The sequence below is a fragment of the Lytechinus pictus genome, chromosome 8, assembly GCF_037042905.1.
Source record: "Lytechinus pictus isolate F3 Inbred chromosome 8, Lp3.0, whole genome shotgun sequence".
Lineage (NCBI taxonomy): Eukaryota > Metazoa > Echinodermata > Echinoidea > Temnopleuroida > Toxopneustidae > Lytechinus > Lytechinus pictus.
In genome coordinates this window covers 41,307,871-41,379,959 of record NC_087252.1, presented here as the reverse complement: position 1 = coordinate 41,379,959, position 72,089 = coordinate 41,307,871, and the positions used below count along the sequence as shown (strand labels likewise).

The 72,089-nt window shown below is 36.5% G+C and overlaps 1 protein-coding gene and 1 long non-coding RNA gene across 2 annotated transcripts in view; both read left to right on the top strand.

Moving 5' to 3' along the window:
• Nucleotides 1–23,873: 23,873 nt before the first annotated feature.
• On the top strand, nucleotides 23,874–54,808 carry LOC135155316 (uncharacterized). The gene is made up of 8 exons (XM_064104271.1): nucleotides 23,874–24,050; nucleotides 30,233–30,298; nucleotides 37,726–37,782; nucleotides 38,543–38,608; nucleotides 46,035–46,091; nucleotides 46,848–46,913; nucleotides 53,914–53,970; nucleotides 54,728–54,808. Exons 2-8 carry the CDS (start codon nucleotides 30,245–30,247, stop codon nucleotides 54,806–54,808), a joined length of 438 nt encoding a protein of 145 aa, XP_063960341.1. The 5' UTR covers nucleotides 23,874–24,050; nucleotides 30,233–30,244.
• An 11,976-nt stretch (nucleotides 54,809–66,784) lies between these two features.
• The window catches only part of LOC135155204 (uncharacterized), a 5,790-nt gene continuing 485 nt past the window's right edge, over nucleotides 66,785–72,089 (top strand). The window contains exons 1-3 of the long non-coding RNA XR_010294525.1: nucleotides 66,785–66,844; nucleotides 67,952–68,075; nucleotides 68,800–72,089. The exon at nucleotides 68,800–72,089 is cut by the window's right edge and continues 485 nt beyond it. This is a non-coding gene — a long non-coding RNA (uncharacterized LOC135155204). The remainder of the gene's footprint in view (nucleotides 66,845–67,951; nucleotides 68,076–68,799) is intronic.

The window sequence follows — 72,089 nt, the reverse complement described above, 5'->3', positions numbered from 1 at the left end:
AATCAGAAATAATGCATTTCTTCATTGAATCATCGAAGTATTCATTTAATTTTATATCTTGTAAATTAAATTTTGAATATTTTGAAAACACATTTAAAAATTTAGCACATGAAAAACCAAATAACTACGATCCATTTGTTTGCTCAATTCAGTTAAACAGGAGCTCTTGTTCCTTATACATAAACCCGTCATAGTGTCATCTCTATCAGGAAATTCAATCGAAAAGTGCCTACCCATTTCCGCATTAGATAAAGACAGATATAATTTCGTTTTTCTCTTAATATATTCATGTTATCGAAATTCAAATTAATCCAACGGGGGGGGGGGGGGGGGGGACTCCCTCAATTACCCACCTCTGAAATATCGAACATATATTGATTTTCAATCTATTCGGACGAGAGCTACGCAAAAACTGCAATGTTGACCGGTGTACATAGAGGATTCAATGACATTTGCTACGGCGACAATTACTCCAGTGTAAATTCCATACTAATGGAATGACCAATTTCAACCCTGGATTTAACGCTATGTACCATATTTTCAACCTAAAACTAAATCTAACATAACACCCAATTGCAACCACATAACCATATCTCTATATCATCGAAGAAATAATCGCTGGAGCAATTTTCCTGTCACCACGTAAAGTAAAACACCAGTCATTTTAAACGGTGTTAGTCAAACACGTATTCATTGACGCTTAGTTGAACACATAGAGTGTGTCATTACAGCACCTTTGGTTGTTACTTTGACACTCGTTGGTATTATTGTTACGTTCTAAGTACAAGGTATTATTTTCCGCCCTTTCACACGGTACCAAAATCGTAATTTGAATGATGATTCCAGTGACGATTTTTAACAAGTGTGAAACCAAACTAGAATCACGACCGCTAATCACAATCACGTACGAATTCAAATTCTACTCCGGAGGTAAATTCCAGTAGAGTTTCACTGAAATTACGGTACGAATTTTACGTTTTAACGGATTGACCTTCAAAACGTCTTTTAAGGGGCGGAGCTTACATGACCTTTCAAGAACTTGGTTTCTTTTTTGCTAAAGATGAATTGCAATCATCAGTACAATAACGGTTCAACATTCTCGTGTGAAAAGGCCCTTAGACACATAGCTTATGGTATAGGGCCCTCTTTATGGACACCAACCTGGTGTCAGTCTTAACATATCAGTTTTTACAGTGTGTATATTTTGACTGGTGTCCAACACAACGCACTGCAGTACGGTCTCAGTTGTAAAATGTTTGCACTCATTCACTGTAACAAAAATATATTTACCGTGGAGCTGAGCTGATTGGATAAATACCTGGCCAAGGTCAATATGTCAGTGCGATATTGTATGATATTTTCATTTTTCCCCTTTTTCAATAAGTGCAGCAGTGCTTGTCATTTCTTTTCATATTTCCTTCTCACTGAGTGCAATACTAAATTATCATACCCATATTGGGGCGGTGGCTGCGGAGAACACTAATCATGTTCTTGCTATTACACAGTAATGCACCAAACATGCCAAAAGTTAGCGGCTGCTACTTTACCGGGCGCCATTTTTAAAAGGTTTCTGTCTGGTAAGACGCTTTTATAGTGCCATTTCTTGGCCTTGCCACTGTTCTGCTATGGTTACATTTCCGAGTGAAGACTGTAATAGTTTTGCAGCCAGTCAACTTGGGTAAGAGGACAACATTTACTATATATTGCGCTGACTTTTAACAGATTTATAAAACACGGAAATCAATAAAATGCACATGTCCCAAAGTTGCCTATTTATATATTAAACTGTCAGTTTTTCATACATTTCAGTTTTGCAGAGTGGGCAGGCCATTAAGCTGCAATTAAAACAATGTTTCCTTTAGAAAGCAACGATCATGGTGACATACATGTAAGTCTCCATAATTGAGGGATGGATGATATAATTCAAAAGACTATGTTTTATGAAAACTGTGTATGATTTAATGATTCAATCTTGAAGATAAGTATATTGCATGGGTTAGCTAATGCTACGGTCACATTTCATCTAAACAGCGGCCGGTCGGCGAGTCGAAAACAACCGTTTTATTCATTTTTATTTAAACCACCCATGGTACAACAAATGTTGAAATGGCTTTTTTCGCCTCGCCTTACGGCCGCCGTACAGCAAATTGGACTGAGGTATTAGCCTTAAATTGTTGTGCTCACTCTAAACGTAAGGACAGGGAACACCCCAACACCACATAAATCCAAAATATTTAGATAGAAGTACAGTTCATAGATCACTTTTAATTATGTTACAACTCTGCCTAGGGACATCGTATAATTTCTTTTCCTCTCTGAAGTTGAAGACGTTTTCTTGTAGATACAACATATTCTTGGTGAGAAATTAGAACCTCGTATCTCAATTTTTTCAAGGAAATCATTAAAGCTCACAAACTTCTGTTTTAGAGTTCTAAAAATATAGGCCTTAATGGTATACTTCTTTTTATATACATTTATATATTTTTCAAATAAATTGAACATCTATTAAACTATATTTAGTGATAATAGTTAATTAATATATTGCTGCTGTATTATTATAAATTGTTATAGACTCTAAAAACGCTGAGTAAAGCTTTACTCAATATTGGGTAGAAAGAGAAGAAGCATGTTTAATTGGTATTTCTTTTTATTTTACCCCATATTGTGCTATTTTAACGCAACATTAGGTAAAATTTACTAAATATATTTTTACGCAACATGCATGTTTTCATTTTACCCAGGGTGACCAGATGTCCCATATTTCCCGGGATCGTCCCGTATTTTGCTCCTTTGTCCCGGCGTCACGACAAACCCTTCCCGGGACGCCTATTTGTCCCGTATTTCAGAATATTGAACAAAATGTAGTTAATGAATTTAAAAGTGACGAATTTTCATCAAGTAACCAACAGATGACGAAGCAGAGACGACAATAAAATCGATAATTAAACCTTTGCAAGTTCTGCAGTGATTTTCTTGCTAACCCAATACATTGCAACCTGGCCTCCTGCCTGTGTGTGGCAGGTACTGGCTAGGCAATAAATAGGATTTCAGTTTTCAGTTCAGTTCATTTATTTGTCTTCCAACTTTGAGTTTGAATACATGACAACCAGTGGCGTAACTACGGGGGGGGGGGGGGGCATGGGGGCACGTGCCCCCCAATCGGCTGGCCAAAAAAAAAACGGGGATAAGGAGAAAAAGAGGGAAAATGAAGAGAAACGTAGTGGGGAAAGAAGAAATTTTTGAAAGAAATAATGTTATGTTATGTTATGTTATATTACATAAGAATCATTTTTTCATAAGTTTATGAAACATTATTTGCTTCATTGTGTCTTCATTGTTCCTGGTGCTCGTATAGACTGTTTAACGAGATATATAATCATGTTGTACTAAAACCTCCTGTTTTCAAATCAATATACAACAAATATATTTTCTCGCAATTCGAGTTATTATTGTTTTATGTAGTGACAACTGACGTATTCTTCTTTTTCATGACTACTTAAAGTGATTGCCCTATTTTAAGGTCTTAATATAAAACATTTCCTGTCCGTGCTAACGTCCGCATTAGTGGATTGGTGGGATTTCTGATCTTCATGAACTCCTAAAATCGGTCCCTAAGATGTCAATTTTTCTGATCTGAATATCAAAAATTTTCAGCTCGCGCTTCGCGCTCACATCATTTGGTTAGTGAAATACGTAGGGTCTTAGTGAATTCCTACAAACAAGCCTTCGAATGCCCCTCTTCAGCTCTGAATTTCCTAAATTTTCAGCTCGCGCTTCGCGCTCGCAGCATTTGATTAGTGAGATGCGTATGATAATCATGATTACAATGACTTCAAACTTGCTTCATGTGTTTAGATGTAATTCTAACAAAATCAGCAAGCGCTTGGCACTCGCATTAGATGACTATGGTGAGATATGTATACTCTTAATGGATTCCTAAAAAACATAGTCCTTAAATTTCCCTGTTTGGGGTCAATATATACAAAAATTTCAACTCGCGCTTTGCGCCCGCATCATTTGGTTAGTGAAATACGTACGGTCTTAGGGAATTCCTACAAACAAGCCTTAGAATGCCCATCTTTAGGTCTGAATTTCATAAATTTTCAGCTCGCGCTTCGCGCTCGCAGTATTTGCTTAGTGAGATGCGTATGACAATCATGATTACAATAACTACAAAAGTGCATGCTTCATGACTGGGCTTAGATGTAATTCTAACAAAATCAGCAAAGGATGGCACTAGCATTAGATGACTATGGTGATATATCTATACTCTTAATGGATTCTAAAATATAATCCTTAAATTTCCCTGTTTGGGGTCAATAGATACAAAAATTTTAGCTCGCGCTTCGCGCTCGCATTGTTTATTTAGCAAGGCAGTTACGTATCATGATCACAAAAAATTTGCTTATAATGTCACTTTTTAGCTCTGAATATCAAAAATTTTCAGCTCGCGCTTCGCGCTCGCTTAATTTAACCAGTGAGATACATATCCGTTCAATAGCACTGCATGTCCTTAAAATATCTATATAAGGTCAGTATACCCGACAACTGAGCGCACTTTGCGCGCTCCCTATGTGACTCAATTTATTTGCTGGTGCCCCCCCCCCCCCCAATGCCGTGACCCACGGTACGCCACTGATGACAACATACAAGTGTGTATGAAACAATAAGCAGAGTACATGATAAAACATACAGGTCTACGTAAAACAGAGTATGCAGAAAACATTTTTTTTAAATACATTATACAGCTTAAGACAGAAAAGAAATAAATTTAAGGAAGACGAGGAGACCTAAGTGATGCAATGCTTGTAAATTAAGGTTCCTCATTACGAATTCAAAGAACATTAGATAAACAACACAGAAATGGCAATATAATATAATATGATAACTTAAGAGAGATGCAGGTAGAGAAGAGGGACATGTAGAAAGGGACAAAAAGGGGTCATGAGGACAGGGACCAGCCAGGCCCGAGAAAGGGGGGGGGGGGTGAAACGTATTAATAAATTAGCATTAACTGATAAATAACACACATAAAAAAGGGTTTACGAATCACTTCCATAGTTACTTAGTAAATAAGATTTCAATGTTCGTTTAAACACTGTAGAACTGATAGCATGTGTAATGTCAGGGTCAAGTGCATTCCAAAACCTGGGTCCAGTGCAAACTAGAGTGCCCAAAGTGAATTTTGTTCTTGCACGAGATATATGGAGAGTGGAAGATTGTCTAGTATTGTAATTGTGTACTTGACTATTTTTCTTAAATATCAGTGCCAGGGCTGAAGGGAGACTTCCTGAATCAAAATCATACATAAGAGATCCTAGCTGCATTAAGTAAATATCGCCCACTTTCAATAAGTATGACTGATATTGCATTATTTATGTCAAATACTATTAACTGGCTGTGAGCTCTGGCATAGCTTCACTTTCCTTTGTTTCAGCTTAGTAACCATGGTAACAATTGACTATTATGTCACTTCAAGAAGGAGATTCTCGAGCTGATTTGGTTGAGGGTGGGGTTCAGCAAGTTAAAAACAATATTTTTAAAACTTTATCTCTATCACTCATTAGAATAGGTTAATGATTTGTACCCGGCAAAAATCTATTTGAAAGTAAGAATTCTGGGTTGCAGAGGCCCTTTCGCCCACCATGATGTGTAATTAGTAGGGGAGAGAGATAGGGTTCCCATGCACCCGAATGATATATTTTTTTAACCTACATTTTTGTATTCCCTAAGATGTGTAGTGAATGAATTTTGATGTTCCCAAAACGAAATATTGTCCCATGGGGTTCAAATTCAAGATGGCGTCCAAAATGGCCGCCATATTCATGGGATTTTGTTTTTCGTACATAGATTCCGACACAAACATTCATTTGCCACGAAATTAGTGTCATATGAAAGATAAATAAATTTTCTACAAGTTGATACTATTCTTTTGTGATGAAAAGCTAATTCGGCTGAGATTTTAATAAGAAAAGTTCAATTTTGAGAATTTTTTCCAAAAAAATTAAAATTTTCGAAATACATGATTTACCATAAATCTAAAGAAAATAAAGAAATCGCCTCAAAAATTTCTAGAAAATTTCCTAATATACCATTATTAAGTGGTATATTATTAAATTCCAAATCGATATCATTTTTAGTCACAAACTTATAATGTCTCAAACTTGAAAATTCAATTTTCAGAAATTTAGCTTTTTTACTGCATATCGGAGACTTGGATACACTAATGTATATTGTCACATTTTCAACCCATAAAAAGGAGAAAAGCCTTAATAAAATGCGAAATTACGTAGTATTTTGTTGGTAGAATTTACTACAATGCCTTTATTATTCGATTTAAAGTCGGTTTATATAGTTTTTGAAAGAATTAAGACTTTTTGGCCAAAATTTGTATGTTTTTGGTAAAAAAAAATGCACATGCACTGTTATTGATCAGATTTATCATGAATATCAGTAATTAATGCACAATCTCAACATTCGATATGAAAGAGGATGTATCAACGAGAATATTGGCAGGCTTCATGCCACCATGAGTATCTTCATTTGCTTTAGAAAGAAGGAAAATATGCTGAATGTATTAAGCGATTTTGCGCTAAAGTGATGCCAAAAAGCAACCTCGGTGTGGCAGTCACACCCATGAAAACGATTGCAAAGTGATGAATGGTATGCCATTCAACTAATACAATAGCTTGGATCAGCCTCTCGCATCGATTGTGTTGGTATGACTAACACACCTTAATGTACAGTATGTAATGTGCATCGTAATAGAAATGTATCTGATTCAGGAGGATGTAAAGGCAAAAAAGTGTTTCTGTTACATCATAAAGAATTTATTTAATTAAGTCTTTTGGAAACAGTTATAAGATACACTAGCACTGTAGGTAATAAAGATGAAGTTCTGACACATCAATACGCAACTGAAAGGAACATGTCAAAGCTACCTCCAGCTTATCTGTATTTTGAATTTATGGCCTCTATTCCAAAACCAGGTTTATTATCCAACACGTTCTAACTCTTTTCTAAATTTATGAAGAGCCAAAATTATGTTTATTGTATATCTCGTATGTTTACAACTCTGTTCCGTTTGCTTTCATAATGAAGGAAAAAAACAAAATTATCATTCTCAGACAACTATGAACCGTTTGGGGTCAATATTAATGGAATTGGCTCTCCACAGTAAAAGTCATTGGGGGTAATTCTGTCGCCAGTCAAAAAGTGATCATAGTTGAAAACCATAACGTAGTTCAGATGACCGAAGATCTGACATGATATCTGATGATCGTTTACCAAAACAAAGTGGAGGTGCCTTGGCCGAGTGGTCTAAGGCGCCTGGCTATACATGAAAAAGTTCGGGGTTTGATTCCCGGCCGCGGCAGCTATGCCCGTGAGCAAGGCTTTTAATCTACAATTCTCTTTTATCCTGCTTTGAAATAAATGGAAATGCTATATGCATTATTGGTAACTAGGTGTGAACTTGTTAAAAAAATCACGATCAAAATCAAAAGGTCGAAAGAACTAACCAATCAGCGAAATGATACTATCACAGATCATGATCATTATCAGTCTAAAGGCTGTCTATCCAACTTTGCATAATTTGACACAATACACATCAATGGGCCACACACAGTTGTAAATTCAGAAGGTACAGTAGCATTTGCTAACATTTGCATATGCCCACAGAGTCGGTCAACATAAGCTCTACCTAAGAGTTGACTCACGTGCAAGTACTAACACTATCATAGTACGTACGCCCAGGAAATATAAAGTTCTAAGTCGGAATCATTAGTGAAACAAACACCAGTAAAGCTTGAAGCTTATGGTGAGATTCCAATGAAATGTAAAGGTACACTTGACATAAAATGTTACAGTCCGAAATGGTCAACACAGACATTCTATGTACCAGATGTCAAAGGTTCAGCTATCCTTGGGTTGTTAGGTTGCACTGACCTTGGAATTATCACAATTCACTCAATGTACAATTATGATGACACACCTACACATAACCCTAAACCTAAACAAACACCTATCACAAGTGATAAGGATCTCGGAAAAGCATTTCCAGAACACTTCGATGCTATTGGTAGTTTCAAAGGAAAAGCGATGCTTCATGTCAAGGACATCGCTAAACCTACCATAGACGCACCACGCAAGTCTAGCACACTAATTGAAGGACAAGATCAAGATCAACGTGGAGGAACACAACAAGAATATCTACTTGTTTATGGAGACGGCAAAGCAAGAAGACTCAGTGTTCAACAGCTCCAACATCCAAGTGCACAATCAAGAAAGAAGTTATCAACTTCTTTGGCTCCACGTGCACTAGATCAGGTATCTACCCAGATCCTAGCAAGGTAGAAGCCAACACATTACCCAAGGACAAAGAGGATGTTCAGAAATGCCTAGTATTGTTGAAATACCTAGCAGCATATGTTCCTAATTTGTGGGAAAAGTCAGCACCACTTCGATAACTTCTCCACAAGGAATTACCGTTTATCTGGGACGATGATCATGAACATTCCTTGAACAGCCTGAAATGTGCAGTATCATCAGGTGCATGTCTACAGTTCTATGACCCAGAGAGAGAGAGGACTGTCGAGATAGATACATCAATGAAAGATCTAGGAGCATGCCTGCTTCATGAAGGTAACCTGTTGCGTTTGCATCCAAAGTCTTTCCACTGCACATTCCAACTACTCAAACATAGAGGGAAATCTTACGACATGATTCTATCCAATCCGTTGAGTCGACTTCTTAATCCTAAGGAAGCATGCGATGTACTGTTAGGTGTCAGAGTTAAATCCATCTGCTCTGAGGAAAAAGATTCGCATATGCGATCGACTTATTACTCTTCGGAAAACACAAGAGAACAGAACTTCAGAGAGAAACGGCTAATGATCCAATTCCCAGATCATTATGGCAGATTTGGCCTGAAACAATCCAAGAGTTATTGAAATCCCTTAGGCAGTATTGGTCGTATAGAGATAACATCGGATTATCACATGGAGTACTCTTCACGGGAAGTCAAGTCATCGTACCGAAGTCACTGAGGAATGATATCATTGGTTAGCTTCACCTAGGACACATGTGAATCGAACGTACCAGACGACTTGCTCGTGAGACAGAATTCTTGTCAAACATCAACGAGGACATCGACCAGTTGATAAAGCAGAGTTAAACTTGCCAGAAATATCAAGCAAGGCAGCAGAAGAAAAGAAGTGGAATATCACGCACATTACTTCTTCTCCACACTATCCAGGATCAAACGGATTAGCTCAGAAGATGGTTCGTACAGTCAAGAATCATTTGACAAAATGTTCTCAGACTGGCCAAGATAGTCAACTAGTAATGATGAACCCGAGAGCAACACCAGTCGAAAGTAACTTGAGATCACCAGCAGAAATGTTATTTGGTAGACCCATCAGAACCACATTATCAAGTCACTATTTCTCGAGAGATTCTACTACCACTGATTTTCTCTTGAATAGGCAAGACAAGGTGAAGGAAGTGCATCATCGACATGCAAGTTCTAATCTACCACCTATGCATGTAGGACAGCCAGTGAGAGTTATACATCCAAGATAACACACTTGGATATCAGCTAAAGCATCCAAAGTCTGTGAGGAACCTAGGTCTTACGAAGTATCAAAGCCGAGCTGAGGAATCTTGAGAAGGAACAGATCACACGTGAGGGAAATTCCATCCACCATCCCCACTCCAAATCAGGACTCGAAATTAGCGGTGCCCGGATGACGTTGGCAACCAAAACTGCCATCATGGTTGCCCGGATGGCAACCAAGAAAATTCCGTGGTTTTTTCTCATTAAAGAGAATAAAAATCTCTTGAATTTTGCAGCAAGCAAAATTGCTTTTCCAGTCCAAAGTTTACAACTTCTGGATCAGGAATATATCTTTCAAGATCACATTGGCACAAAGTTTTAGCTCAAAAAGATCGCCCAAATCTAGCACATGAGCCTGCCAATGACTTCTAGGATTGACTGCCTGTCTGTCAAAGTCCTCCCTAAGAACCATAAAACTTACATTTTGACATGATATAAGTTAATTGTTGCAAGTTGTAAAATGCAATTTACAGGAGGCCTTTTCCGTGGTACTGACTCGTCACCATATTTTCTACTTTTGAAAATATTAAATAGATTAATAACACAACCATACACATCTCAATGTTCCAAAAAGACCTCCCCCTTCTTTACATTGGTCAACAGAGGTTTTTGTCATTTTTGGCACTTTAATGTATCAGAATTGTTCGATTCAAATCGTAAAGAATAAAGATAACCCACTCAATTAATTTCTCATAATCAGAATACCCTCAAAACATTTGTAATTTATTTTCCTATGACGTCGAATTGAAAAGTTTTGTTAAGAGTTTTTTGTCAGAATCCGAGATGGCCGTCAAGGTGGTGGCCAAGGGACGATATTCAAGTTTTCAGAAGATCTAAATAAATTCATTCAGTATACGACTCCAGGATTGAAAAGGTGTAGATTAGAAAAACGTATCAATATTTTGAAAAGGGTGGTAAAGATAATGACAATATAGTACATTTAAGTCTGTAAAATGCAGTAAAAACAACTCAATTTCTTAATAACTGTATATTATTATATAGGAAGGTTTTCTATAAAATTTCAAGACAATTCCTTTATTTTCCTCTCTTTTATTAGATAAGCAGTTTTCAGCAGCTTCTTTTTGCCATACATGTATATGGTAAATAAAGTATTTTGCAAATTTTCATTTTGGGGGGAAACAATTTCAAAATGCACTTTTCTTATCAAGATCTCAGCCGAATTACTTTTTCATCGCCTATGAATAATATCAACTTTTATAAAATTTATTCATCTTTCATATGACACTAATTTTGTGTTCGAAGATAAACCTGATTTAGGAATACAGGCCATAGATTCAAAATACAGATAAAGTGGGGGTAGCTTTCGAAATATTCCTTTGAGTTGTGTATTGATGTGTAAGAACTTCATCTCAATTACCTGCAGTGCAAGTGTATCTTATAACTGTTTCCAAGAGGCTTCATTAAATAAATTTCTTTATAATGTAACAGAAACACCTTTTTTGCCTTTACATCCTTCTAATTCACATTTCTATTACCATGCACATTACATGGTGTACGTTACGGTGTGTTAGTCATACCAACACAATCGATGCGAGAGGCTGATCCAAGCTATTGTAATATTTGAATGGCATACCATTCATCACTTTGCAATCGTTTTCATGGGTGTGACTGCCACACTGAGGTTGCTTTTTGGCATCACTTTAGCGCAAAATCGCTTAATACATTCAGCATATTTTCCTTTTATCTGAAGCAAATGAAGATACTTATGGTGGCATGAAGGCTGCCAATATTCTCGTTGATACATCCTCTTTCATATCGAATGTTGAGATTGTGAATTTATTACTAACATTCATGATAAATCTGATCAATAACAGTGCATGTGCATTTTTTTTTACCAAAAACTTACAAATTTTGGCCAAAAGTCTTAATTCTTTCAAAAACTATATCAACCAAATTTAAATCGAAGAATAAAGGGATTGTAGTAAATTCTACCAACAAAATAATACATAATTTCGCATTTTATTAAGGCCTTTCTCCTTTTTCTGGGTTGAAAATGTGACAATATACATTAGTGTATCCAAGTCTCCGATATGCAGTAAAAAAGCTAAATTTCTGAAAATTGAATTTTCAAGTTTGAGACATTATAAGTTTGTGACTAAAAACGATATCGATTTGAAATTTCGTCCACTTAATAATGGAATATTAGGAGAGTATTCTAGAAATTTTTGAGGCGATTTCTTTATTTTCTTTAGATTTATGGTAAATCATGTATTTAGCAAATTTTAATTTTTTGGGAAAAAATTCTCAAAATTGAACTTTTCTTATTAAAATAATCAGCCGAATTAGCTTTTCATCACAAATGAAAAGTATCAACTTGTAGAAAATTTATCTTTCATATGACACTAATTTCGTGGCAAATGAATGTTTGTGTCGGAATCTATGTACGAAAAACCAAATCCCATGAATATGGCGGCCATTTTGGACGCCATCTTGAATTTGAACCCCATGGGACAATATTTCGTTTTGGGAACATCAAAATTCATTCACTACACATCTTAGGGAATACAAAAATGTAGGTTAAAAAATATATCATTCGGGTGCATGGGAACCCTACCTTCCTACCAGACTAAATAGGTAAAGCATGAAACGAAGATATTTGATATGCTTAAAAAGATAATTTAAGATGAGCAGTAGCGGTATAATAATGACAATTCATATCATCTTAATATAACAATATCGATTGAAATCGGTTTTGATATCTCTGGACATGTATGCATTAATTTTATCTTATATTTTTATTTGCATAATAGGATGTACATATCATATTTAGAAATTTATGACAATTATACCTTCCTAGTTTGACAAAAGGCAGCAAGTAAAAACACGGTAATTCCATTTAAAATAGGAAGATGTATTTGTCATGTATATAGACCCCAACAATCATGATAGTCAACCATAAATACCTCAGTATACTACGGTTTACATGTATAAAAGTAAATTTGGACTTAAAAGATTTAAATTTGTGAAATTATACACATCTAGAACTCAGTGTAGATCAACATTTAACTTGCTGACTTTTAGTCAAATTATGATATTATAGCGATATTCTTTTTTAATAATTTGTATTGGCTATTATGGTTATCACATGTGTAGTATAATAATAATAATTACAATTTTCTTTTTTTTAAATAAACATGACTGGTACTCATAAAAGTATTTCTTAATTTCTGGTTATACCCGCCGCAATTGGTGGTCACTTTTATGTATATTACTACAATGTATGAATGTGAACGTCCCAGTTGTTACAACCGATAATGTCGCATCAACGCATAATGTCGCACCAACGCACAATGTCGCAGATTGCGACATTATACCAAGAGCATCCGACGCATAATGTCGCAGTCAACGCATAATGTCGTAGTTTTTCTAACGCATAACGTCACATGTCGCAACGCATAATGTCGCAACAAGTTGTTAACGCATAACGTCACATGTCGCAACGCATAATGTCGCAGTGGTATTTTCATTAGGAATCGAGCTAAAGATAAGATATAAAATATGAGTTCACTAAGTATTTTTATACACGAGAAAGAGAATTAAGTGATCTGAAAATCAGGATTACTCTTTGTATGGATATTTATCGGTTTATTGCCATTTCGTCTACTGCCTTTTCCCCACTATCGCATGGTCTGATACATTTTGTCTACCATTGGTTAGTCAACTATCAACAAAGTCCAATAACCATTTCGTCTAATTACCATCTCGTCTAATAGCCAGTTGGTATAATAGCCGTTTTGTTAATTATCATTTAGTCTAATTGTATTTTTTTCAATTGGTCCAATTTCAACTTTGTCCAATATCATTATATACGTCTATTACCTTTTGGCCTAATAGCCAATTGGTCTAATAACCACTTGGTCTACTCTCATTTCATTCATGTTCCATTTGGTCTAACTTAAGTTGGTTGACTATCAGTTTGTCGAAACCCATTCCGGCAAACAATCATTTGGTATCGTTGCCATGGTCCAATCACCAATAGGTAAAATTTCCGGTATTTTTTTTGGTTTACTGACGGATGGTCTATTATCACTAAGTCTAATCATCGGATTGGCTAACAACATTCGTGATAAACCCACTTAGTCCTATTCTCTTTTGGTCTAATGACCACTTGGTCTTATTCCCAGTTGGACTAATTGCCACTTGGTCTAATTTTCATTTGGTCTAATTGCCATTTGGTCTAATAACAGTTCGTCTAATAGTTGGATGGTCTAATACTAGTTGGTCTAATACCAGTTGGTCTAATCCTCACTTGGTCCATTATTCATTTGGTCTATATTCAGTTGGTCTAATGTGCAGTTGGTCTTATTTCCATTTCGGCCAATTTCCACTTGATCTAATTTCCAGATAGTCTAACATTCATTTCGTCTACATGCAACTTGGTCTAAAAAAGCAATCATGCTTTCTTAGCAACCAGGTAAAAAACAACATGTACTATATAGGCTAAAATGTTCGGTCGCGCTTCGCGCTCTCATCCACATCCACTTCTGAAGTGCATAAAAGTGCTTAAATTTACCCCATTTTGGACTGGAATATGAAGCATTCATCTCCACAGGCTTTTGAAAATCCTCATATTTTTAAAAAATTGGGGATGGAAATATAGTCACTCTAAATGTACTCAAATATCAAGGGGCACACGGGTGAAGATTCGAAGCCGGCGCACGGATAGTAACTTTTAAAATTTCACCAGAAAAATTAAAACAAGTTACCATGCTAACTTTACATATTAGACCAAGTGGCATGTAAACGAAATGAATGTTAGACTATCTGGAAGTTAGATCAAGTGGAAATTGGCCAAAATGGAAATAAGACGAACTGCACATTAGATCAACTGAATATAGACCAAATGAATAATGGACCAAGTGAGGATTAGACCAACTGATATTAGACCAACTAGTATTAGACCATCCGACTATTAGACGAACTGGTATTAGACCAAATGCAATTAGACCAAGTGACATTAAAATACATTAGACGAAATGGCAATTAGACCAAGTTGGAATTAGTCCAACTGGGAATAAGACCAAGTGGCTATTAGATCAAGTGGTCATTAGACCAATTGGCTATTAGACCAAGTGGTCATTAGACCAAAAGAGAATAGGACTAAGTGGGTTTATCACGAATGTTGTTAGCCAATCTGATGATTAGACTTAGTGATAATAGACCATCCGTCAGTAAACCGAAAAAAAATACCAGAAATTGGACCTATTGGTGATTGGACCATGGCAACGATACCAAATGATTGTTTGCCGGAATGGATTTCGACAAAGTGATAGTCAACCAACTTAAGTTACATGTAGACCAAATAGAACATGAATGAAATGATATTGGACAAAGTGGAAATTGGACAATTGAAAAAATACAATTAGACTAAATGATAATTGACAAAACGGCTATTAGACCAACTGGCTATTAGACGAGATGGTAATTAGACGAAATGGTTATTGGACTTTGTTGATAGTTGACTAACCAATGGTAGACGAAATGATATCAGACCATGCGATAGTGGGAAAAAGGCAGTAGACGAAATGGCAATAAACCGATAAATATCCATACAAAGAGTAATCCTGATTTCCAGATCACTTAATTCTCTTTCTCGTGTATCAAAATACTTAGTGAACTCATATTTTATATCTTATCTTTAGCTCGATTCCTAATGAAAATACCACTGCGACATTATGCGTTGCGACATGTGACGTTATGCGTTAACAACTTGTTGCGACATTATGCGTTGCGACATGTGACGTTATGCGTTAGAAACACTACGACATTATGCGTTGACTGCGACATTATGCGTCGGATGCTCTTGGCATAATGTCGCAATCTGCGACATTATGCGTTGGTGCGACATTATGCGTTGATGCGACATTATCGGTTGTAACACCAGTTAAGGAAACGGCGATATGAAAGGAAAGGTTATCATGTAAATATTTTGGAATATCTTTTAACCTTTGAGTGAATATCCATTTTGAAGCAAAATAGACTGATAATTTCAAGGTGTAGTCTTTGCATATTCCTTTACATGATAATGAAATCACCAATTTGGTAAGTTTAGGTTCAAGAGCAGTTTTAAAAGAGAAACAAAGGCATTACCGAGTGGATGCGCAAGATGTACTACAAATGCTATATTCAATTCCTTTCATGAATAAATTAATGAAAACGAGTTAATGTTGATATGTTTCTCTACTACACCTTTGGAAGATGGGACTATCAGATGATAGTCCTACATAAGAAATGGTATTTAATCTTTATGTTAGAGCTTCAGAGAGGCTTAAATCCTTATTCATGTTATTAGAATATATATATATATATATATATATACATGTAAATGATCTACACGTAGACCTATACTCATAATTGGAGCGTTGTGGCCCAGTGGATTAGTCTCCGGACTTTGAAACAGAGGGTCGTGTGTTCGAATCCCAGCCATTGCGTAATTTCCTTCGGCAAGAAATTTATCCTCATTGTGCTGCATTCGACCCAGGTGAGGTGAATGGGTACCCGGTAGGAAGAAATTCCTCGAATGCTCGAGCGCCCGATTAAGGTAGCCGTGCTAAAACCGAGGTAACGATAATAGCAGGGCCCGCTGGGAGAACAGTTTTCGGAACTTAAGTGGCTACCCTGGGTAAATATGCGGTTATTATTATTATTATTAAATTCATTTTGTTACAATTACGTTTTGTATATTACACTTCGTGTAAATTTTCATACTTCCTATAAATTTATGCGGAGTTCAGACAATGATTATCTATGTATATTCTATCACATTGACTTTTGAAATGATTTTCTCTTTTTTGTTTTCAATTTATTCATCAGTATTGATTAAGATTGTAGCTGTTCGCGCCAATTAATGTCTAACATAATGTAAATGAATTAACAAATATATTTAAATTTGATGAGTGCATAGGTTACGTGTCTGATCGCAATCGAGGTGGAGGGTATTTTGTATTTTTTGTATTTTATTTATTTAATCACGGTTAAAAAGCCTGCTTTCAGCTAGAAGCTGCTTTTCAGCAAGGCCGTGGACAAATGATAATAACAAATAATATCAACATAAAACAAGCATACAAAAATAAAAACGAAAAACAAAATATATCAAAACATGGGTAAAATACAATTGGCAAAAGTAAAATTGGAGTAAACAAAAATGAAAAATGAATAGACGAAAATAATATACAAAGTTATGTCAAAATTAAACATTTTATTTCATCAGGTTTCTAAGCCTTTTTTATTCACTGAACAGAAATAGGAACAAATAATAAATTAATGAAATAGACCCTTTATCAAGGTATGATTGCTAGAGAGCGCACGCGTGATGAGATTTATGTTGCCCTACGCGCAGTATAACCTGTGAAACTTCTAAAGGAATATCATGAAGACATTACTACCGGTGTCTTTGAAAAAAAAGGAAATCAAGGAAATACACTTGATTATTATTATTTTGCGCGTGAGGGTGTGTTTATGAGTGGTGAACAAGGATTGGGAATGGGTAATGATAGATATACGGCAGCCTAAATATTTTTCTTATAAGTGATATTGTACACAGTTTATTTGTAGGTGTATTATGTAAGTATCATACATTTGTCTACATGTTTATTAATTACATATACATATATTTTGATTGCATATTTGATGTGGTATTAATGCCAAATGCCTGGTTGTGGGGTTGATTGAGTTCTTCACAAGAAAATCATATTAATATGAGCATAAATTGCCATTTATACTATCATACTATCAGAATGTATAACGTATTTCTACAACTGTTATACTGAGTAATGTTCAAGTTTTTTGTACTACTGTATTTTGAACCTTCTTTCAGATATGGAAATAAACATGGTGAATGAATGCTGCTTGAAATATGTTGTACTTCAAGCTTTGTGAATGAAAAAAAAGAAAAAGAAATGATGATGACGAATATGAAAAATGTCAAACTGAAGAGAATAGGAGAAGACAAGTTAAAGAGAGCTTCCAAGGGTAGTAGGCCTATTGAAACAAAACAACTGGAGATATATGCAAGGTGGAGACAGGTAGGGAGGAAGAAAGAAGTGAGGGATTTCAAAGTAAACAGAGATATACAAAATAAAAGAGAGAGAGAGGGTCAAACATTTTTTCTTCGACGTCGCTTCCTCACAACATCATTTGTCTAAATAAATATTTTCTGTTCTTTTTCCAGACAAAAGCGAAAAAATTGCGGAGGGAGAGAGGGAAGGAGAAGGATGACAGAGAGAGAGAGAGAGAGAGAGAGAGAGAGGGGGGGGTGGAGAGAGAGAGGGGGAGAGATAGGTCAATGAGGGAGAGTATGACGAGGGGATAATAATCTGATAATGGATCCACACATATCCTTTTACATGTTGTGAACATTATGATAGATATATTCAAGAAAATTTCCTTCAGATTTATCTGCAAAATTTGTGGTGTGATAGTGGATAGTAATCAATAAAGTTAGTATTTCAAATGTTAATTAGCATTTGTTTAGATTTTTAATGTTGCTTGAACTTTAAATGTGATTTGAAAGAATGATCAAAATCATTCCTCTCTGCAATATTTTCATTCTCATTTGGGGGTGTGGTGGTCTAGATTCCCGTCTTTCAATCTGAATGACGCGGGTTCGATTCCAAGCTATGGCGTACTTTTTTCCTGCAGCAATACATTTATCCACATTGTGCAGCGCTCAACCCAAGTGAGGTAATGTAGGTACCGGTAGGAAGTAATTCCTAAAAATGATGTGCGCACCGGAATCAGTAGACTATAAAGCTTAGCCGGGGTAATGTAGGAGCGCACATATTCGTTATTCCGAAGCTTCGTATTTCCGAAGGTTCGTAATTCAGAAGTTTCGTTAGTCCGAAAAAGAAATGAGGTTCGTAATTGCGAAGGTTCGTTAGTCCGAAAACGAACCTTCGGAACAACGAAACTTATTTCGTTTTCGGATTAACGAACCTTCGGAACAACGAACCTTATTTCGTTTTCAGATTAACGAACCTCGGAACATCTAATCTTATTTCGTTTTAGGATTATTGAACCTTCGGAATAACGAAGCTTCGGAATAACGCCACAAATGTTCGGATTAACGAACCCTTTCACGTTTTCGGATTAACGAACATCGAGGTATATATAGGCAATTTACGTGTTTCGGAATTACGAACCTTCGGAATTACGAAGTGTAACCATGAAGGAGTGCCTTGAGCACCTAGCAAGGTGGATACGTACGCTACACAAATCCTTTATCATTTTGTTACTTATTTATTAATGTGCTGTTTTCCAAGTTATCACACATTTTATAACGTTGTCTGTAATGGCATATAATATTTTTTTAATGACACCCTTATTCCTGATTTCCCGATTATAATGACACCTTTTTCCATTTTCTTCTCGACAGTAAGAAATGTTTTCATTGAATTAATTTCAACTGTTTAAAATTAATTTTCTAATTTGGTTTAAAATGGAAGAACGATTTTGGAAATCATTTACTCCCCCAACTACTGAACAATTTCAATTCAATTCAAGAGTTCTTTATTCGCTTTAAAATGCACATATAAAAATAAAATAAAATACAAAAAATATATATACAATATATTCTACAAATAGGCACATTCACAATATATGTAGAGACAAAAAAAAAAAAAAAAAAAAACATCAACAACAAAATACATGTATAACAGGGTAAGATCAGAGTGTGCATAAATACGAGATAATTTCCTCGCACTCCTCTCGGTTAAGGAAACCCTTACATAAATAATCATCCCTCTAGTTGATCAATTCCTTTACTTGTTCAACTATGCGTATTGTCTCATCATTCACTTGGCATTGCACAGCCCACTGCTTTTGAATTTCATTGTTATCCATGAAGTACTTATCATTCAAGAATCTTATGTTACCTCCCAACACAGAATGAGCTCCATACCTGGCCATTCCTGCTATATGTGCCACTGTATAATTTTTGGAATTCATAGCTTCACAACAAAAGATAAACATCTTTTTGCAAACCATAACTCTGGATCCATAACACCTGCTAAATAAGGCAGAAGATGACAGTGTGTCTGCAATGGAATTTTCCAAACCCTTCTTATTGCAACCCGCCATTGTCTACAAATATTATCAAAACATTTATCAAACAGAGGATATAACTGTGAGCCAGAGAAACTCGAACAATATTTATGAAACAATATATTTCTTATGTGAGAGTTAGCATATTTGAAATTAAACAAAAACATATTACATTGTCGATTGAAATCTCCAACACACTTTGAGATATCAAAATCATTTATATTCTTAGAAATATCATTCCCTAGATGAGTTACTTTTGATGCAATATCAATATATCTTCCATTTATCGTGATTCCTGGATCCATAACTGGTTTACCATTACAGCTGAAAACTATTAACTGACTCTTTTCAGGGTTAAACAGAATATCAAATTTAATGGCATAATCTAAACAAGTTTTAATCATTTCTTGAAGAGCAGTCACACTAGGTGACAGCAGTGTCAAGTCATCTGCATAACCAAATGCTCCTGCAAAGTCATCCAACTTGATAACTTTTTGGGGTCAAAACTAATCCATTAAAACAGCTATTAAAAAAACCGTGATAGGATTTCGATGTCACCATCATAAATGATGATCTTTGTATTACCTTGTGTACAAAGCCCTTGATGCGGATGTGCTCCCAAATTTAAAATTTCCCAGCTTTATATATTGGTATCACCCCCTGCCCAACTGTCTGGACTAGATTATGCCACTGTAGCATTCCGATGTTAAATAAATAAGAAGTTAAGACAATTAACATTTTTTAATCAGTGATTAGTAAATGGATATCTGCAGTGGTCATTGTGGTAAGCAAGTGAGATACTACAAGACGTTACAAAGTCTGTATTCTATTTTATTAATAATGATAATAATAATATACAGTTCTTGTATAGCGCATATCACATTATGAATAATGTCTCTATGCGATTCAAAAGCAATTGGATATTATTACCCGAGCTGTAGCTTGGCAAATTTTATTAGGCCTATTTGCAGGATTTGAAATATAGATCTCATGTGGAATTAGAAATAAAGGATCTCTTCATTGAATCATAGAAGTATTAATTTAATTTGATAGTTTTCATTTTGTAAATTTATTTATGATTATTTTTTAAACCCGTTTGATAATTGAGCATATGAATAACAGAATAACAACGATCCAAGTCCATCTGTTTGTCAAATTGAGTGAAACAGGAGTTTTCCCCTTTTAAATGAACCCATCAAAGTGTCATTTATATCGGGAAATTCCATCCAAAAGTGCCTTGAATGAATGAAAAAATACAAATTTCTGCATTATACATAATATCATTCCGTTTTTCGTAATTATATACCTCGAAATGAAAAGGCTCTTTATATTTCGGAACTGCATGGTCGTTTTAATATGCTCAATATCATGTTATAGAAGTTAACATTAATATCCTAAAAAAATTAAACTCCATAAATACCCATCCCTAAAACATCGATCATATTTTGATTTTAATGTATTCTGACTAGTGCTACGAAAACACTGTCATGTTGACCGGTGTACATACTGTAGAGGGTTCCATGACGTTTAACCCGGCAACAAGTGCTCCGCTGTACATTCAACACTAATGAAATTAACAACTTCAAGCCTGGATTTTACGATATACCTTATTCTAAATCTAAACCTATAACATAAAACCATATTGCAACCACATATACCCTAACCCTATATACACTACTCAAAAAAAGTTAAGGACCACTTTTTAAAACGTACATAAAGATTTTATACAAGGTGTTTTATTTCTGGAAATACCTCAGTACAACTGTCCTAAATGTCCTTAAACACGCTGTAATCAATTTCACGCATGGGTGGTTTCAGTTGTTGCACAATGTCTCTCGCATCACTGCACATCCTGAAAAGTGGGCCCCGAGGGCTATCAGCTACCGACATGAAGTGGTAAAACGAATGTCTGAGTGTCTTTCAGGCAGTTCAGTAACGAGTGTGACCACCTCCTGCAGCAATAACGGCTTCACAGCGCTGTCTCATGGAGCTGATGAGGCGATTGATGTCTCTGACGTCCAGTGCATCCCATGCAGCCTCCAGAGCCACACCCAGCTGCTGCAGTCCAAGTGGATGGGCTTCGAGCTGCTCGAGACTCCTCCCCATCATGTCCCAGACGTGCTCTATCGGGTTTAAGTCCGGGGACCTCGCTGGCCACTCCATACGCTCAATCCCCTGGCCCTCAAGGAACTCGGTCACCACCCTAGCTCGGTGGGCACGGGCATTGTCATCCATGAAAATGATGTTTTGTCCCACATTTTCTGCAAATGGCACCACTATAGGTTCAAGGACCTCATCCCTGTACCTCACTCCTGTCATTGCTCCCCCTGGGACCACGTAGAGACGAGTACGGTTGGCGTAGGTGATGCCTCCCCACACCATGACGCTGCCTCCCCCATAACGGTCATGTTCTGCAATACAGGGGTCTGCAAATCTCTCTCCTGGTCGCCTCCAGACTCTCGAAAGTCCATCATTGTGGTCAAGGGAAAATCTGCTCTCATCTGTGAACAGAACTCTACGCCATTGCTGTCTGGTCCATCTGACATGCTCCCGGGCCCAGTTGAGACGAATTCTTCTGTGAGCAGGGGTGAGTGGGACACACTGAGCTGGCCGTCTGGCATGCATATTGGCTCTGTGAAGTCGGTTACGGATTGTTTGAGTGGAAACAATCACTCCAGTTGCTGCAGCGAAGTCATTGTTGAGGCGGCGTGCACTGTGAAAGCGGTTGCGGAGGCTGAGATTCGTCAAGTAGCGATCATCTCTAGGGGTTGTCGAAACTGGTCGGCCACTGCGGGGTCTCTCGGAGTATAGCCCTGTCTCTCGGTGTCTTTGATTTGCTCTGCTAATGACACTGTGTGACACGCCCATCATTCTGGCTACTCTTCGCTGACTGAGGCCAGCTTCCAGCATCCCTAGGGCTCTGGCTACATCTGTTTCACTTAGGTGGTGTCTTGGCATTGCTGTTGTAGGCAAGTTGTTGATTGTACAGACTAAAGACGGAAAATGCTTTGGAAGACACTTGTCTTATGGCCCACTGCAATGATGCCAGAGACAACATGAAAGAACTGCATGTGTGAAATTGATGTCATTGTGTTTGATGGCATTCTGGACAGCTGTATCTTGGCATTGCTGTTGTCAGCAATTTGTTGATTGTAGAGACTAAAGACAGGAAATGCATTTGAATCCACATTTGTACCACTTCACAATGGGCCCACTTTCCAGGATATGCAATAATGCGAGAGACATCATGCAACAACTGAAACCACCCATGTGTGAAATTGTTACAGGGTGTTTGAGGAGATTCAAGACAGCCATATTCGGGTATTTCTAGAAATACAACACCCGGTTTGAAAATTGTATACACACATTAAAAAGTGGTCCTTAACTTTTTTTGAGTAGTGTATATATCTTCGAAGAAATAAAGCCGGAACAATTGTCGCCAGAGCAACTGTCGTGTCACCGCATAAAGAAAAAATACCAGTCATTTTTATCTGTTTTAATTTAAGGTGTTAGTTAAACACGTATCCATGTGCGTCTAGTTCAATACAATTCATTGCGGCACCTTTGATTGCTACTTTAACCCTCCTTGGTGTTTTCTTTAAAGTATAGGGTATGATTTTGACGCATTAGGGTATGGTCTGTAAGGTACACCAAATTGGTGTGTGTTTTAACACCCCATCAGTTTTTACAGTGCGTATATTTCAAGTGGTGTCCAGCAAAACGTACTGCAGGATGGTCTCTGTTGCAGAATGTTTCCCATCTATTCTTTTGTAACGAAATTGTTTGTTGTATCAAAACCATGGTAGGGATCCGTTGTCAACGCGATGTTTATGACAATGTTATTATAAATTTCAATAAGTGCAGCAGTGCTTGCCATTTTATTCAAGTTTCTTTCTCCCTGTGTGGTATACTCATTTATTCTAGCCTCGTACATGAGATGGTAGCTGCGGAGTGCAGTAATCATGTACTTTATTCGGTAATGTACCAAATGCAAGTTACCGGTCTCTGAGCGTCATGTTGATCACGAAGTGAAACGCTAGTTGGACTTGATGAGGTTTCTGGTTTTAAGACAGTTAATTAGTACTATTTGTCTGCGATGCCACCATTCTATGATTAACATAGGAGGAAACACTGTAATACCTTTGTTGGTAATTAAATGAGGTAAGCTAACGTTATTCATAATATTGCCGTGACAGATTTACAACAAGGAGGTAGAGCAGGGGTTTCTGATCTAGAGGACCCGGGTTCGATCCCAACTTGGTGCGCTACTGCCCGTTGGTGAGACATTCATCCTCATTACAAGGTTCTTCGGAAAGGACCTTAAGCCGTCCGTCCTCTTGTTGCTTACAACTTATACTTTCTCAGCATTCAGGTAAGAGATCACAAACACAAAAATCAACAACACGGAATTTATTAAAATGCAAATGTCCCAAAGTTGCCTATTGAAATCAAAGTTTGTATTTGATTTCAATTTGTGTTCTGCAAAGTATGGCAGGACATTAAGCTGCAATCAAAACATCATTTTCCATAAACGAGGGGTGTTTTATGAGGATTCCCTAGTAGAACTGATGAATGTTGCTATTTAATACTTGGCCTTGCCACTGAACTTCTATGGTTTACATTTTTTTAGTAAAGACTGTAATAGTTTTGCTGCCAATTAACTTGGGTAAACTTACGGCATTCACAATATTGCGCTGACGTTATAACACGGAAATTAACAAAATGCAAATCTCTGAAAAGTTGTCTGTTCAGATTTCATACATTATAATTTTAGTTTTGTAAAATGGGGCAGGCCATTAAGCTGAGATTAAATTTCCTTTAAAAAGGACAGAAGATGATGATGGTATAGGGGATGTGTGATATATTTTTTAAACTGTTTATGAAAACTGTATATGATTCAGTGATCCAATCCTTAGTATATAAGTGTAGTATAGGGGTTTGGGTTGTCTAGATAGTGTATGCTCTTCATAAACGTATGGACCGGGAATACCTTAACAATGAAGTAATGGGGGCGGGGGGGGGGGGGCACGTCCTCCCTAATTGGGTGGTCAAAAAATAAACTGAGGGAGAAAGAAAGAGAAATGAAGTATGGAAAGAAGACGAAATTGTTGTACATTACATTTTATTATTAGAAGTAGGCTATAAATGGGTGATTTTTGGTTTTACTGTGGCAACAGTTTTTTTTGTATTCCTTTTACCTTATCTTTGAAAGGAAATGACAATATTTTTTTGTCTCGGGTCCGAGAAAAAGTGTGCCGGGTCAAACCTAGTAGACCGGCCAAACGTCAAAAAGTGCTCTAGACAAGTAATCGATGGCAAAATTTGTTAATGCTTGGCATCCCAGCTAAAAGTCTTGCAAAAATACCCAGGAATAGCGTACGGCCGGATGCCAAGCGCACTTTTGCGTGATATTTGACGAATTATTATCATATATTTGATTATCTTTGATATGCAGTTATTTTTGTTTAGAGTTTCAAATTATAAATGTCATGAATATGCATTTCAAATTTTAATATTACACGCACACATATGGCCCAGTGAAACATAAAACCGCGATTTCCTCAAAATAAAAGTTTGTGAAAACTATCGATAGTTTGAAGTTTTTTACGCAACTTAATTTATCCGATTTAAATTCGTTTATCCATTGAATGTATAGTAAATGTCCTATTGCCACAAATACGAAAAGAATTTTCAAGTAAGATGGAAGATATCTCATTTCATGTTATCTGGAAGGAGACAATGTGCATTATACCAAGTGCGCATTTTGAAAGAAAAATTGAAAACACCGTACATTATGTGCATAATTACATGTATAAGTACATAATAAAGCGAGTTTTTATACTTTTGATACCACAATTTGTCAATTCTTTGCATCAAAAACTAAAAGCTTGCGGAAATACTGTGGAATACCATACGGGCGGATGCCAAGTGCACGGTTGCGTGAAAGTATCATTTTTAGTGTAAAATCTGAAAGAATGTCGAAAATAAAGCATTTTGATATTTTGACGGGATTTGTAAGAAATGTTGATTTCCTTTGATTTGGAGTTTCAAATTATAAGTCTACTAAATATGCATTTCATTTTGGAATATTACACACACATATTTGGCACTATGAAATAGTGTCACGCATTTTGGTTGATGTTCGATATTCTCATATCATGTTTATGTATACATTTTCATTCTTATGCTTTAATTGGTGTTTAATATATTAACTTGCATTCTAATCATTTGTGTACTGAATGTCTTGCTAAGATCAATTGTGAATGTCACTTTCAACATGCCCAGTAACCTGCACACAGCCAAGCCCTCTCTTGTACTGTAATCTAACTCGCTCAGGGTCAAATCTGTATTCTCCTCATTTGGCTTTCCTTCGTCTTTCAGAAATTGCTAACAGTGTATCTTCCTTCTTTGCGACCTTGCATCTACTTTCAGAAGTTTACTCTCCTCACATTCTCTTTCCAGTGACTTTCAACCCTCCTCATTTCATCTTTCTGGTGACTTTCAACCCTCCTCACTTCTCCTTCTAGTAACTTTCATCCCTCATCTTTTTCCGTTTCCAGTGACTTTCAAACCTGTGTAGTTCTCTTTAACCTTGCGACTACTACAATCAGCCCCGTGGTTTGGTCTTTGAAAACACAAAAACAAAATCACAACGAGAAAAAACGTGCTGTGATTTCGTTTTTGTATATCAAAAACAGAATATTGAAATCAAAAATACTTTTGGGCTCTTTCTGATTTCTCATTCTTTATTTGTGTTTTCATGTATCAAAAACAAACTCAGAACACGCTTTTTCTCTCCGTGATTCTGTATTCGGACGATCGCTGATTCGGACAATTTTTGATTTGCTCTTCGTTCATCAATATTAAAGAGCGCCATCTACGTCAACAAAATGTTTAAAGCGCCATGTTTCATAATTATCTTGATAGAAATCAAAAAATAAACCACCGTTCTAGCATACATACTGGCAAGCTATGGGTGTCAATCTGTATTCATGGTTGGGGGCTGTTTTGTTCTCTTGTGAGGGATCTTTTTTTTTTTTTTTTTGACGTATTTTATTTCATTATTTTTTTAGGTTGGGCGGAGGTCAGTGGCGTAATGAGACTAAAGTTTTCAGCGCAAGACACGAAAAAAGGGCAAAATAAATTTTAAATTAAGTGCGTGAGGGAAGCGATCGAGCCAAAAATATTTTTTTAAATATATAAATCAATTTGTTATGACAGATTTTGTCATGATATTTAAACCATATGTCAAAATCATTTGCAAAAAATTGATTTATCTATCTAAAAGGCTATATTTTGGCTCGGTCGCTTCCCTCGCAAACAGCATTTGAAAAGCAATTTAGCCCTTTATGTCATGTCTTTCCCCGAAAATTTTAGTCTCATTACGCCTCTGACCCCTATTGTTATATGAATATTCATGAGCTATCGATCGGGTCTTTTGCAGGCCGGTATGGTAGTATTCTTGTGTCAAGGCTCTTTACTGCCTGCAAATGTGTTATAAGGAGATATATACACTACTCAAAAAAAGTTAAGGACCACTTTTTAAAACGTACATAAAGATTTTATACAAGGTGTTTTATTTCTGGAAATACCTCAGTACAACTGTCCTAAATGTCCTTAAACACGCTGTAATCAATTTCACGCATGGGTGGTTTCAGTTGTTGCACAATGTCTCTCGCATCACTGCACATCCTGAAAAGTGGGCCCCGAGGGGTATCAGCTACCGACATGAAGTGGTAAAACGAATGTCTGAGTGTCTTTCAGGCAGTTCAGTAACGAGTGTGACCACCTCCTGCAGCAATAACGGCTTCACAGCGCTGTCTCATGGAGCTGATGAGGCGATTGATGTCTCTGACGTCCAGTGCATCCCATGCAGCCTCCAGAGCCACACCCAGCTGCTGCAGTCCAAGTGGATGGGCTTCGAGCTGCTCGAGACTCCTCCCCATCATGTCCCAGACGTGCTCTATCGGGTTTAAGTCCGGGGACCTCGCTGGCCACTCCATACGCTCAATCCCCTGGCCCTCAAGGAACTCGGTCACCACCCTAGCTCGGTGGGCACGGGCATTGTCATCCATGAAAATGATGTTTTGTCCCACATTTTCTGCAAATGGCACCACTATAGGTTCAAGGACCTCATCCCTGTACCTCACTCCTGCCATTGCTCCCCCTGGGACCACGTAGAGACGAGTACGGTTGGCGTAGGTGATGCCTCCCCACACCATGACGCTGCCTCCCCCATAACGGTCATGTTCTGCAATACAGGGGTCTGCAAATCTCTCTCCTGGTCGCCTCCAGACTCTCGAGCGTCCATCATTGTGGTCAAGGGAAAATCTGCTCTCATCTGTGAACAGAACAGAAATAGTAAAACTCTTTTCATGATCAAAAGATTATCCAAAACTTACTTTCTTGACAGATTATGATTATTTTCCTTCAATATGTATTTTAAGTTGATGTATTTGCATTTAAGTTGATGACCTACTCAGAATTTATGTTTAGTATGTGCATATGTGGGTGAATGTGATTATGTGTGGGTGTGTGTCTGTAACAGTTTTCCATTCTATTTTTAGCATCTTAACCTTATATATATATATATATATTGTCTCTCCTTTTGTATCTTGTAGATTAGTATATATCCTTTGTTGTATGTTAATAATCATAAGTATTTCAGGGCCCTACTCACAAGCTTTGCTTTTAAAGTGATTGAAGATTATATTGAAGGTGGTCTTAAATTCCCGAAATTAAAATGAATGATAGAGACACAGCTGGTTAAGTGGATTCAGAGATACTATACAGAATCGGATCATAATTGGAAATTGTTCTTTGACCATTATTTGGTGGAAAATTGATTTTTATGAGTAATTATTTTGTAAGCCAGTTGAATTCTCTTGGAATTCCCTTATTTTATCATAACTTGCTGTTAGCATGGTCCAAGACAAAGGAGCCTAATCAATTTGTTGATGATCAAGGAACCCAAGCAAGTGTACTTAGTCAAATTGTTTGGAATAATCAATATATTCTTATTGATAATAAATCAGTATACTGTAAGGCCTTTCATGAGGCAGGTCTATGTTATGTATATCAACTTTTTGATCTACATGGAAACACAGTACAATTTAATTTTTGGAAAGCAAGATGAGTACCACATAAATATTACATGATATATTTGGCAATAGTATCACTAGTCAGGAAGAAATGGGGAAGTTTATTTAATCAATTATTGATACAAATGTTCTTGGAGAAAATAGATTATAAACATGATCAGTCCGTCCTTTTGACAGTAGAAATTCAAAAACTAAAAACTAGAAAAAATTGTGTTGATTTAGTGAGGAAATTAAAACATGGACCTGTCTGTGAGCCCCTATTTTCCACTAAATATGGGATATAGGAGGACGAATGGCCACAAATGTATCTACTCCCATTTAAATGCACAATAGAAGTTAAAATGAGAGTCTTCCAGTTTAAAATTTTGCATAATATTCTCTACACCAATGAGAGACTATTTAAAATGAAGCAAGTTCAGACAGAACTTTGCACATTGTGCAAGACCTCTGTTGAAACTCCTTTACATCTTTTTTATGAATGTAAGGTTGCTGAAGATTTAAGACGTGCTTTTGTTGATAAAATTGGTCTGAAGCTATCTGTTAGATACGAGGATCTATCTAGGAAAATAATGATGTTTGGATTCATAAAGGATTGGAAGGGACCACATAAAACGTTACTGAATCACTTAATTATCTTATTGAAGAGATACATTTATATTCAGAAATGCAGGGATTTAGTAGTAAGATTCATAGGTTTTGAAGCATTCATTTGCAAAATCAGACAAATAGAATTGGTAATTGCTATTAAAGCACAAAGAAAACATGCACTTTAGAAAATGGTCCCCTATTGAGAATTTATTTTAATTATCCATAATTCTATTGTGATAATGAGACCATCCAAACCACCAGGGACTCATTTTTTAGCTTTTACATCAGGTCTGTTTCTTATTGTTTTGTGTTAGTTTTTTTGGTAATTGTTGTTGTGATTCCTATTTGATTATTGTTCTTTTAATGTTATACAATTTTTGTAGTGTTACAAAAAAATCTTGAAAATCAATAAAATTTGGAAAATATATAAAAAAAGTTTCAGTCAAAAGGCTTGACTTCCAAGACATCATTTTTTTTTGGGGGGGGCCATTCAATTCAACAAAATTTTTTGAAATATTTAATTATATTTGTAAAAGAATAAACAGTTCAAGATGTTCTGCATATACATTTGACAATTATTTGAGAGATAGGAGACAGTCATGCATAATATGTTCAGACTGATTAATGACAGTAATATATAAGCCACGCATAGACACCAAAATAAATTACATAGGAACTAGTGTAGGGTTCCAATCAACGGTAACTACCATGGCAACTAAAAGTATACATTATCCAATCAAAATCCAGCATCACATCCAAGTTATTAGATGTAACATATCGTAATTAGTAACTTTTTTATGCAGGGGCCCAAGGTATTGTTAGTACTTCATTCACATCAATGATATGTAAAATATTTTATTTTCAGGTTAAAGAGACGATGGGACAAAGGACATCAGCTCATCAACAGGAAGAAATGTCTGGTTCATCCCAGGTTTGTGTTTGTAAATTTGTTTATATCATTTCAATCACAGATATATTATGTCGTCGGCGGTCATCCGAACCGTCGTATCAGTCAATTTTGTTTTAAAAAAAAAAATCGATTTTGAGATTTTTGCAGAAAACTAAAATACAAGTCCTCTTCTATTCATAACTAAATTTCTAAGCAATAGCAAATGCAATCAACACTCATTTTGTGAATATTTCTGAAGCTTCTCGCCTACTTGACCCAGTCCATCTGCCTGCATTTAGACCCTACATGCCGAGTACTATTCCTTCTGTTCAGCCATGGACAGTTTACAGGGAATTGCTTAAGACTAAAGTCGGAAACAGCGGAGGGCCGGATGGCATTTCTTCTCGACTGATCCGTGAGTATGCCCTAGAGCTGAGTACGCCCTTGTGCCACATCATGAATGCTTCATTCCAGCAAGGGGTAGTGCCAAGCACCTGGAAGAAGTCAATTATCGTGCCTATACCAAAGGAATCACCACCATCAATAGACAAGTTACGTCCCATCGCTCTTACCGATCATTTTGCCAAGCTTCTTGAATTGTTTGTATACAGGTGGCTTATAGCAGATATTGGTAAAAATATTGATCCTCAGCAATTTGGCAATAGACATGGTATGTCTACGAGTCATTACCTTATTAGTCTCGTAGATTACCTGCAAGCATGTGCTGATAAGCCTAATACTGTCACCACCATAATACTAACAGACTTCTCGAAGGCGTTTGACCTGGTAGATCACAATGTTGCACTAAATAAATTGTATGCTATGGGAGCAAGACCGTCTCTCATCCAGTGGTTGGCATCATTCCTTGCGAATCGAACTCAACAAGTGCGCTATCGGGGTAAACTTTCTTCGACGCTTACTACCAGGGCAGGGGTACCTCAGGGCACACGCCTCGGCCCCTTGATACTCCTAGGTGTTGTTAATGAAGCCCTCAGTTCTTCTCAGATTCAGAGATGGAAGTACGTAGACGATTTGACTCTTGCTCAATGTCGTCGATTGGATACTGCTGACACGCTGGAAACTGTCTTATCAGAATTTGAGCAGTGGTGTGTTGACTCTTGCATGCGACTAAATCCTCTCAAATGTAAGACACTAAGGGTCGCGTTCACTCGCCAGCAATTACCACCACCGCAGATTCATCTCTCAAACCAATTGATTTCTTATTGTGACCAGGTGAAGCTTCTTGGGGTCATTATAAAAAATGATCTAAAGTGGGTTGAGCATGTGAATTATATAACTTCCAAGGCTTCTCGGAAGTTGTATCTGATACGGATGCTCAAACGTTTTGGGATGCCATTAATTGACCTCACGACTGTGTTCACCTCATACATCCGCCCAATTTTTGAATACTGCTGCGTGGTATGGCATTCGTCATTGACCCAGCAACAAATTGCAGCAATTGAATCTATCCAAAAGAGAGCACTGAGATTGATGCTAGGTAAGGAGTATGAATGATATGAACTATCTATGAAGCGTTGCACCTTGGACACTCTAAGGGACCGTAGAGATGAATTGTGTCAAAAGTTTGCCTTACAACTGTTCAAGAACTTTCGTGATTGGCTCCCACCTGCAAGGCTATCACACTGAGAGCTCCGAAACAGTCACAGACTCTCAGAAATTAGATGTCGGACGGAAAGATATCGCAAAAGTGCGTTACCATACCTTGTCCGCTTGTTGAACTCTAAACTGTAGATCTGTCTCAACACAAAGTACCAGTCGGCTGCTTCTGGCTCGCTATTGCATTGTGGGGCGAGCAGTAGATTCGGTGGACCCCGGGTTGACTGAGTCTGTTGTTTTCTGTTTTGTGGTGTAGTGGTGAGTTAGAAGTGGCTGACTGGTGGTTTGTGTTTTGTTCTTAAATTATTTTTTACACTTTTAATTACCATGGCAATCATTGTATCCATTTTCTACTGTACATGCATAGAATTGAAAATGTTTCTTATTGGTTTACAGTCTCATTAATTTAGCATAATTGTTTTGGTAATTTGTTCTTGATTTCTCTTGATTTATTTCCCTTACTTTCCTTAAGTTACTCTCACATTAGACAGTAATTTTTGTTGCTCTTTTCTCATTTTTCAATTGTCAATACTGAATCTACTTAAAGCCTTTACAACAAATTTCCTGTTAATTCTCTAAACCCATATCACATCACAATAATTTCATATTTAGCGTATTTGCGTATTAATTTTCCATCATACGTTCTCTTTCAAAGCTTTCCAAAATTAAGATCACTACTTCATAATAATCATGATTATACCGTAATTGCTTTTGAAATTTCTTGATTCTTTTGTAACATTGCTTTTTTGTTGATTTTATGTGTATTTTTATGCTTTTTTGTAAAACATTTGTCATTTCAGCTTAACAAGCTGCGATCTTATGTTTTAATAAATCTTGAATCTTGAATCTAAGCAGAAATTTATGTTATTTTCTGAGACATGAGAACATTTTCACGGCTTTGCCATACAATTTTTAATCCCAATGGAAACATACAGAGACAGAGTGATACAACGTTTTGACTGACCGCGATTTCAATGCGCGCGGTCAGCTAAACCGTCGTATCGGCCACCTGCACTGTCTTGACTTTGCACGTGAAAAGCGATACGACGTTTTGACTTACCGCGCTCATTACAATCGCGGTCAGGACTGTTGTATTCCCTATGGAGTGTTTTGTACGGGGAAAATCTGAACCGCTCAAACCAAAATGATAAACATGTAGCTCTTTTGCGATATTTTCTCTGATCCTTGCTTTTGTGTAAAAATAATGCTACCATTGTCAATCAATTGTCTTGGTCTTTCAAAGCATGTATTTTTCTAGCGATGAATATGCTGTAAGGCTTGGGAACTAAGTTGTAAAATTATAGTAAACTTTGAAGTCGATTTTTTTCTGAAATGGGTTTGCACAGTGGGCCGGGGTGAAACAAAAGTGCGCCAAAAGTCATTTTGGGCAATTTCAGATTTTTTATTTTTGTCGTGCCCATCTGAAAGACAACACTTTGATGAATGCTTCAGCAAAATATTTCATTCCGGAATTTGCATAAAGGTTGTTAATTTCCTACCTCAAATCGTAAAATGTGACATTTTGCGAAATGTCGCGTATATGACAACCTAGTTGAAAAACAGGCCATTTCACAAGAGGTTTTTCATGTAGGAATCTGAAATGGCTCCCACATAATCCTGATATATTCTTTTTGTCGTGTGAAAGGGTTCAGAGTAGATAAAAGACAATTTCAGGAGGTTTATAGGATGACTATTCCTCGAAATAGGCTGAAAATCCATGTTTTTTGCATTTACTTTATAAACATTTAGATTTCCGTAGATTAAGCATCATTTTTTCCGATGTCTAAGCTTTAAGTCGATACCAATTTTAGCTGCCCGTATTTGCCCGTTTTCATGTTAGAGCTGATTTTACTCCCCCGAAACCTGTTCAAAAACGGTCGTTTTTATACCGCGCAGTCATCGTAGCACACCGCATGGACGGACGTATGGATGTACATTGCCGTTTGCTTTTGCACGGCGAGGACGATTCCCCTTCCATTCCATGAAAATGACATGAATTCCGGGCATAATGTAAACAAAATAAAGGTTGCTAACGCAAATAAGGGCTATACCAACAACTCTTCCAGAGATAAAACTTACTTGTAGAATAATTTCATCCAAAAATACTCCTAATAGTGATACATTCGTGGTATTATATGCTCTGCGTTTTACACAAGTCAACACAGCTTTATAAAGTATGGTTGATAATTCAGATTTTAAAGGTTTTTTTTTATTTTATAAAACTAATTAATGACCATTTTGATGCCATAAAATTATTTTCGGCATCTCATTCACAATTTTTAGGCATGTGAGAAGCATAAACTAACATTCACTCTGGTCAAATTTAAGTAGCACATAACACAAAGTTTATATACTACACATTGTTTAGCGTAATTTAGTCTTTTCAGAGCTAGCTTTTAAGTAGCCAATCAAAATTTGGTATCAAGAAGACGTCATATCGGCTTTAAATTATGTTCAGTAAATTCTACGCCCAAAATGACCCTTTATCAACATGTGAAAGTAAAAATCTAACACAGAAAAATAATTTTGGCGCGCTTTCAACTCATTCAGGCCCACTGCGCACCATGTGTGGGATACGACGGTTCGGAAGACCGCCGACGATGTGTGTATTATTTGATATCAATATAGACCTGTGATGACATGACATACACAGGTTGGGTTAGAACTTGCATATGGTTGGATCACCAGCACCATTCATGCAGGAGCTGTAAACTAGACTATACATTTAAATAAGGAGAATATATGATTTATGATTTTATGACTTTATTCATCTTCCGTTCACAAAGAACAACAAAATCAAACTAACAATACATAGTCATATTTAAAGTACACTATCAATCGGAATAAAGCATTAGAATTAGAAGGTATAAACAATGAGAACTAATGCGAACGAAAGTAACTATGACTATTAACTATACAAAACAGAACGGAGGGGCTTGCCAAGAAAAGCAAAGCTTGTATGGGAGGCAAGCCCCTGAAAGTTAGTTTCAATACGTAAAAGCAACATTACAAAACTATAATATAAAATAGTGACGGAAGATAGTTTAAAAGGAGGCTATACAAAATATCGAAGGTAACAACGAAATTATGACACAAATTAGAATAAATGATCATAGTAATGATTAAAAAAAATATGGTTACAATAATTGTGATAATGAGGGAGGAACAGAGAGGCAAATGAAGGGAGAGAGGAGGGGTGCAGGTACAATTGGAGGTGCAAAGAGGAGCATCACAGGATGCGGTAATAGGTCGGTAGGCAAGTTGTATCCTGGGAGTCTTAGTTATATGGTAGATTGACTTGTTTATGTAAAGTATTGGCAAATTAGCATCTTTTTAAGGTTATGTTTAAAAATAGTGATGTTTGGGGATTCCTTTAAGTCGAAACACACTATTTGATTAATTGATATTAAAGTATTTAAAATAAAGAAACCATACACGTTCTACCAGAAATAGAATGAAATCTTCATAATAGGTATACAGTACTTTCAGATACCGTGCTATGTCAATATGGGATCCTCTGGCCATAAATGAAATGTAATAATATTTTGAATCGGTTTTAACAAAGTTTTACTCGTGTAATCAGCGAAGTGTTATGGTTTTATGTCTACGATTCTAACAACGTTCACGTTGTTTGGTTTGTTTTTTATCAATAATTATAATGAATAAGATTCCTACTTAACCAGTCTTATTTTCTTATGACTTTTCTAGGCCCTATATGCAATCATGTTTGCTGACCGAATTACTTATGCTTCCACACAGCAATAATCGCCATCCCATTTCCCGTACTTTTGTCATTATTGTAATAAGTGATTTTTTTTAATAAATCATACGCATTCATGTTGATTTTACTACTATGGAAAAAAATGTATTTGAAACTTGGAAATGAATAAATGGACGTATATGAAAAGATTCCCGGTACTTCATGCGCTCGTAATCAGTATATTCTATGGGACACACCGTATATCTCCCCGATCTCTTAGGCATAATGCTTATTTCTTGTTTGGTTTATTTTTACGCAATTAATCATTATCCCTGGCCCATAACATCATCACCTCTTCAACCACAATTGATCTATATAAATAACACCCCATTACCATGTGTAACTACAGTGAAAATCAATTCAAATGATGAAAAAAAGCAACAGAAAATTATATATATTAAAAAGATTGAAAGCTTACAATGAATCATGTCTACCAGAATGTGATTTGTTAACAGTGTATACAAGGTATGTAACACCAGCCCGAGAGTATCGTGTACTAGTATATCTTTTCGCTGCTTCTCTAACTGTGAAACAGATAAACGTTATTGAAACTGTCCAGAAAAGGGCATGCAAGATAGTATTAGGAACCAAGCATGTATCATATGACACGGCTCTAAATACCTTAAATTTGACATCACTTTAAAGTCAAAGAGAAGAAATTTCGCTTTAGAATTAGAAAAAAATGGTTACCTCCACTGAAAACAAACGCTTCCAATTTATGACATATCAGTAAATATAAGGTGATTTCATGTACCCCCCCCAAAAAAAAAATCAGACCTGCCTTCTTCCAAGTCTGACAAGATTATTAAACAAATAACATGGTAAATTAGTCTGCAATTTGTTTGATAATTGTGCAATATTGTGTTATTTATATTTTTTTTAATCCATATGTGATTTCAATTGTATATATTTATTTACATCTTGACTAAATCTATATATTAGCATTGTGTAAACATGTACAATTCAGTCTGTGACTGCCAGTTACACACTAAGAAATTCAGGTTCAATTTTACACCCATAGCATGCACAGGCTTGTCCCTATACGAGTGCCCCTAGGGGTGCACACATACACCCCAAAAAGGGGTGTACAGTGTGCACCCCTATTTGGGGTGTCCAACTGCACATTAGATGGCGTATACATTGTACATCTACCCCTTAGGGTGCATAATGTACCCTCACCTAAAATAACCAACAAGATTGTAGAGATTTCCCGTCCTATCACTTTCTGTATCAATTTCTTTTTAGTTACCTTAGTTGGGACTCGAACTCACCTCGTTTTATCTGCAGTCAAGTTTCTTCCTGCTATGCCAGCGAGAATGCTACATCTGTGCAATTCCATCAATTCTCAATGTATAATCTGGAAATGCGAAATTACTAGCCGTAGAAATAGTTGAAAACGTGATAGATATCCGACGAACGGGGCTATTAGATCACGTGTGATCATAGAGATAATTCATCTATCGTGATGCACATACTATTGACAATCAAATTCACATTTATACAGCTTTGTACATGAAATAGGAGACCGTCTTCAAATTAATATAATGATTCATTAACAACAATTTGAACTTTCTCAACAAATATCAAACGGATGTCCAGGATATATATAGAATTAAGGCGATTGAAATGAAAAAAAATCATACACTGCAGTTCTATTTCCATCTTTCATGCAGATCACTAATTGCATAGCACAGATGATCGATAATGTAACTGTGGATCCTATGTTACCAAAATTTATGAAAAAAATATAAGATATAATAATAATAATAATACAATGACGTGTATAAATTCACGTGCTTTAGTTCAAAGAAAGTAAATTTTCAGTTAAGGATACATAGCGTCAAATAATATTAATTATGAACCATATGGAGTCATCGAATTTGGGGGTTATAGATGTGGCTTCAGTAAAGACGTATATCTATTTTGGTGTTCCCGCAATGCTTGTGGGAGGTGACTGTTAACAAAACTTTGTGAGCAGATGTTTAGCGTTTCTAGAAGTCACTGAAGAGAAGATTTTATTTAATCCTCCTGGCTGTAATGTTGGCGTGTGATGTGGACAAGATATGTCTTAATTTCTTATATCTATTTTCAGTTGGAAGAGGTAATGAAATCCCTCGAGCAATTGACGGAAACGGCCGGTCCATCAAAGGTATGTGTGAATATCATGTCAACTATACATTGGGTAAAATTTCCACCAGCATGAGAGTAATAATGTGTGCAACTAGTTTTGGGCAGTAATGCCGGAAGCATATTGTGAAGCAAGGTTAAAAACAAAAGTGGCAATTATTTTAGAATGGTCAAAATTGTCATCACACTTGGTAAATAGAAATGCCCAATGTCGGTTTGACCGGGGGGGGGGGGGGGGCACTCAGTATATAATGCATATACATTTGACAATTCTAAGAGAGATATATAGACAATCATGTTTATGTTCAGACTGATTAATGGTAGTGATACATAGGCCACACATAGACACCAAAATCAATTACACAGCAAAAAATGTGTTGTTAACCGGTGTACATAGATGACCACACCAGTTATTTTACACCGGTGTTAAATTGGTGGTGTCAGTTTTACACCTATAGGTGTTATTACAACACCTATGGTTGTTACATTTACACTATTTGGTGTTATGTTCAATCTCTAGGGTGTTATTTTAACACCTCAGGGTGTGGTCCTCTATTAACACCAATTGGTGTCAGTTTTAACACCACAGTTTTTACAGTGTAGGGTTCCATCCAACGGTAACTGCCATGGCAACTAACAGTATACATTATCCAATCAAAATCCAGCATCACATTCAAGTTATTGGATGTAACATATCGTAGTAGTAACTTTTTATGCAGGGGCCCAAGGTATTGTTAGTACTTCATTCACATCAATGATATGTAAAATATTTTTATTTTCAGGTTAAAGAGACGATGAGACAAAGGACATCACTGCATCAACAGAAAGAAATGTCTGGTTCATCCCAGGTTTGTGTTTGTAAATTTGTTTATATCATTTCAATCACAGATATATTATGTCGTCGGCGGTCATCCGAACCGTCGTATCAGTCAATTTTGTTTTTTAAAAAAAAAATCGATTTTGAGATTTTTGCAGAAAACTAAAATACAAGTCCTCTTCTATTCATAACTAAATTTCTAAGCAATAGCAAATGCAATCAACACTCATTTTGTGAATATTTCTGAAGCTTCTCGCCTACTTGACCCAGTCCATCTGCCTGCATTTAGACCCTACATGCCGAGTACTATTCCTTCTGTTCAGCCATGGACAGTTTACAGGGAATTGCTTAAGACTAAAGTCGGAAACAGCGGAGGGCCGGATGGCATTTCTTCTCGACTGATCCGTGAGTATGCCCTAGAGCTGAGTACGCCCTTGTGCCACATCATGAATGCTTCATTCCAGCAAGGGGTAGTGCCAAGCACCTGGAAGAAGTCAATTATCGTGCCTATACCAAAGGAATCACCACCATCAATAGACAAGTTACGTCCCATCGCTCTTACCGATCATTTTGCCAAGCTTCTTGAATTGTTTGTATCCAGGTGGCTTATAGCAGATATTGGTAAAAATATTGATCCTCAGCAATTTGGCAATAGACATGGTATGTCTTCGAGTCATTACCTTATTAGTCTCGTAGATTACCTGCAAGCATGTGCTGATAAGCCTAATACTGTCACCACCATAATACTAACAGACTTCTCGAAGGCGTTTGACCTGGTAGATCACAATGTTGCACTAAATAAATTGTATGCTATGGGAGCAAGACCGTCTCTCATCCAGTGGTTGGCATCATTCCTTGCGAATCGAACTCAACAAGTGCGCTATCGGGGTAAACTTTCTTCGACGCTTACTACCAGGGCAGGGGTACCTCAGGGCACACGCCTCGGCCCCTTGATACTCCTAGGTGTTGTTAATGAAGCCCTCAGTTCTTCTCAGATTCAGAGATGGAAGTACGTAGACGATTTGACTCTTGCTCAATGTCGTCGATTGGATACTGCTGACACGCTGGAAACTGTCTTATCAGAATTTGAGCAGTGGTGTGTTGACTCTTGCATGCGACTAAATCCTCTCAAATGTAAGACACTAAGGGTCGCGTTCACTCGCCAGCAATTACCACCACCGCAGATTCATCTCTCAAACCAATTGATTCCTTATTGTGACCAGGTGAAGCTTCTTGGGGTCATTATAAAAAATGATCTAAAGTGGGTTGAGCATGTGAATTATATAACTTCCAAGGCTTCTCGGAAGTTGTATCTGATACGGATGCTCAAACGTTTTGGGATGCCATTAATTGACCTCACGACTGTGTTCACCTCATACATCCGCCCAATTTTTGAATACTGCTGCGTGGTATGGCATTCGTCATTGACCCAGCAACAAATTGCAGCAATTGAATCTATCCAAAAGAGAGCACTGAGATTGATGCTAGGTAAGGAGTATGAATCATATGAACTATCTATGAAGCGTTGCACCTTGGACACTCTAAGGGACCGTAGAGATGAATTGTGTCAAAAGTTTGCCTTACAACTGTTCAAGAACTTTCGTGATTGGCTCCCACCTGCAAGGCTATCACACTGAGAGCTCCGAAACAGTCACAGACTCTCAGAAATTAGATGTCGGACGGAAAGATATCGCAAAAGTGCGTTACCATACCTTGTCCGCTTGTTGAACTCTAAACTGTAGATCTGTCTCAACACAAAGTACCAGTCGGCTGCTTCTGGCTCGCTATTGCATTGTGGGGCGAGCAGTAGATTCGGTGGACCCCGGGTTGACTGAGTCTGTTGTTTTCTGTTTTGTGGTGTAGTGGTGAGTTAGAAGTGGCTGACTGGTGGTTTGTGTTTTGTTCTTAAATTATTTTTTACACTTTTAATTACCATGGCAATCATTGTATCCATTTTCTACTGTACATGCATAGAATTGAAAATGTTTCTTATTGGTTTACAGTCTCATTAATTTAGCATAATTGTTTTGGTAATTTGTTCTTGATTTCTCTTGATTTATTTCCCTTACTTTCCTTAAGTTACTCTCACATTAGACAGTAATTTTTGTTGCTCTTTTCTCATTTTTCAATTGTCAATACTGAATCTACTTAAAGCCTTTACAACAAATTTCCTGTTAATTCTCTAAACCCATATCACATCACAATAATTTCATATTTAGCGTATTTGCGTATTAATTTTCCATCATACGTTCTCTTTCAAAGCTTTCCAAAATTAAGATCACTACTTCATAATAATCATGATTATACCGTAATTGCTTTTGAAATTTCTTGATTCTTTTGTAACATTGCTTTTTTGTTGATTTTATGTGTATTTTTATGCTTTTTTGTAAAACATTTGTCATTTCAGCTTAACAAGCTGCGATCTTATGTTTTAATAAATCTTGAATCTTGAATCTAAGCAGAAATTTATGTTATTTTCTGAGACATGAGAACATTTTCACGGCTTTGCCATACAATTTTTAATCCCAATGGAAACATACAGAGACAGAGTGATACAACGTTTTGACTGACCGCGATTTCAATGCGCGCGGTCAGCTAAACCGTCGTATCGGCCACCTGCACTGTCTTGACTTTGCACGTGAAAAGCGATACGACGTTTTGACTTACCGCGCTCATTACAATCGCGGTCAGGACTGTTGTATTCCCTATGGAGTGTTTTGTACGGGGAAAATCTGAACCGCTCAAACCAAAATGATAAACATGTAGCTCTTTTGCGATATTTTCTCTGATCCTTGCTTTTGTGTAAAAATAATGCTACCATTGTCAATCAATTGTCTTGGTCTTTCAAAGCATGTATTTTTCTAGCGATGAATATGCTGTAAGGCTTGGGAACTAAGTTGTAAAATTATAGTAAACTTTGAAGTCGATTTTTTTCTGAAATGGGTTTGCACAGTGGGCCGGGGTGAAACAAAAGTGCGCCAAAAGTCATTTTGGGCAATTTCAGATTTTTTATTTTTGTCGTGCCCATCTGAAAGACAACACTTTGATGAATGCTTCAGCAAAATATTTCATTCCGGAATTTGCATAAAGGTTGTTAATTTCCTACCTCAAATCGTAAAATGTGACATTTTGCGAAATGTCGCGTATATGACAACCTAGTTGAAAAACAGGCCATTTCACAAGAGGTTTTTCATGTAGGAATCTGAAATGGCTCCCACATAATCCTGATATATTCTTTTTGTCGTGTGAAAGGGTTCAGAGTAGATAAAAGACAATTTCAGGAGGTTTATAGGATGACTATTCCTCGAAATAGGCTGAAAATCCATGTTTTTTGCATTTACTTTATAAACATTTAGATTTCCGTAGATTAAGCATCATTTTTTCCGATGTCTAAGCTTTAAGTCGATACCAATTTTAGCTGCCCGTATTTGCCCGTTTTCATGTTAGAGCTGATTTTACTCCCCCAAAACCTGTTCAAAAACGGTCGTTTTTATACCGCGCAGTCATCGTAGCACACCGCATGGACGGACGTATGGATGTACATTGCCGTTTGCTTTTGCACGGCGAGGACGATTCCCCTTCCATTCCATGAAAATGACATGAATTCCGGGCATAATGTAAACAAAATAAAGGTTGCTAACGCAAATAAGGGCTATACCAACAACTCTTCCAGAGATAAAACTTACTTGTAGAATAATTTCATCCAAAAATACTCCTAATAGTGATACATTCGTGGTATTATATGCTCTGCGTTTTACACAAGTCAACACAGCTTTATAAAGTATGGTTGATAATTCAGATTTTAAAGGTTTTTTTTTATTTTATAAAACTAATTAATGACCATTTTGATGCCATAAAATTATTTTCGGCATCTCATTCACAATTTTTAGGCATGTGAGAAGCATAAACTAACATTCACTCTGGTCAAATTTAAGTAGCACATAACACAAAGTTTATATACTACACATTGTTTAGCGTAATTTAGTCTTTTCAGAGCTAGCTTTTAAGTAGCCAATCAAAATTTGGTATCAAGAAGACGTCATATCGGCTTTAAATTATGTTCAGTCAATTCTACGCCCAAAATTACCCTTTATCAACATGTGAAAGTAAAAATCTAACACAGAAAAATAATTTTGGCGCGCTTTCAACTCATTCAGGCCCACTGCGCACCGTGTGTGGGATACGACGGTTCGGAAGACCGCCGACGATGTGTGTATTATTTGATATCAATATAGACCTGTGATGACATGACATACACAGGTTGGGTTAGAACTTGCATATGGTTGGATCACCAGCACCATTCATGCAGGAGCTGTAAACTAGACTATACATTTAAATAAGGAGAATATATGATTTATGATTTTATGACTTTATTCATCTTCCGTTCACAAAGAACAACAAAATCAAACTAACAATACATAGTCATATTTAAAGTACACTATCAATCGGAATAAAGCATTAGAATTAGAAGGTATAAACAATGAGAACTAATGCGAACGAAAGTAACTATGACTATTAACTATACAAAACAGAACGGAGGGGCTTGCCAAGAAAAGCAAAGCTTGTATGGGAGGCAAGCCCCTGAAAGTTAGTTTCAATACGTAAAAGCAACATTACAAAACTATAATATAAAATAGTGACGGAAGATAGTTTAAAAGGAGGCTATACAAAATATCGAAGGTAACAACGAAATTATGACACAAATTAGAATAAATGATCATAGTAATGATTAAAAAAAATATGGTTACAATAATTGTGATAATGAGGGAGGAACAGAGAGGCAAATGAAGGGAGAGAGGAGGGGTGCAGGTACAATTGGAGGTGCAAAGAGGAGCATCACAGGATGCGGTAATAGGTCGGTAGGCAAGTTGTATCCTGGGAGTCTTAGTTATATGGTAGATTGACTTGTTTATGTAAAGTATTGGCAAATTAGCATCTTTTTAAGGTTATGTTTAAAAATAGTGATGTTTGGGGATTCCTTTAAGTCGAAACACACTATTTGATTAATTGATATTAAAGTATTTAAAATAAAGAAACCATACACGTTCTACCAGAAATATAATGAAATCTTCATAATAGGTATACAGTACTTTCAGATACCGTGCTATGTCAATATGGGATCCTCTGGCCATAAATGAAATGTAATAATATTTTGAATCGGTTTTAACAAAGTTTTACTCGTGTAATCAGCGAAGTGTTATGGTTTTATGTCTACGATTCTAACAACGTTCACGTTGTTTGGTTTGTTTTATCAATAATTATAATGAATAAGATTCCTACTTAACCAGTCTTATTTTCTTATGACTTTTCTAGGCCCTATATGCAATCATGTTTGCTGACCGAATTACTTATGCTTCCACACAGCAATAATCGCCATCTCATTTCCCGTACTTTTGTCATTATTGTAATAAGTGATTTTTTTTAATAAATCATACGCATTCATGTTGATTTTACTACTATGGAAAAAAATGTATTTGAAACTTGGAAATGAATAAATGAACGTATATGAAAAGATTCCCGGTACTTCATGCGCTCGTAATCAGTATATTCTATGGGACACACCGTATATCTCCCCGATCTCTTAGGCATAATGCTTATTTCTTGTTTGGTTTATTTTTACGCAATTAATCATTATCCCTGGCCCATAACATCATCACCTCTTCAACCACAATTGATCTATATAAATAACACCCCATTACCATGTGTAACTACAGTGAAAATCAATTCAAATGATGAAAAAAAGCAACAGAAAATTATATATATTAAAAAGATTGAAAGCTTACAATGAATCATGTCTACCAGAATGTGATTTGTTAACAGTGTATACAATGTATGTAACACCAGCCCGAGAGTATCGTGTACTAGTATATCTTTTCGCTGCTTCTCTAACTTTGAAACAGATAAACGTTATTGAAACTGTCCAGAAAAGGGCATACAAGATAGTATTAGGAACCAAGCATGTATCATATGACACGGCTCTAAATACCTTAAATTTGACATCACTTTAAAGTCAAAGAGAAGAAATTTCGCTTTAGAATTAGAAAAAAATGGTTACCTCCACTGAAAACAAACGCTTCCAATTTATGACATATCAGTAAATATAAGGTGATTTCATGTACCCCCCCAAAAAAAAAAATCAGACCTGCCTTCTTCCAAGTCTGACAAGATTATTAAACAAATAACATGGTAAATTAGTCTGCAATTTGTTTGATAATTGTGCAATATTGTGTTATTTATATTTTTTTTAATCCATATGTGATTTCAATTGTATATATTTATTTACATCTTGACTAAATCTATATATTAGCATTGTGTAAACATGTACAATTCAGTCTGTGACTGCCAGTTACACACTAAGAAATTCAGGTTCAATTTTACACCCATAGCATGCACAGGCTTGTCCCTATACGAGTGCCCCTAGGGGTGCACACATACACCCCAAAAAGGGGTGTACAGTGTGCACCCCTATTTGGGGTGTCCAACTGCACATTAGATGGCGTATACATTGTACATCTACCCCTTAGGGTGCATAATGTACCCTCACCTAAAATAACCAACAAGATTGTAGAGATTTCCCGTCCTATCACTTTCTGTATCAATTTCTTTTTAGTTACCTTAGTTGGGACTCGAACTCACCTCGTTTTATCTGCAGTCAAGTTTCTTCCTGCTATGCCAGCGAGAATGCTACATCTGTGCAATTCCATCAATTCTCAATGTATAATCTGGAAATGCGAAATTACTAGCCGTAGAAATAGTTGAAAACGTGATAGATATCCGACGAACGGGGCTATTAGATCACGTGTGATCATAGAGATAATTCATCTATCGTGATGCACATACTATTGACAATCAAATTCACATTTATACAGCTTTGTACATGAAATAGGAGACCGTCTTCAAATTAATATAATGATTCATTAACAACAATTTGAACTTTTTCAACAAATATCAAACGGATGTCCAGGATATATATAGAATTAAGGCGATTGAAATGAAAAAAAATCATACACTGCAGTTCTATTTCCATCTTTCATGCAGATCACTAATTGCATAGCACAGATGATCGATAATGTAACTGTGGATCCTATGTTACCAAAATTTATGAAAAAAATATAAGATATAATAATAATAATAATACAATGACGTGTATAAATTCACGTGCTTTAGTTCAAAGAAAGTAAATTTTCAGTTAAGGATACATAGCGTCAAATAATATTAATTATGAACCATATGGAGTCATCGAATTTGGGGGTTATAGATGTGGCTTCAGTAAAGACGTATATCTATTTTGGTGTTCCCGCAATGCTTGTGGGAGGTGACTGTTAACAAAACTTTGTGAGCAGATGTTTAGCGTTTCTAGAAGTCACTGAAGAGAAGATTTTATTTAATCCTCCTGGCTGTAATGTTGGCGTGTGATGTGGACAAGATATGTCTTAATTTCTTATATCTATTTTCAGTTGGAAGAGGTAATGAAATCCCTCGAGCAATTGACGGAAATGACCGGTCCATCAAAGGTATGTGTGAATATCATGTCAACTATACATTGGGTAAAATTTCCACCAGCATGAGAGTAATAATGTGTGCAACTAGTTTTGGGCAGTAATGCCGGAAGCATATTGTCAAGCAAGGTTAAAAACAAAAGTGGCAATTATTTTAGAATGGTCAAAATTGTCATCACACTTGGTAAATAGAAATGCCCAATGTCGGTTTGACCGGGGGGGGGGGGCACTCAGTATATAATGCATATACATTTGACAATTCTAAGAGAGATATATAGACAATCATGTTTATGTTCAGACTGATTAATGGTAGTGATACATAGGCCACACATAGACACCAAAATCAATTACACAGCAAAAAATGTGTTGTTAACCGGTGTACATAGATGACCACACCAGTTATTTTACACCGGTGTTAAATTGGTGGTGTTAGTTTTACACCTATAGGTGTTATTACAACACCTATGGTTGTTACATTTACACTATTTGGTGTTATGTTCAATCTCTAGGGTGTTATTTTAACACCTCAGGGTGTGGTCCTCTATTAACACCAATTGGTGTCAGTTTTAACACCACAGTTTTTACAGTGTAGGGTTCCATCCAACGGTAACTGCCATGGCAACTAACAGTATACATTATCCAATCAAAATCCAGCATCACATTCAAGTTATTGGATGTAACATATCGTAGTAGTAACTTTTTATGCAGGGGCCCAAGGTATTGTTAGTACTTCATTCACATCAATGATATGTAAAATATTTTTATTTTCAGGTTAAAGAGACGATGAGACAAAGGACATCACTGCATCAACAGAAAGAAATGTCTGGTTCATCCCAGGTTTGTGTTTGTAAATTTGTTTATATCATTTCAATCACAGATATATTATGTCGTCGGCGGTCATCCGAACCGTCGTATCAGTCAATTTTGTTTTAAAAAAAAAATCGATTTTGAGATTTTTGCAGAAAACTAAAATACAAGTCCTCTTCTATTCATAACTAAATTTCTAAGCAATAGCAAATGCAATCAACACTCATTTTGTGAATATTTCTGAAGCTTCTCGCCTACTTGACCCAGTCCATCTGCCTGCATTTAGACCCTACATGCCGAGTACTATTCCTTCTGTTCAGCCATGGACAGTTTACAGGGAATTGCTTAAGACTAAAGTCGGAAACAGCGGAGGGCCGGATGGCATTTCTTCTCGACTGATCCGTGAGTATGCCCTAGAGCTGAGTACGCCCTTGTGCCACATCATGAATGCTTCATTCCAGCAAGGGGTAGTGCCAAGCACCTGGAAGAAGTCAATTATCGTGCCTATACCAAAGGAATCACCACCATCAATAGACAAGTTACGTCCCATCGCTCTTACCGATCATTTTGCCAAGCTTCTTGAATTGTTTGTATACAGGTGGCTTATAGCAGATATTGGTAAAAATATTGATCCTCAGCAATTTGGCAATAGACATGGTATGTCTACGAGTCATTACCTTATTAGTCTCGTAGATTACCTGCAAGCATGTGCTGATAAGCCTAATACTGTCACCACCATAATACTAACAGACTTCTCGAAGGCGTTTGACCTGGTAGATCACAATGTTGCACTAAATAAATTGTATGCTATGGGAGCAAGACCGTCTCTCATCCAGTGGTTGGCATCATTCCTTGCGAATCGAACTCAACAAGTGCGCTATCGGGGTAAACTTTCTTCGACGCTTACTACCAGGGCAGGGGTACCTCAGGGCACACGCCTCGGCCCCTTGATACTCCTAGGTGTTGTTAATGAAGCCCTCAGTTCTTCTCAGATTCAGAGATGGAAGTACGTAGACGATTTGACTCTTGCTCAATGTCGTCGATTGGATACTGCTGACACGCTGGAAACTGTCTTATCAGAATTTGAGCAGTGGTGTGTTGACTCTTGCATGCGACTAAATCCTCTCAAATGTAAGACACTAAGGGTCGCGTTCACTCGCCAGCAATTACCACCACCGCAGATTCATCTCTCAAACCAATTGATTCCTTATTGTGACCAGGTGAAGCTTCTTGGGGTCATTATAAAAAATGATCTAAAGTGGGTTGAGCATGTGAATTATATAACTTCCAAGGCTTCTCGGAAGTTGTATCTGATACGGATGCTCAAACGTTTTGGGATGCCATTAATTGACCTCACGACTGTGTTCACCTCATACATCCGCCCAATTTTTGAATACTGCTGCGTGGTATGGCATTCGTCATTGACCCAGCAACAAATTGCAGCAATTGAATCTATCCAAAAGAGAGCACTGAGATTGATGCTAGGTAAGGAGTATGAATCATATGAACTATCTATGAAGCGTTGCACCTTGGACACTCTAAGGGACCGTAGAGATGAATTGTGTCAAAAGTTTGCCTTACAACTGTTCAAGAACTTTCGTGATTGGCTCCCACCTGCAAGGCTATCACACTGAGAGCTCCGAAACAGTCACAGACTCTCAGAAATTAGATGTCGGACGGAAAGATATCGCAAAAGTGCGTTACCATACCTTGTCCGCTTGTTGAACTCTAAACTGTAGATCTGTCTCAACACAAAGTACCAGTCGGCTGCTTCTGGCTCGCTATTGCATTGTGGGGCGAGCAGTAGATTCGGTGGACCCCGGGTTGACTGAGTCTGTTGTTTTCTGTTTTGTGGTGTAGTGGTGAGTTAGAAGTGGCTGACTGGTGGTTTGTGTTTTGTTCTTAAATTATTTTTTACACTTTTAATTACCATGGCAATCATTGTATCCATTTTCTACTGTACATGCATAGAATTGAAAATGTTTCTTATTGGTTTACAGTCTCATTAATTTAGCATAATTGTTTTGGTAATTTGTTTTTGATTTCTCTTGATTTATTTCCCTTACTTTCCTTTAGTTACTCTCACATTAGACAGTAATTTTTGTTGCTCTTTTCTCATTTTTCAATTGTCAATACTGAATCTACTTAAAGCCTTTACAACAAATTTCCTGTTAATTCTCTAAACCCATATCACATCACAATAATTTCATATTTAGCGTATTTGCGTATTAATTTTCCATCATACGTTCTCTTTCAAAGCTTTCCAAAATTAAGATCACTACTTCATAATAATCATGATTATACCGTAATTGCTTTTGAAATTTCTTGATTCTTTTGTAACATTGCTTTTTTGTTGATTTTATGTGTATTTTTATGCTTTTTTTGTAAAACATTTGTCATTTCAGCTTAACAAGCTGCGAACTTATGTTTTAATAAATCTTGAATTTTGAATCTAAGCAGAAATTTATGTTATTTTCTGAGACATGAGAACATTTTCACGGCTTTGCCATACAATTTTTAATCCCAATGGAAACATACAGAGACAGAGTGAACGTTTTGACTGACCGCGATTTCAATGCGCGCGGTCAGCTAAACCGTCGTATCGGCCACCTGCACTGTCTTGACTTTGCACGTGAAAAGCGATACGACGTTTTGACTTACCGCGCTCATTACAATCGCGGTCAGGACTGTTGTATTCCCTATGGAGTGTTTTGTACGGGGAAAATCTGAACCGCTCAAACCAAAATGATAAACATGTAGCTCTTTTGCGATATTTTCTCTGATCCTTGCTTTTGTGTAAAAATAATGCTACCATTGTCAATCAATTGTCTTGGTCTTTCAAAGCATGTATTTTTCTAGCGATGAATATGCTGTAAGGCTTGGGAACTAAGTTGTAAAATTATAGTAAACTTTGAAGTCGATTTTTTTCTGAAATGGGTTTGCACAGTGGGCCGGGGTGAAACAAAAGTGCGCCAAAAGTCATTTTGGGCAATTTCAGATTTTTTATTTTTGTCGTGCCCATCTGAAAGACAACACTTTGATGAATGCTTCAGCAAAATATTTCATTCCGGAATTTGCATAAAGGTTGTTAATTTCCTACCTCAAATCGTAAAATGTGACATTTTGCGAAATGTCGCGTATATGACAACCTAGTTGAAAAACAGGCCATTTCACAAGAGGTTTTTCATGTAGGAATCTGAAATGGCTCCCACATAATCCTGATATATTCTTTTTGTCGTGTGAAAGGGTTCAGAGTAGATAAAAGACAATTTCAGGAGGTTTATAGGATGACTATTCCTCGAAATAGGCTGAAAATCCATGTTTTTTGCATTTACTTTATAAACATTTAGATTTCCGTAGATTAAGCATCATTTTTTCCGATGTCTAAGCTTTAAGTCGATACCAATTTTAGCTGCCCGTATTTGCCCGTTTTCATGTTAGAGCTGATTTTACTCCCCCAAAACCTGTTCAAAAACGGTCGTTTTTATACCGCGCAGTCATCGTAGCACACCGCATGGACGGACGTATGGATGTACATTGCCGTTTGCTTTTGCACGGCGAGGACGATTCCCCTTCCATTCCATGAAAATGACATGAATTCCGGGCATAATGTAAACAAAATAAAGGTTGCTAACGCAAATAAGGGCTATACCAACAACTCTTCCAGAGATAAAACTTACTTGTAGAATAATTTCATCCAAAAATACTCCTAATAGTGATACATTCGTGGTATTATATGCTCTGCGTTTTACACAAGTCAACACAGCTTTATAAAGTATGGTTGATAATTCAGATTTTAAAGGTTTTTTTTTATTTTATAAAACTAATTAATGACCATTTTGATGCCATAAAATTATTTTCGGCATCTCATTCACAATTTTTAGGCATGTGAGAAGCATAAACTAACATTCACTCTGGTCAAATTTAAGTAGCACATAACACAAAGTTTATATACTACACATTGTTTAGCGTAATTTAGTCTTTTCAGAGCTAGCTTTTAAGTAGCCAATCAAAATTTGGTATCAAGAAGACGTCATATCGGCTTTAAATTATGTTCAGTAAATTCTACGCCCAAAATTACCCTTTATCAACATGTGAAAGTAAAAATCTAACACAGAAAAATAATTTTGGCGCGCTTTCAACTCATTCAGGCCCACTGCGCACCGTGTGTGGGATACGACGGTTCGGAAGACCGCCGACGATGTGTGTATTATTTGATATCAATATAGACCTGTGATGACATGACATACACAGGTTGGGTTAGAACTTGCATATGGTTGGATCACCAGCACCATTCATGCAGGTTACAATATGGTTACAATAATTGTGATAATGAGGGAGGAACAGAGAGGCAAATGAAGGGAGAGAGGAGGGGTGCAGGTACAATTGGAGGTGCAAAGAGGAGCATCACAGGATGCGGTAATAGGTCGGTAGGCAAGTTGTATCCTGGGAGTCTTAGTTATATGGTAGATTGACTTGTTTATGTAAAGTATTGGCAAATTAGCATCTTTTTAAGGTTATGTTTAAAAATAGTGATGTTTGGGGATTCCTTTAAGTCGAAACACACTATTTGATTAATTGATATTAAAGTATTTAAAATAAAGAAACCATACACGTTCTACCAGAAATAGAATGAAATCTTCATAATAGGTATACAGTACTTTCAGATACCGTGCTATGTCAATATGGGATCCTCTGGCCATAAATGAAATGTAATAATATTTTGAATCGGTTTTAACAAAGTTTTACTCGTGTAATCGGCGAAGTGTTATGGTTTTATGTCTACGATTCTAACAACGTTCACGTTGTTTGGTTTGTTTTATCAATAATTATAATGAATAAGATTCCTACTTAACCAGTCTTATTTTCTTATGACTTTTCTAGGCCCTATATGCAATCATGTTTGCTGACCGAATTACTTATGCTTCCACACAGCAATAATCGCCATCCCATTTCCCGTACTTTTGTCATTATTGTAATAAGTGATTTTTTTTAATAAATCATACGCATTCATGTTGATTTTACTACTATGGAAAAAAATGTATTTGAAACTTGGAAATGAATAAATGAACGTATATGAAAAGATTCCCGGTACTTCATGCGCTCGTAATCAGTATATTCTATGGGACACACCGTATATCTCCCCGATCTCTTAGGCATAATGCTTATTTCTTGTTTGGTTTATTTTTACGCAATTAATCATTATCCCTGGCCCATAACATCATCACCTCTTCAACCACAATTGATCTATATAAATAACACCCCATTACCATGTGTAACTACAGTGAAAATCAATTCAAATGATGAAAAAAAGCAACAGAAAATTATATATATTAAAAAGATTGAAAGCTTACAATGAATCATGTCTACCAGAATGTGATTTGTTAACAGTGTATACAAGGTATGTAACACCAGCCCGAGAGTATCGTGTACTAGTATATCTTTTCGCTGCTTCTCTAACTTTGAAACAGATAAACGTTATTGAAACTGTCCAGAAAAGGGCATGCAAGATAGTATTAGGAACCAAGCATGTATCATATGACACGGCTCTAAATACCTTAAATTTGACATCACTTTAAAGTCAAAGAGAAGAAATTTCGCTTTAGAATTAGAAAAAAATGGTTACCTCCACTGAAAACAAACGCTTCCAATTTATGACATATCAGTAAATATAAGGTGATTTCATGTACCCCCCCCCCCAAAAAAAAATCAGACCTGCCTTCTTCCAAGTCTGACAAGATTATTAAACAAATAACATGGTAAATTAGTCTGCAATTTGTTTGATAATTGTGCAATATTGTGTTATTTATATTTTTTTTAATCCATATGTGATTTCAATTGTATATATTTATTTACATCTTGACTAAATCTATATATTAGCATTGTGTAAACATGTACAATTCAGTCTGTGACTGCCAGTTACACACTAAGAAATTCAGGTTCAATTTTACACCCATAGCATGCACAGGCTTGTCCCTATACGAGTGCCCCTAGGGGTGCACACATACACCCCAAAAAGGGGTGTACAGTGTGCACCCCTATTTGGGGTGTCCAACTGCACATTAGATGGCGTATACATTGTACATCTACCCCTTAGGGTGCATAATGTACCCTCACCTAAAATAACCAACAAGATTGTAGAGATTTCCCGTCCTATCACTTTCTGTATCAATTTCTTTTTAGTTACCTTAGTTGGGACTCGAACTCACCTCGTTTTATCTGCAGTCAAGTTTCTTCCTGCTATGCCAGCGAGAATGCTACATCTGTGCAATTCCATCAATTCTCAATGTATAATCTGGAAATGCGAAATTACTAGCCGTAGAAATAGTTGAAAACGTGATAGATATCCGACGAACGGGGCTATTAGATCACGTGTGATCATAGAGATAATTCATCTATCGTGATGCACATACTATTGACAATCAAATTCACATTTATACAGCTTTGTACATGAAATAGGAGACCGTCTTCAAATTAATATAATGATTCATTAACAACAATTTGAACTTTTTCAACAAATATCAAACGGATGTCCAGGATATATATAGAATTAAGGCGATTGAAATGAAAAAAAATCATACACTGCAGTTCTATTTCCATCTTTCATGTAGATCACTAATTGCATAGCACAGATGATCGATAATGTAACTGTGGATCCTATGTTACCAAAATTTATGAAAAAAATATAAGATATAATAATAATAATAATACAATGACGTGTATAAATTCACGTGCTTTAGTTCAAAGAAAGTAAATTTTCAGTTAAGGATACATAGCGTCAAATAATATTAATTATGAACCATATGGAGTCATCGAATTTGGGGGTTATAGATGTGGCTTCAGTAAAGACGTATATCTATTTTGGTGTTCCCGCAATGCTTGTGGGAGGTGACTGTTAACAAAACTTTGTGAGCAGATGTTTAGCGTTTCTAGAAGTCACTGAAGAGAAGATTTTATTTAATCCTCCTGGCTGTAATGTTGGCGTGTGATGTGGACAAGATATGTCTTAATTTCTTATATCTATTTTCAGTTGGAAGAGGTAATGAAATCCCTCGAGCAATTGACGGAAATGACCGGTCCATCAAAGGTATGTGTGAATATCATGTCAACTATACATTGGGTAAAATTTCCACCAGCATGAGAGTAATAATGTGTGCAACTAGTTTTGGGCAGTAATGCCGGAAGCATATTGTCAAGCAAGGTTAAAAACAAAAGTGGCAATTATTTTAGAATGGTCAAAATTGTCATCACACTTGGTAAATAGAAATGCCCAATGTCGGTTGGACACGGGGGGGGGGGGGCACTCAGTATATAATGCATATACATTTGACAATTCTAAGAGAGATATATAGACAATCATGTTTATGTTCAGACTGATTAATGGTAGTGATACATAGGCCACACATAGACACCAAAATCAATTACACAGCAAAAACTTAGTTGTTAACCGGTGTACATAGATGACCACACCAGTTATTTTACACCGGTGTTAAATTGGTGGTGTTAGTTTTACACCTATAGGTGTTATTACAACACCTATGGTTGTTACATTTACACTATTTGGTGTTATGTTCAATCTCTAGGGTGTTATTTTAACACCTCAGGGTGTGGTCCTCTATTAACACCAATTGGTGTCAGTTTTAACACCACATTTTTTACAGTGTAGGGTTCCATCCAACGGTAACTGCCATGGCAACTAACAGTATACATTATCCAATCAAAATCCAGCATCACATTCAAGTTATTGGATGAAACATATCGTAGTAGTAACTTTTTATGCAGGGGCCCAAGGTATTGTTAGTACTTCATTCACATCAATGATATGTGAAATATTTTATTTTCAGGTTAAAGAGACGATGAGACAAAGGACATCACTGCATCAACAGAAAGAAATGTCTGGTTCATCCCAGGTTTGTGTTTGTTAATTTGTTTATATCATTTCAATCACAGATGTATTATGTCGTCGGCGGTCACCCGAACCGTCGTATCATTCAATTTTGTTTAAAAAAAAAAAATAAAATAAAATAAAATAGATTTTGAGATTTTTGCAGAAAACTAAAATACAAGTCCTCTTCTACTCAATTTTCTGAGATATGAGAGGATTTTCACGGCGTTGCCATACAATTTTTAATCCCACTGGAAACGTGTACTGAGACAGAGCGATACAACGTTTTGACTGACCGCGATTTCAATGCGCGCGGTCAGCTAAACTGTCGTATCGACCATCTGTACTGCATTGACTTTGCGCGTGAAAAGCGATACGACGTTTTGACTGACCGCGCGCATTGAAATCGCGGTCAGGGTTGTCGAATACCCTATGGCGTTTTTGTGAGGGGGGGGGGGAATCTAAACCGCTCAAACCGAAATTACAAGCATGTAGCTCTTTTGCGATATTTTCTCTGATCCTTGCTTTTGTGTAAAAATAAGGCTACCATTGTCAAGCAAATGTCTTAGTCTTTCCAACCATGTATTTTTCTAGCAATGAATATGCTGGAAGGCTGGGGAACTAAGTTTTATAATTATAGTAAACTTTGAAGTCGATTTTCTCTGTAATGGGTTTGCACCGTCGTATGTGGGATACGACGGTTCGAAAGACCGCCGACGATGTTTGTATTCTTTGATATCAATATAGACCTTTGATGACATGACATACACAAGTTGGGTTAGAACTTGCATATGGTTGGATCACCCGCATCATTCATGCAGGAGCTGTAAACTAGACTATACATTTAAATAAGGAGAATATATGATTTATTATTTTATGACTTTATTTATTTTCCGTTCACAAAGAACAACAAAATCAAACTAACAATACATAGTCATATTTAAAGTACAATATCAATCGGAATAAAGCATTAGAATTAGAAGGTATAAACAATAAGAACTAATGCGAACTAAAGTAACTTTGACTAATAACTATACAAAATAGAACGGAGGGGCTTGCCAAGAAAAGCAAAGCTTGTATGGGAGGCAAGCCCCTAAAAGTTAGTTTCAACACGTAAAGGCAACATTACAAAACTATAGTATAAAATAGTGACGGAAGATAGTTTAAAAGGAGGCTATACAAAATATCGAAGGTAACAATGAAATAGTGACCCAAAATAGAATAATTGATCATAGTAATAATAAAAAAAATAAAAATAATATGGTTACAATAATTGTGATAATGAGGGAGGAACAGAGAGGCAAATGAAGGTAGAGAGGAGAGGTGCAGGTACAATTGGAGGTGCGAAGAGGAGCATGACAGGATGTGGTAATAGGTCGGTAGGCAAGTTGTATCCTGGGGTTTTACTTACATGTATATGGTAGCAGGCGCAGATCCATGGGGGGCCTTGCCCCCCCCCCCCCCCCCTTCGGCAAAAAAAAAGAAGAGAGGGAAAGAAAGGGAAAAAGAGGGGAAGAGGGGAAAGAAAAGAAGAAAAAGAAGAAAGGAAGAGGGGAAGAAGGGAAGAAAAAAGAGAGAGGAAAAGGGGGAAAGAAAAGAGGAAAGGAGAGAGGGGAAGAGGGGGAAAGGAAAAAGAGAAAAAAAAGAGAGAGGAAGAAGGAGGAAAGAAGAAAGAGAGAGAAAGGGGAAAAGAAGAGGGGAAAAGAGAGAGAAAGAGGGGGGAGGAAGAAGAGGAGAAAAAGAGAGAGAGGAAAGGGGGAAGAAAAGAAGAAAAAGGGAAGAGGGGAAAGGAAGGGAAGAAAAATGGAGAGAAGAAGGGGAAAGAAAGAAAGAAAAGGAAAAAAAAAGGGAAAGGAAAATGAGAAAAATAGAGAGAGAGGGGAAGAGGGGAAAGGAAGACAAGAAAGAGAGAGAGGGGGAAAAAGAGGAAAGAAAAGGAGAAAAAAGAGGAACAGAAGAAAAGGGAGGGGGAGGGAGAGGGGGAGAAGAGAGAGGAAGAGGGGAAAAGAGAAGGAGAAAAAAAGGAGAGAGAGGAAGAGGGAGGAAAGAAGAGAAAAAAAAAGAGAGGGGAAAGAAAAGAAGAAAAAAGAAGAGGGGAAAGAAAAGAAGAAAAAAAGGAGAAGAGGGGAAAGAAAGAGGAAGAGGAGGAAGGAAGAGAAGAAAAGGGAGGGGGAGAAAAAATAGGAAGAGGGGGAAAAGAGAGAAGAAAAGGGGAAAAGGAGAAAAGAGAGAGAGAGAGGGAGAGGGAAGAAAGAAGAGAAGAAAAAGAGCGAGAAAGGGGGAAAGAAAAGAAAAAAAGGAAAAGGAAGAGGAGGAAAGACATTGATGTTCGAACCAAAAGCGCGCCGAAATGATGTTCGAAGGAATGTCAAAATGATGTTCGAAATGGGGGCGCCAAATTGATACTCGAGCTAGGGGGGGGGGGGCGAAATGATATTCGAACTAGGGGCGCCAAATTGATGTTGGACCTACATGTAGGGGCGCCGAATTGATATTCGAACTAGGACGGCGCCGAAATGATGTTCGAAGGGATGTTAAAATGATGTTCAAACTAAGGGCACCAAATTGATACTCGAACTAGAGGGGGGGGGGGGTGAATCGATGTTCGAGCTAGGGGGCGCCAAATTGATGTTAGACCTACATGTAGGGGCGCCGAATTGATAATCGAACTAGGAGGGCGCCGAAATGATGTTCGAAGGGATGTAAAAATGATGTTCGAACTGCGGGCGCCAAATTGATACTCGAACTATAGGGGGCGCCGAATTGATGTTCGAACTCGGGGGGGGGGGTGCCAAATTGATACTCGAACGGGGGGGGGGGCGAATCGATGTTCGAGCTAGGGGGCGCCAAATTGATACTCGAGCTAGGGGGGGCGTAATAATATTCGAACTAGGGAAGCCAAATTGAGTTCGAAGGAATGCCAGAATGATGTTCGAACTGGGGGGCCGAACTGATGTTCGAATGGGGGGCGAATTGATGATAGACCTACATGTAAGGGCGCCTAATTGATGTTCGAACTAGGGGCGCCAAATTGATGTTGGACCTACATGTCGGGGCGCCGAATTGATATTTGAACTAGGAGGGCGCCGAAATGATGTTCGAAGGGATATAAAAATGATGTTCAAACTGCAGGCGCCAAATGGATGTTTGAACTAGGGTGCGCCGAATTGATATTCGAACTAGGGGCGCCAATTTGATGTTCCAACTGGGGGGAGACAAATTGATGTTCGACTTAGGGAGGCCAAATAGATGTTCGACGTAGGGGGGGGGGTTGCGCCGAATTGATGTTCGACGTAGGGGCGCAAAATTTATGTTCGACATCGGGAGGGGAGGGGGGGGGGGGCGCCGATTGAATGTTCGAACTAGGGGCGCCAAATCGATGTTCGAACGAGGGAGGCGCCAAATTGATGTTAGAACTAGGGAGCGCTGAAATTGTGTATGGGTAGCCTATAGCTTAAAAAGAATGCAACTAGTATAAGTTATACAAGTTGTATTCTTCTTAAGCCATATACCTATAGGTTACAAAGCACATGTTAACATCGTCAACAATGTTAACAATTATGTTATGTTACATTACATAATAAACATTTTTATCATAACTTTATGAAACATATTTTGCCCAGGGCCTACGTCTTCATTGTTCCTGGTGCTCGCATTGTCTGTTTAACGAGATATATAATCCCGGGGGCCGTTTCATAAAGCTGCTCGTAAGTTAAGAGCGACTTTAAGAACGACTGGTGATCCTTTCTTGTGGTAAATGATATTCACAATTAATTGTTCATTGGTGATTATTTAGCATGCAAAAAAGGTTCACCAGTCGCTCTTAAAGTTGCTCTTAACTTGCGAACAGCTTTATGAAACACCCACCCGTTGTACTAAAACATCCCGTTTTCAAGTCAATATTATAAACTAAATATTTTTCCTAGTACTTGAGTTATCATTGTTTTATGTAGTGACATATGCTTGTTTTTCATGACTCAAAAAGTGATTGCCCCATGTTAAGGTCTTCGTATATATGAAACATTTCCTGTCCGTGATTACGTTCGCATAAGTGGATTGGTGAGATATGTCTGCTCTTCATAAATTCCTAAAATCAGTCATTAAAATGTCTCTTCTGATCTGAATATCAACAATTTTCAGCTCGCGCTTCGCGCTCACATCAATTGGTTAATGAAATACGTATGTTCCTAGTTAATTCCTTTAAAGAAACCTTAAAATGCCCCAGGTCTGAATTATCTAAATTCTCAGCTCGGGCTTCGCGCTCGCAATATTTGATTAGTGAGATGCGTCTGATAATGATGATTGCAATGACTACAAAAAGTGTTTCATGTGTTCAGATGTAATTCTAATAAAATCAGCAAGCGCTTGGCACTCGCATTAAATGGCTATGGTGAGATATACTTACTCATAATGGATTCCTAAAATATATTCCTTAAAATTTTGCTGTTTGGGGTCAAAATACACGAAAACTTTAGCTCGCGCTTAGCACTCGCAATGTTTAGCGAGACAGGTACCTGTCATGATTACACAAATTTGATTACAATGTCCCTTTTTAGGTGTGAATATACATATACTGTACATATCCGTTTAATGACATTGTCATGGGAAAATATAATCCACACCATATATGGCAAGGTCAGGAGGAGATAATGTGAAATATGTAAAATAAAGGGGAAAATCTTAAAATATGTGTACAAAACAAATGGAGAGTTGTCCACAAAATCAGCCATTTTGAAGCACGTTTGCCAATTTGAGGATGCCCATAGAAAGTACAACAAGAGTTTTCAAACTCCCATAACTTGCTTATTTCATAACCGATTTTGATGAAACTTTTTTTGATTGTTACTCTCATTTTACTCTTTCCAATAAGATTGCTTCTCTTCTTGGGTTTTGGTTTCCTTTAAGATATGCACTGTCGCTAAATTGTTTGTAATCAAATCTGATCTTTCCAAGGGAAGTATTCAATGTGACTTAGAGAATACCTTTTTTCTCGGGACCCTTTTCTTTGCAAAAAAATGATAAAATGCTTTAGCTTCCGCACTTCGCGCGGGGTTAATATTATTTTAGTTTCCTCCGTTTTATTCCCTTTTTGTGGGTTCACAATCACTTTTGAAAACAAGGATTAAAATCACAATATAGTCAACTGAATTGGGGCTGATATAGGTACTAGAGACAAGAAAGACGGCTCTTTTTTTATTTTAATTTATGAAACACCGAAAGCTTCGCGCTTCGCGCGGGAGGGGGAAACTCCCACTCCCTGCACCCACCCCCTAGGGAACGCGCTTCGCGCGCTTTGTAAGTACTGGTACTGACACGCTCTGCGTGCATTTACCGCCCCCTCAAAAATGAAATCCTGGCTACGCGGTTGGTGATGTCAGTATGTTATACATTGAACCCCAGGCTATGAGGATAATTGACTGACGGCTAGTCCATATGGGGAGCTAAACAATCGGCCTTATAGCTGAGTTCCAGTGTATTTCCTACCCTGCTTTGGGGCCTTCTCATACAATAGTTGACATAGACTCTACGATATTTGTTATTTACCAAAATCAAGACTGGCACATTTTGTGCGCACGTCAACATTTCGTGCATCACTTTGTGGATTTTGCTTGCCAACCGAATATCACCCCCTCCCTCCCCCCAAAAAGAGCCATTATTTGCTGACAAGGTAAAAACATTTCTATTGATGTATACTTACCATTACGATTACATACATAATACAAACATGCATAAAAACATTTTGGACTTAATGATTTCACAGATTCAAGTAATCTATTTCTAAACGGCTTTTGGGGTCATTTCCAAACGATATTGGATTCGACGTTTTCTTTGTACAATGCAAAATCCTGCATTGACCCTAAATTACTTTTGACCTTGGCCATGTTACCTTAAACAAACGTAGTCAGGATATTCCGCTACACTTTATTACCCTTGTTTCCAAGTTTCATGAACTGTGAAATTTCAAAAACTTAACTTTGGTTAAGATTTCAGTGTTGACGCCGTCCCCATCGTCAAAAACAGACGCCAATTATCGTCTCGCTCTAATATGTAAGCAAGACAAAAATTATGTTCTGTCCTAGCGACTTTTGTAACATATTTTAGTAGGGGGCACATAGGCAATTCGTCAATATTTTAATGAGTAATTCGTGAGCTTCACGAGCTGAGCACTCCATAACTCTATTCCTAACAAAAGTCGCTCTTCTTTATTAAAGGCTAGAAACAAAATATGAATAAGAGTTGTGAATTTTTCTTGCATGAAGGGAAGTACTGTGCACTTTGACAAATGTATGAGAAGCGTCTGATTTTAACTGTTGATTTTATATTGCTTGCAACACTTAAGCCACTAATCCAAAACAGATTGGAAAATATAAGCTAACACGTGGAATATGATATCATATGTAGGTCCTATGTTTCAATTGGACGGTGAATGGAGTACACGCCCAACAATTATATAACTTTAGCAGTCGTGAGAGTATTATTCTTTAATCTGAGCAAATTGAATAACCGATTTTCTTTGACATTTCTAATAATTCCATATTACATTTTATACTGACACTGTTTACATTTTGTATTAATACTCTTGATATTTATCAGAACAAATGAGGATTTCTATTCTTATGTGAATGTTCTCTTGTTATTTCTCTATTGACGTTTTGCATGTTCTAGGTGGGTAGACATTCATACCACAACGCATATCATATTCTGAAATAGAATGTGCAGTATACAACCACGTGAACTTAATTGTGTATGGATATATATATTATTTACTTCCAAAAGAACGACACGATACTAAATTGAAGACAAAAATAAAGAATAGAACATAACATTTTAATAAACGGAACATGTTTCGAGGTGTCGCACCTCATCATCAGCCTGAAAATTACAAACAGAGCCATTGGTATTTATACAGTTAGGATGTCAGGTAAAATTTCAAGAATGTAGTTACACAAGATTACAAGGAATGAATTCAATTGTTAAATAAAGTGAAGCAAAAATTTACAGTGTCTATAGATTTATCAGATAGGGGTGGGTTAAATTAAATGGATAACATTATTTGGTATATAAAAGAAGGGCTTTTCATCAAATGGAAACAACCTCAACTAAACCAACAGGTGTACAATTACCAAATAATGTTATCCATTTAATTTATGAAGTATCAAATATAAAGAAACCATACACGTTCTACCAGAAACAGAATGAAATTTTCATAATACTTATACAGTTCTTTCAGATACCGTGCTATGTTAATATGGAATCCTCTGGCCATAAATGTATTGTAATAACATTTTGAATCGGTTTTAACAAAGTTTAACACGTGTAATCAGCGATATGTTATAGTTTTATGTCTACGATTCTAACAACGTTCACATTGTTTGGTTTGTTTTATCAATAATTATAATGAATAAGATTCCTACTTAACCAGTCTCATTTTCTTATGACTTTTCTAGGCCCTATGTGCAATCATGTTTGCTGACCGAATTACTAATGCTTTCACACAGCAACAATCGCCATCCCATTTTCCGTACTTTGTCATTATTGTAATAAGTGATTTTTTTATAAATCATACGCATTCATGTTGATTTTACTACTATGGAAAAAAAATGTATTTTAAACTTGGAAATGAATAAATGAACAAATTGACGTATATGAAAAGATTCCCGGTACTTCATGCGCTCGTAATCAGTATATTCTTTGGGACACAGCGTATATCTCCCCGCTCTCTTATAGGCATAATGCTTATTCCTTGTTTGGTTTATTTTACGCCATTAATCATCATCCCATAACACCATTACCTCTTCAACCACAATTGATCTATTTAAATAACACCCCATTATAATGTGTAAATACAGTGAAAATCGTATGAATTACAATAATATTCAAATGATGAAAAAAAGCAACAGAAAATTATATATACTAAAAAGATTGAAAGCTTACAATGAATCATGTCTATCAGAATGTGATTTGTTAAACATGTATATAAGGTATATAACACCAGCCCGAGAGTATCGTGTACTAGTATATCTTTTCGCTGCTTCTCTAACTTTGAAACAGATAAACGTTATTGAAACTGTCCAGAAAAGGGCATGCAAGAAGTATTAAATCCAAGCATGTATCATATGACATGGCTCTAAATACCTTAAATTTGACATCACTTTAAAGTCGAAGAGAAGAAATTTCGCTTTAGAATTAGAAAAAATGGTTACCTCCAGTGAAAACAAAAGCTTTCAATTTATGACATATCAGTAAATATAAGGTGATTTCATGTACCCCCCCCCAAAAAAAAAAAAAAAAAATCAGACATGCCTTCTTCCAAGTCTGACAAGATTATTAAGCAAATAACATGGTAAATAAGTCTGCAATTTGTTTGATAATTGTGCAATATTGTGTTATTTATAATTTTTTAAAATCCATATGTGATTTCAATTGTATATATTTATTTACGTCTTGACTAAATTAGCATTGTGTAAACATGTACAATTTAGTATGTGACTGCCAGTTACACACTAAGAAATTCGGGTTCAATTTTACACCCATAGGGTGCACAGGCTTGTCCCTATACGAGTGCCCCTAGGGGTGCACACATACACCCCAAAAAGGGGTGTACAGTGTGCACCCCTATTTAGGGTGTCCAACTGCACCTTAGATGGCGTACACGTCTACCCCTTAGGGTGCATGATGTACCCTCACCTAAAATAACCAACAAGATTGTAGAGATTTCCCGTCCTTTCACTTTCTGTATCAATTACTTTTTTAGTTTAAAATACCTTAGTTGGGACTCGAACTCACCTCGTTTTATCTGCAGTCAATATTCTTCCTGCTATGCCAGCGAGAAGCGCCGCACAGTGGGCCGGGGCGAAACAAAAGTGCGACAAAAGTCATTTTGGGCAATTTCAGATTTTTAATTTTTGTTATGCCCAGCTGAAAGACAACACTTTGAAGAATACTTCAGCAAAATATTTCATTCCGGAATTTGCATAAAGGTTGTTAATTTTCTACCTCAAATCGTAAAATGTGACATTTTGGGAAATTTCGCGTATATGATAACCTAGTTGAAAAACAGGCCATTTCACAGGAGGTTTTTCATGTAGGAATCTGAAATGGCTCCAACATAATCCTGAAATATTCTTTTTTCGTAAGAAAGGGTTCAAAGTAGATTAAAAGACACCTTTCCGGCGGTTTATAGGATGATTATTCCTCGAAAATCCATGTTTTTTGCATTTACATTAGAAACGTTTAGATTTCCGTAGATTTCCGTCTAAATTCTATAAGCATCATTTTTCCCGATGTCTAAGCTTTAAATCGATACCAAATTTAGCTGCCCGTTTTTGCCCGTTGTCATGTTAGAGCCGATTTTACTTGACACAACACCCCAAAAACCTGTTCAAAAACGGTCATTTTTATACCGCGCAGTCATCATAGCGCACCGTATGGGTGTACATTGCCGTTCGCTTTTGCACGGCGAGGACGATTCCCCTTCCATTCCATGAAAATGACATGAATTCCGGGCATAATAAACAAAATAAAGGTTGCTAACGCAAATAAGGGCTATACCCACAACTCTTCGAGAGTTAAACTTACTTGTAGAATAATTTCAGCCAAAACCCCTCCTCATATTGATACATTCGTGGTGTTATATACTCTGCGTTTTACACAAGTCAACACAGCTTGATAAAGCGCGGTTAATATTTTTCAGATTTTAAAGTTTTTTTTTATAAATCTAATTAATGATCATTTTGATGCCATAAAATTATTTTCGGCATATCATACACACCTTTTAGGCATGTGAGAAGCATAAATCAACATTCACTTTATTCAATTTATATACCACACATTGTTTAGCGTAATTTGTCTTTTCACAAATAGGTTTTAAGCAGCCAATCAAAATTTGGTATCAAGGTGACGTCATATTGGCTTTAGATTATGTTCAGTCGATTCTACGCCCAAAATTACCCAAAAGCAACATGTTAAAGTAAAAATCTAACACGGAATATAATTTTGGCGCACTTTCAACTCATTTTGGCACACTGTGCGCCGATACCATATGAGATCTCTAGCGATATGATTCGATACTTTTTGACTTGTGCTGATAGTTGTGATTCAAGTAGCTCTATTTACTGTTTCTCCAAGATTTTACGTAATCAAATGTGTTTTTTTAAACAATTATCATCACATAAATATCAAATATTTAAACAATTATTTCACTTCTATAAAGTGTGGCGTTAGTGCATTGTTATTTCGGGTAATCTTCGATCACAAATCAACTTTATCTATACCAGTCATTCTCAATTACTCTTGTTGAAGCTCCACATTTCTTGTCGAGAATCTGTACTGCTCCATTAGCACTAACAAACGAAATTTTGCTGAGGGACCCCTGGTGGGCTCGAGGGGGCGGATCCCCTTGAAGCTTTGAAATATGAGGCTTTTTAAATGGCCAAGAGGGGATCTAATTAATATCAATACAAGAAACACAAATGCAAACAAACTACACAATTTATCATTTTTCAAATGATAAGTGACTTTTCACAACATGCCATTGATACCACTTGTTCACGAGGGCATGCACACATCACAGCAGGCAATACCTTGCAGCATTTCTCTTTCACATTCTTGGATTTTAAATAATCGCCTTCGGAAACAAAGTTTCCGATTTTCAATATTTCTAAAACTCCTGTGAAAATTATTTGTTTAAAACTTACCCAACAAACTTTCCGTGATGCTACACTAATATGGAAATTGAGAACATTATTTTATATCTGTATATACATGATATATGTCACCACATATTCCGATATGATGTGCTTTGCCAGGAGTCCAAGTTATTGATTAAAAGCATGGCTTGTCAAGTATAAGAGTGTTTAATCATGGATTTATTGTCGTTATTTCAAATGCTGCATCTGAGCAATTCCATCAATTCTCAATGTATAATTAAAAAAAAAGTAAAACGTGATAGATATCCGACGAACGGGGATATCAGATCACTTGTGATCATAGAGATAATTCATCTATCGTGATGCACATACTATTGACAATCGCACATGAATCCATACACCATGCATATAAAAACCATAACGTTAGAGTAAATAAATATAAAATCAATAAAGACTTAAGTTTAAAATATAACTGACTTGTTTTTCCCTTTGTGTAAAGTTATCATCAAACATCAATTCTACATACATATTTTTCCATTCCGGCTCCCACACGCCACTCCTCAAGGCTCGGTGCGCCACAAGTGGATCGCGTGTTACGGTCTTAAACTGCAAACTCTTGCTATAGTGTAACTTGCTCCCTAGCTTTTTGAAAATGTGTCCAGTGTGTGCGCGCACTGCCTCTGTGTTGTTTGGTACCATTTGTTTGTACACCAACGCACCGGATGCACGCATATGATCCACTGCATGCACACGTACACGATCGACTATGATTTGCTCTAAATGAAAAATATGCTGCAGTTTTTTACCAGGTTATTATATGTCTAAAATCTCTATTATTTTGTGATGAGAAAGATGTGTTTTTTCTAGAACGGACTACAACTCCCCACCCCAAAAGAACAACGTAAGTTGTTGGAAAAAAAAAACATACAGAGTGTTTGTGCGTGAATTTTTTATTGAAGCGATATTCTCGCATAAACTCCCCATTCACTGTGCGCTCGTACATTATATTTGCAATAGAACACTTTTACGCGAACTTGCCCGGCGAGTTACACTATAAGCACGATTCGCTTATAAGACCGTTAGAATCGCGCGCTGCTATTTGAGAATCCCTGATCTATACCATACGTCCATCATCGAGATTGATGGGGTGCACGTAAAAAGTACATGGGTGTACAACAGACTCGGAATCTCGCATAAGAGCTAACTTGCACATCGATGGTATTAAAGGGTGTATCCACGTATCGTACACCCCATTTGAACCGGGATTTCTTAGTGTGTACATATTGAAAGTATTGATTGCTATGATTTTGTACCAAATCAGGAATTCCCAATAATTTTCACATAAAGAATATTTGCAATTTGATTTTCAGGTCAAAGAGCTGACAGAAGTAAACATACGAGGCCAGGCACCGATAGAATTACAGTTTGTACGTTAGATATTACTGATATTTTAATTACATTTCTCTTAATTCAAACCATGAAAACGCATTAACGCCTTCGGGGTAAAAATATCTAAAGGATATTGGGTGAGTTATCAAATGCTGTTTAGATTTTGTCTTTGTTGACAGCGTTTTTTTTTTTTTTTTTTTTACACACAAGACTATGGGGAAAGAGTAGTACGTGACCTGAACAGGGCACCATGGGCATCAGGACACATTGCTATACCCCCCCCCCCCCACCTTTTACCGGCAAAGCCTATTTGCAAATATCCATATAAAATCACGATGCATATCTGCATGAAAACATCACTACTGGGATCTGTTCATTCCCCCAGGAGACCAGTAATTTGTCCCTGGAGGATTTTATGCGAACTTTATTAGTGGCCCAGGAAACCCAGTGAGCACTGTAAATGCAATGTAACCAAGTTTTCCCGTAGTCTGAGTTTCAGCCTTTGTAGCGCGAAAAATGCAGAAAAACATCATGTCACATTTTTTTAAGCATTTTGGGTGAGGTACCAAATAATAAAGGTTCGGATGGTTACATTATTAACAGTTATTTTTGGTATTTTTTTTCCAAATCTCGTTTTAACACGCAAGTCAATGGGGAAATAGTTAGTAGTTTGTACGTGGCCTGAACCGGACACCATCGGCATGAGGGCACAATACAATGCTAGAGCGCCTATTTCATCGATGAAGCAAGAACACGAGGCAGTGGGTTTAATCTTTAACTGAATGATACCAAAGGGAATGATACCTTGACCTTTTAAGCTTGGCGCTCAGAATTTTAAGTTCAATGGTTGAACAGTTTTGTCAATTAGGTGGCTACCAATTTAAGACCTAATGTTCTTATCAAGTTAAAATTAATTTACGAAGTCAGATAACTTGGTATATGGGCTGCTTGTTTGTGAGCTTTACATACCAAGGGCGTTCTCTTCAATATTGCCTTTCTGTTTTAGATAGAAACATGGAGGGAGGATTTTGTTCCTTGTTTAAGAATCCTGTAGGGCATATATTTCATAAAGTTTGGGTAGGATATTATTTAGAGAGTAAGATTTTGTGTGTGTTATTTAAACTTTATATTATCTATTTCAACAGCCAAGCGAGTTGAATGATGCCCTTTCTAAAACACGGAGACTACATTTTTTTGATCAGCATGGATGGAATGTGTATAACATACATGAAAACACCGATCGCTACCTAAAGCTTGAACATTATACAAGTAAGTGGATTAATATCGGACTGGACTTAAAGTACAAAAATATGTTCATATAAAGTATCATAATTATACAGCCCAACCATGTATGTTTTTATGAAAGTAATTCATTGTGCAAATCAATAATTCTATACGAAAAAAATTATGGATTTTGACGTTGTTCTCTAATGGCATTTATTATATTGTGTACGGATCAGCACACAAGGTCATATGGTAATAAGTAAGCATTAGCTTCATTATATAAATCCTCCCTGGGTTGCGATTTTCGGTCAAGCCCTGGAAATTGAATCCGGTGGAAAATGAAATACCATTCCACTATTTAGTGAAACACTCGAAAGTGACTTTGTATTTCCATCATGCGGATCGAAAATATAGTACAAACAACATATTAAGAGGCACTTTCAGGACAAATGAAATTTGGATCGTTTGTTGAATTATGTCACCCTTTGCAGCTGACTTAGCACATAAGACAAAAAAACAACTTACGAACTCCTTAATGAAACATTCTGCTACCGGAAGGAAGTGAAGGTTAGTTGTTGAGCAGAGCTTTTATATTCTATTGAAACATGTTTCAGTCTATTTATAGTACCCTGTTTACCCGTCTGTGTGATGATATCAATACCAGAAACTAACGCATTAGCATATTTCTTAATTTCACTTAAATCATTTCGTCCTAGCTCAAATAAGATACTCCTGATGAGATAATCCTATTTCATGAATTTCTTTTCAGCCAAGGTCTATGTTATTACATATGGAAACGAATATCATCGGCGTATATCTTGGATTATCGATGACGATGGAGCTTGGATAATATTTTTGATTTGATTTTTGATTTTATTTTTATTTCAGCATTTTTCCAACAGAAATAATTAACAAACATAATGTACAACATAAAGAAAAAAATAGTGATACATTTCTTTTTACAAAAAAATACAAATAATCATTCATTTGCAAAAATGTATATAGATAGTATTATTTTGCAATATTATAAGTTGTACTTTGTTGAGTAGACAAAAAAAAAATGCTGGAGACCGCTACCATAAGCAGTGCTTGACTAGGGTAGCGGCCTCAAAACGTATTAGCGAAATAGACAAAAAGAACGAAGTACAAATCAAGCATTGACTTAAATTAATTATAAACAGATATTATTAATACGATATTTACATGCAAGAACCTTGTATGCCTGATATTATGTGCACATTTGACGTATTTGCATGTGTTTGTGCATGTGCAAACGTGTGCGCGTGTGCAAATGTATATTTAAAATTGTATGTGTATGTTAAGTGTGTGTGTGTGTTGAGAGTGGGTGTGCGTGTATGTGTGTCGGTATATGAGGGTGTGGGGGTAGTATTAATTAGGAATTATTGAATGGTTCCAGGATACAGCTTGAAATGATAGAAAAGTTTGATACTATGACTTAACTTTTTTTTCATTTTCTGATGTAACAGTTTATGAGATCAGATAGAAATTAAAAATTTACCAAGAAAATTGAAAATTGACCAAGACCCGTAGAACTCTTTTTATATATATGCATAAATTATTCAGAATTGTATTTGCGTGTCATAAATTTGTTAAAGGATGATTTGAATGAGTTAAGAGAGGGACATTGTTTTAAGTATTGTGGTAAGGAATTCCAGGTATCTGGTCCATGATGGCGAACTGATTTTTGAGCAAGAATAAGTTTGGGGTTGTGTAGATGATAATCAGAAGAGTGGCGAGTTGGATATGCATGTATATTTGAATTTAAATTGAATAGATTTTGGAATAATGATGGAAGATTATTGTAAGTGTATCTAAACATAAATATACCTGTTTGTAGAGTGTGAATATCCTGTATTTTAAGTGCATTTAAACGCTGAAATAGAGGTTCTGTGTGGGAAATATAATGCGAATGAGTAACGTTACGAATTGCTCGTTTTTGGAGAAGTAGAAGAGAGTTTATTTTCGTTATACTACAGTTACCCCATACAATATTGCAATACATCATATGTGAAAGTACTAGGGAGTTGTATAGAACCAATAATGATTTTTCAGAAAGAAAGTCTTTTAATTTGTAAATTATTCCTATGTTTCTTGATATAGATGTATGTACATTGTGTATGTGTTCATTCCACGTTAGATTGGAGTCAATTGTTACTCCCAAGAATTTGGTAGAGTGTTTTTCAGTAAGAGGTAAACCGTCAATTGATAAATTGGGAGCTGGTAAATGTGGATTAGCTTCTCGAAAGTGTATAAAATTGGTTTTGCTTATGTTAAGTGAAAGTTTGTTTGTTTTAAACCATTGGGATATTTTAGAGAGTTCTGAATTAAGAATATGTGTTAGAGTATCTAAATTAGCATGGGAATAGAAAATACTGGTATCGTCGGCAAAAATTATGAAATTTAGAATTGGGGATGAATTTATGATATCATTAATATAGATAATAAAAAGCAGGGGTCCCAGAATTGATCCCTGTGGTACGCCGCACTTGATATTTTGTTTTTGTGAGTTTTGAGATTGGAAATGTACGTATTGTTGTCGATTATGTAAATAGTCTTCAAACCAGGATAGTGCTTGTCCCCTTATTCCATATGACTTTAATTTATGAATTAATATTTTGTGGTCGATTGTATCGAAAGCTTTCGAAAGATCCATGTAAATTCCAATCGCATGTTCCTTTCTGGTGAAAGCTTCAATAATTTTGTCGTACATATATAATAAGGCATAATCTGTTGAGTGTCCTTCTCTAAAACCGAACTGATTAGGAATAAAAATATCATTGTTTTTCAGAAAAGTAAAGAGTCGTTTATAAATAATTTTTTCAATAATTTTAGATATTGATGGTAGTAAAGATATGGGCCTGTAATTGCTGATTAAGGAGGAATCTTCTTTTTTATAAATTGGTATTACTTTTGCGAGTTTCAGGGAATCCGGGCATTTGCCTGTTGAAAGAGAGAGATTAAATATATTGGATAGTGGATGAGCAATGTAATGAATAATTTGTTTAAGCAAATAAACACTAATTCCGTCATGCCCACAAGACTTGCTAGATTTCAGTTGTTGAACAATATTAATTATTTCAAGTTCATTAGTTGGTCTTAAAAAGAGTGAGTTTTCACATGCTGGAGATAGGAATTTAGTGAAATGTGAATCATTTACATGAATGTTTGAGGCCAGATTGGGACCTACATTAGTGAAATAATCATTGAATGCATTTGAAATTGTTTCTGGGTTAGTAATTTCTTGACCATCAACATTAAAACTATTTGCAATATCATGTTTTTTCTTACCTAAGAGATCGTTGACAGTTTTCCATAAAAAAGTAACATTATTTGCGTTTTCCTCTATATTTTTTGAATAGTACAGTTTTCGAGATAGACGAATAATGGATGTCAATTTATTTCTATATTTTTTGTATTTGTCAAATTTTACCTTACATTGAGTTTTTAGAGCTTGCTTATAGAGTTTATTCCGTGTTGATATTGATCGTTTAATGCCCTTTGTGATCCATGGTTGTTTATTCTTTTTAAGGACCTTATCTTTTACAAGAGGTATGTTTTTGTTATAATAATGTAAGAGTTTTTGAATAAATATTTCATAAGCAACATCGGCGTTAGTTTCGTTCAATACTTCATTCCAATCTTCTTCAGCTAAATCAGTTTTTAGTGCATCGATGTTGCGTTGGGTTTCTTTTCTGTGCATTTCTTTTTTGTTTTTATTTGTATGTTGTTGAATTTTAGCTTGATTAGAAATAACAAATATAGGTAAATGGTCCGAAATGTCAGAATAAATTATGCCATTTATGAAGTTTTTGTTAGTTACATTTGAAATGATATTGTCAATGAGGGTTTTAGACGTACTTGATATTCGTGTCGGATTACTAATATGCGGGTGGAAAGAGTATGAAAGCAATGAGCTAATAAATTTTAGAGTGTAATTATTGTCAGTATTAATAAGATTAATGTTATAATCTCCCATTATGTAAATGTCTTTATTTTCCCGAGAAATAAAACTAAGACATTGATCGAGCTTATCTAAAA

Excerpts from the sequence above, each read along its gene's own strand:
- LOC135155316 (XM_064104271.1), top strand. The coding sequence starts at position 30,245 with ATGGGACAAAGGACATCAGCTCATCAACAGGAAGAAATGTCTGGTTCA. Across the intron at positions 38,609-46,034 it reads AAATGTCTGGTTCATCCCAG|TTGGAAGAGGTAATGAAATC; the intron begins GTTTGTGTTTGT and ends ATCTATTTTCAG. Across the intron at positions 46,092-46,847 it reads AAATGACCGGTCCATCAAAG|GTTAAAGAGACGATGAGACA; the intron begins GTATGTGTGAAT and ends TTTTATTTTCAG.